The sequence below is a fragment of the Urocitellus parryii genome, unplaced genomic scaffold (assembly GCF_045843805.1).
Source record: "Urocitellus parryii isolate mUroPar1 unplaced genomic scaffold, mUroPar1.hap1 Scaffold_37, whole genome shotgun sequence".
NCBI lineage: Eukaryota > Metazoa > Chordata > Mammalia > Rodentia > Sciuridae > Urocitellus > Urocitellus parryii.
This window is the reverse complement of record NW_027553327.1, coordinates 9842246-9914334: the sequence shown is the minus strand read 5'-3', so window position 1 is coordinate 9914334 and position 72089 is coordinate 9842246. Positions and strand designations below refer to the sequence as shown.

General features: G+C 36.4%; 1 pseudogene; it reads right to left on the bottom strand.

The window, feature by feature from the left end:
- Window positions 1-38346: 38346 nt before the first annotated feature.
- Window positions 38347-57348, bottom strand: LOC144252068 (fibroblast growth factor 5-like; annotated as a pseudogene).
- Between the last annotated feature and the right edge of the window lie 14741 nt (window positions 57349-72089).

The following is a 72089-nucleotide window of genomic DNA, read 5'->3' as shown; positions in this document are numbered from 1 at the left end:
AGATGGAGGGCAGAGGGAGGGAGGAAAAGGAAAAAAGGGAGGGAGGGAAGGAAAAAGAAAAGAAGTTCCTTATTTAACACAGTAGAGGACACAGCCTTTGGAGGCATGTCTGAAGTTAGTGTCAGACATACTTCCCAGTCTGTGTGTGAAGCTTCATTGCTGAAAGAGTGTGCCATTCACATGAAGATAGTCAACAACTGGATTCTGTGCAACCAGAAAGTATCCAACATGTCCACCCTGATTTAGGCCTACTAGCACTGCCCCCACGACCTCTATCAAAGCCTGTCAGGAGCTGAAACCTTAAGGACTGAAGAAAAGAACCTAGGGGGTTCTTATCCTAGGGGGACAGGCAATAAAACAGAAATTATACCCAAAACAAAGACCAAGCGTGAGTATTTCTTGTTATCACTATGTTTCAACAGTAAGTACTTTGACTAAAATTTATTTTAATGGACATGACACATTATTTTAAATAAATTTGTACCTATGTGACAATGTTAAATAATGCCCAATTGTTTCCTTTACTGTCACTATTTCATTAACACTTTTGTTTTTACATTTTTTTTACATTTTCCCCCAAATGGGCCCTTTTCCACATCCATTAAAACATCTACTGTCATGTGAATATTCCAGTATATAATTGCTAACCCACATCCTTTTCTTCTTCTTCTTCTTTTTTAATTGTAACTACTCCCAGATTTTCTCATTTGTTCAAAACTGGCTTTCTCCCAAGGCATATCAGTGTTAGTGTTCCTGAATTTCCATGATTGAACACTGAGACAGAATGAGATGATAGCAGCCACACAACTGAATTAGCTATTAGTGAATCTGAAAAAAAAAATTAAAACTGAAGTTTTAAAATGTGATTCTGAATGCAAGTTTATCAATAACTAAATGCATTAGTAATGATGAATTAGGCCTCTGTTTATGATACCATGTATAATGTATCATGCTTCTTAATTTTTTCCCCTTTCCTTTTACTATTTGGTTTTATGAGCTAATTATTGAACTTTGAGGGTTTTTGTAAAAGGCCGATAATAAAAATTGATTGCAGAGTGCTTTGAGAGCCTTTCATGAGAACCATTCTGGAAAGCAAAACAGTTATTTACCTCATGTCCTTTCACAATGTTTACCTGTAGATTATATATTCCAGAAAGAGTATAAAGCCAGTTTGGGGATTTTTTTTAAATGTAGTTTAAAAATATCACCCTTTACTTCAGTTAAAAATTTGGTACTCACCTTGAAGCATTGTTGCAATAGAAGCTATCAAGAACAACTGACTAGTGATAATCATTCCAATCAACCTAAATCACTTAAAGGTTTCAAACAATTACTGATACACAGGGAAAAATTTACTTGTTAATTTAAAACAAACTTAAAATATAATTTAAAAATAAACTTAAACTACTGATTTCTAGAAATTTGAGCTATATAATTATTCAAGAATGAAGAATGATTTTTTAAAAATATTTGCACACTTTCCATTATAGGCCTATATAATTTATTGACCATTATATTATATGTGATTACATAACTAATTTGTTCCTCCACGTGTTAATGTTAATTAATTGCTTTTCTAAGCTAATGTGATTTTTATGTAGGTCTCTGGATACTAACAGAAATAAAAGTAATTAAATCTTTTGTTTAGGTCAAGAAAAAAATATTCAAGACATTTTTTTCAAGAAGCAAACATTTAATAGATAAATAGTGTGCATTTAGATTTTAGAAAATCAAGGGCTAATTTTAGTTCTTACATTTATTTAGTTGGGAACCAGGGACAATTCTATAACCCCTTTGTATCTTTATTGAGAAACTGTGATAATGAATTATAGCTTCCTTCAAGTTATAGTTAAACAGTGAAGTTAACTGGAAGAAATTAGCTACACAAAACAGAGACCATGTTATCTGCTTTTTCTTTGAAGTCATGTGGTTCTTGGTTCAGTAGGTCTGCACCCAAAATATTCCAAAGCAGCCACCTTTCAGTCACGCTGTTCAGGATCCTGGTCCAGAACCAACTGGCCTGATCTATACAATGTGGCCCAGCCAGTTTTCAACCTTTCTATTCCTGATAAATTCGGTAATTCTTACATTTATGGTCTGAAATTGGTGTTTTGCACCATATTGTACTCTCCCTTCCCAGCTATGACCTTGACTGTTACTTCGGGCCTAGGGATGTATTTTTTCTTCTGTACTGTATATTGCTTAACTTTTTCTGAGTAATGCATTTAGCCCAACTTCCTGTGGGTGGCGCTCCTGCCTGAGTCTCCCCTGCCCAAAAGCAAGATCCAGTTGCTGCTTTTCTGTCCAGGATGCCCTGCAGGATTAGCTTTTCCCACAGGTGAAAGAGCCATAATGTGATACGGTTTGAAGGGCATCAGGCCTGCCAGCCAAAAACTCCCCCGCCAGCTTACCTGAAATTCCAGCCAAGGATCATTAGTGTTGCTTCTTAAAATAACTTTGTTGTTTTGAATCTGAACCCTTCTGGCCCCCACTCCCACCTTCTCCCACTGAAATAATTGTTTTCTTACAGGATTACTGAAAATTCAAGGTATCTTAAGATTTCAACAATTGGATGACAGCAAAACAGACAGTACTTGGTAAGCAAAGATTTTGTGTTTCTTGTAACCTGTTTACCTCCCATGTATTCTACTTTAGTGTTTAGATGGGGAAAAGCATTTTAAAATTTTGACTTCTTTGCTAAGAGGAAAGGATCATATACTCTCAGGGGTGATGGTACCAGAAGCAATGACAACTGTAATTGAAATGAGAAAAACCCAAGCAGACACAAAGGGACAGTATCAAGCAGATCTTACCAGATAATTCTTCTCCCTAAAAGCTAGGATATTCTGAGTTTCTTCTTTACTGTAGAGGCTATTCTCCTGCTAAATGACTTATTAGCAACTTGGATTTAAACAAGATTAAGCCTTTAATTGCCTACAAGAAAGAACAAATGAATTAGTAAATAGATCATCAAAGCTTCATTTAGTTAATTGATCAAACCACTTGTAACAGTATAGTATTTCCTGGAACAAATGGAATCCAGGGTGATTCGGAGTAAGAAGAAAAGAATCCAACTACAGGGCACAGTCCAGGTGAGAAAACCTGTTGTAGTCAGGGACTAAGAGCAATCAAGGGCAAACATGAGAGTATGGTATGATTGTTTAGGGTATTAAGAAGAAAATTCCAACAAGAGTGAAGAATGTATAAAGGTAGGCACAAAAGACCAAAGTGTGATCTTAAACACTTTTACCATTTTTTACTTAAACCATTTTGCCTTGGGTTTACAGTTAAATTGCTCTGAAATAAGTATCTATGCTCCTTGCAGAACAGAGGGGGCAATCATGGAAACATACATGATAGGAGGATGTTCCCATGACAGAGTTAATATCTACTTCCTGATGGTCCTCAATATTTGCCTGGCTTAGAGCTCACTCTTCCTTTTCCAACCTTGTCCTGAGCACCCCTCAGGCAGAGTTCATACACGTGCAGCCTCATAGAGGCACTGTTGACAGAGAATTTTGGAACCTTGTGTTCTCAAAAGCTAGTAGAGAAAGATCTGGACCGAGGAGGACAGGTCCTTTGGTCATGTGAACTCCTCTCATTGGGAAGGACATGACAGGGGAAGGAGGGGCCAGAGTTACTCCTCATCTCTATCTCCCACACAGTGAAGAAACACATTGACAAGGTCACAGTACCCACAACCTATGTTGAAGAGCACTTTATAAAATTGTTCATATCACCATGATTTGTCTGTATCTACAACAAGAACATTCCTACATTTCAATCACATCACAACATGTGGTTGTAGCCATTGATTACTGGGCTACCAACACACTGTTCCTCATCTGCATGTGTTTTTTTTTGTTTGTTTGTTTTTGTTTTATCTTCAAAAGGGGGAGAAATGTAGTAGAGTAGGGGGGATCAAATATAACCATCTTTCAAAACTACCAAAATAACTCATCTACCTTTTATTAAATGAGAATGAATTTCCCAGCCATTTTAGAATCATGACACCATATGATAAATTGCCCAATGTCAGAACTCAGTTGGTGACCTTGTATAGTGCTATACTCACCCACACAATTTTCATGCTTAAAATTATTTCAGATTTAGTTTAAGATATTATGAGACTCTATTAACACCACACTGCTTACAAAAATGGGATATCTCATTAAGAAAGGATTGTACTGAAAGATGCAAATATGGATGAAAATTTTGATTTCTTTGGAGAAAGGTCAGTCGAATGTGTTAACCTCTGTTCTGTGGATCATAGCCAAACAGTCATGTTTAGAGCCTCATTCATGTTTCACTTTACAGATGAGGAAACTCTGATAAAATGAGTTTAGATCTCTGGACAATAGCTTGCATTTGGTATGTGCTTAAAAATATTTATTGAATGAAGGAACTAGTATTCAAGGTCAGAGCTAGTGGTAGAGACAGAGGCAGAAGCCAGAAGGATTCTTGACCAGTTGCTTTTCCATTACTTATTGTACATTTTCCCTAAGCATGTTCAGTAATATATGGAGACATAATTCATGTAGGTCATGTGGGTCCACAATTCAATCTGTGAAAGGAGGGGGAAAAGAAAAATAAAAGCCCAAAGAATGAACTGCCAATCACAGGAATGTGTCTCTGTGCATTTCTAGTTAAGATAACTACAATGCTAGTTTTTTTAATGGGCATACAGAATGTCCTTGCTTAATATTGCTTGGGCACAAAACCCTGGCAAACAGGAAGTCATTCTTACCTTTTGCTTAAACAGGGTCAGAGGAAGTATTTCAGCCACTTTAGCCCAGATGCACCCCTGTAACAAATAAAAAGGTACTAAAGTATATGTAAGTGCACCTAAAATCTTTCTCCTCTAAAAAATAACTAAATAATCTGGAATATTAAAACTATCTAGACACCTTAGCAAATGGTCTATGCTGATTTTATTTTATACTATCAAATATTTTATCTAAATACAGTAGTTAATTGAAATCAGGAACTGGATTCAATGAATCTTTTATTAAAAGCTCATTTTTTCCCTAAATAATACAACTGCAGAGCTGCTGAAAGCATAGAATCATTCCCTACCAAACCAGTGCTCCAAATGTAATTCCATCTGCCTGGTACTTTGACATTTTAGATCTGGAAAATCACAGGGTGAAAGATGGCAAAGAGCAGGAAAATTTTAGTTCAGAAGTGCAACAGCTTTAGGAAAACAGAATCCAAACCACTGTGACTAATACATTTTTCAGATTTAAGTAGAAAGGCTCAGAGGCAAAAGAGAAACAAGAAGCAAGCAGCATTGGCTCTCACGCCAGCTCTTCAGGATTCTGGTATGATGCCCTACAATTATTTTCATAGGTAGATAAGAAGAATAGGTTGTAAATGTATAATTCACTGGCAAGAAAACACTTTGTGAAAATAGCATTTTCTATTGAGATATCAACAACCAAAAACAGATCTAAGGGTTATACCAACTGTTTCTCGGGCAAGAGTGTACCTGTTTTAAAAAGAAAAAAAAGTCTAGAGAATTTATTCTATTTCACATCTCTCGACCTTTTCAACCATTCATTTCACAATACTTATAAGTGGCAAATCAAGTTTACACGAATCTGGATTTTGGAAATTTACTGGATATTTATTCACCCAGCCAAATACAGTTCAGTTCTCTTCAAAATATAGTCTACAATTCACCCAACTTTGCTCAGGTGTAACTGGAAACCACATGATGAAAGGGTTGGATAATTGAAATTAAAAGTGTGCAACATAAAAAATAAATTTATTTTTTTTAAAAAGTGTGCAACCTTTGCACAGAAAAAAAATACTTTTACTGGCAATAGCTTTATTAAAATATAATGCACATTTATGCAATTCACAAATTTTGAATGTATAATTCCAATTTTATATAATTTCAATGTATAATGCTTTTAGTGCATTCACAGACTTATGCAATCAATTAATATAATCAATTTTGTACAACCCCTCAAAAAAGGTAAAAAATATTAGATTTGTTTTGTATGTCTGTTAGTATGTCTTTTTTTTGAGAAATATGTCTTAATAGCCTTTGCCCATTTTTAACTGGGTTATTTTATTATTGAATTGTAGAAGTTTTTCTATATTCTAGAAATACTCTCCTTATTGGATATATGGTTTTCTAATAATTTTTTTCATTCTGAGTGTCATCTTTTGATTTCTTTGACAGTACCATCTGAAGCACAAAATTTTAAATTTTGATCAAATCCATTTAACCTATATTTTTTTTTCTGATGTTAATACTTTTGGTAATGTATCTAGGAAACCATTGCCAAATCTGAGGTCATGAAGACTTACCTTTGTGTTTTCTTCTAAGAGTTGTATAGTTTTATCTTTTATACTTAATTCCTTGATAAATTCTGAGTTAATTTTCATGTGGGGTACAAAGCTGCATTCTTTTTCCTGTGGCTTTCCAGTTATCCTAGAACTATTTATTAAAAAGATTTCTCTCGTCTTTCAATGGTTTTGATATTCTTATTGGAAATCAGCTGGTCACATCATATGGGTTTGTTCTAGACTCTGAAGGTTATTCTGTATATCTATGCCAGTACCACATTGTCGTGATTATTATTGTTTTGTATTAAGTTTGGAAATTGGGGAGCACTAGTCCTCCTACTTTGTTCTACTTTGAAATTGCTATGACTGGTCCATATGTCTCCATCTCTATGCATTTTACCATTCGTACCTATAAAGAAGCCAGCTGGGCTGCTGGTAGGAATGGTGTTGAATCTCTACATCAATTTTAAAAATACAAACAATACTTGTCATTTTAAAAAGATTAAGTCTTCCTATCCATAAGCACAGGATATATTTTTTATATATACAAATATTTACTTTCTTTCAACAATGTGTAGTTTTCCAAGTATTAATTTTGTGCTTCCTTTAACAAAGAAAGCGTTTATTCACTGTGATGTTATTCTGAATGAGACTTTCTCAATGTTTTTTGGACTATTTGTTGCAAGTGTGTAGAAATAGGATTGATTTATAGTTTGATTTTGCATGCCACAATCTGCTGTAGTTGTTGTTCTAATAGTTTTTCCATGGGTTCCTTAGGATTTTCCAGCTGTACAACCAAATCATCTCAAATAGAGAGAACTTTACTTCTTAGTAATGCTTTAAAAAAAACAATAATTTATAAGACTCTAGCTTTAAATGAAACAGTTAAGTGTATGATATTCAGATGTGAGAAGTTAAAACACTTATCCGGATTTTTTTCATCTTTATGAAAATCTAATTTTTATTATTATCTGATTACCTATGACAAAACATGCCTTTTCTCCCTTCTTTTTGTTTTCTGTTCTTTAATATAAATTGTTTTCACAATTATTTCTACTTTACTTTCCCACAGTGAAAATGCTACTTTTCTGCTTACGATGTTTAAAAGTATATTATCTAACAAATCATAGAGTCAGTAGTCTTTGATTCGATAAAATAAGACAAATTTCTTTATAAGATCATTTTACATGGCAAAGTACAGAAAAGCATTGTGACATCCCCATGGCAGAAAGTTTGTAGTTATGTAAATAATACCATAGAACATCTGTCTTCAAAGACCAATCAAATCCTTAATGTATATGTGCCCACAGCATAGAATGTAAATACTTGCCATGTATGGCTACTTTTCTCCTCTACATAGAAAACTGCTCTCAAAATCACTTTGTAACACATTAAATTTAAAACAAAATTTAAAAAACATTACCAGCATCTGGTGTAAGTCTGATAGCAAAGTAATAAAAAATTAGTCAAGAATTATATAATGATTCTGGGAGCACCATGAAGATTTCAACATATCTTTCTGTTTCTATCCAACATCCATCTATCAACCACATATAGTTGACTGCATTGGAGTTGTGTTTCTGAGGCATTCATTAAGCAGCTCAACTGATGGGCTAGTGTTTTACCACAGAGGGGACTGAGTGCAGGGGCAACCTCTTGACCTCAGACCATAGCCTCCAGAACCCAGGGCATGCTACATGGAGTATAGCCATTAAGTTTCTCTGTCAAAATATTGTCTCTTTTACTGGGTTTTATCACTGACGAAGAAAGGAAGACAAAAAGAGACCAAAAGAGGTGCTACTCTTAGGAAAATGTTGAGCCTTTCACCAAAATAAATGGATTAGTCAGTGATACAGCTTTAGCTCTCTTTCTAGACAGTTGGCAGTATGTGCTACTATAAAGGAAATGTGTGGAATCATGGGAAAAATGAAGCCATTAGTCTTCTAGCCTGGCATTTCATATTTTTAACAGTTACCCACTCATGCATATTTTTAAGACTAACTTTTTAACTGTTATAAAAACAGTTATTGAATGTATATTAAAATTTGGCATAGTTGATAGCCTAAGTTATCATTAATTCATAATAAGGCAAACCACAAGAATTTTTTTTGCAAGTGACTTATCCTAACATGCCCAGTTAAATGATACTTAAATACTTCTGATTTTAATCTCAATGATTTTAATCTCAATGAAGCACTGCAACATTCATATTAGTACAGTTAGAAAAATCAATGACTTCCAAACCTATTAACTGGGATGATCTGGATTTAAATGTTAGATCTACAATACTATGGCTATGTCATACTGGGCAAAGCACAAAATTTCCCGAGTCTGTTATCTTATTTGTAAACTGGGAAAATAAAAGTACCTAACTTAGAATATGTTTTAGAGGTTAAATGAGAAATTGAACATACAAAATTGAGCATAGTGCTTGGTACATAATAAGTTCTCAAGTAAATTCTGAATTCTACTTACCTGAAAATATTAACTGATAATTTATATATATATATATATATATATATATATATATATATATATTGTTCTCATTAATTTTAATTATAATTTAAATCTAATAGGATTATACTATAATTGCCTCATTTTCCATTGACAATACCTACTAGTGATATCAATGAAACACTTTAATTATTATATAAATATATCTGCACACACATATGTATGTGTGTATATATGTGTGTCTCTATACATATATATGATCTTCAATCTTTTCTAACATAGCATTTGGTTTATTTCCCCCTTTACTTCCAGGAAGATGGTACTCTCTGGATGGAGGACAAGAAGATAATAAACAGCCTACATTGAACCATATGCCCACATTAATTTAACAGCTGCTATTATGTCTAGGCTGTGTCTTTTTCAGAGGCACTTGGCACACACAAAATGACATATGACAATCCTACTTAATTTATCATCTAGCATAGTAACTAGGACACAGTAAGAATTCAAAAAGTGGTCAGTGATCAAGACTTACATTTCCTGATAAAAGAAGAGTAGGTAGATTACAAAGCTGACTATCACAAGGGAAATATGCCCTTAGACATGCTATAAGGCAATATGAAATGTTGTACATTGTTCTAATATATTTTTCTGATAATTACATATTGCTATGGTGGTATTTACATATAATTTATAAATAAATATATAAAGTTGGGATGTGGACCCAAATAACTTTGTATTAATAGGATTAACTTTAAAAGGTATGAAGACTCACTCAGGGAGTGGGGAGAAATGTGCTAAAATATTTCCCATCCCTCTGCCCACTGATCTATTGATCAATTCATCTTTTCTTTTTTTTCAGCTTGAAAGTTCTGTTAACTAGATATGATGGAAGAAAGGCACACAGGAGAATTAGTGATGATCAGTGGACATAAAATAGATTGTGAGAGTCTCTTAGGTATCCAATTTCCCAAGTTCCATAAATACCACACAAATTATTTCATCAAAGTAACTGTTTGTTAAATTCTATTTTATTTGAAGTCCTTCAAAACTCATAGTTGGGAACTTGATATGCAGTTTACATCTCTCTTTTTTTTATAAAAGCAATCATATCTTCATTAAATTCTCAATAAAATTTGTAGAGGTGTTTATTACTTTTAGATTTGGTTAGTTGTTTTTTAAGGAAAGGAATACAGCTGCCTTTTCACATGGATTGTCCCAATATTGTAACTCATCCACTTAGGATCTTCTTTTGTTACTAAACTCTGTCTTAGGTCATCACCAGGAAAGGTGGTCTTCCTTTACAAACATGAAATGCGAATGTATAAGCCATATATGTATCATATATTTCATGTAATGTGTTGTAAATATACATGAAATGGAAATTGAAAAAGATAAGACAAATGTTTTAAAAAATTGTTGCTAGTTATTGAGTTGAGATAATTTTGTTCTAATTATATTAATATTTTATGGAGAGAAATATGACTTTTTACTCTTGATTTAACCCTAAGTAGTATAACAAGTTAAAGCTATATTTGTAAATTTAGATGTTTCAGTATTTATTTTGAGGTACTGAGGTTACAACCAGAGGCATTTTACCCCTGAGCTATATCCCCAGAGCTTTTCTCTTTTTTAAAAAAGCTTTTACAGAGTTGCCCAGACTAGCCTCAAACTTAAGATCCTGTTGCCTCAACCTCCCAAAATGCTGGGATTACAAGTGTGCATCACCACACTCAGGCTCAATATGTTGTTTTAAATAACTGTTATAACAGAAAAAAATATTATTTACAAGCTGCAAAGGTCTAAATGAGATCAGTGTAATGTAGGTTCTGCTTACTAAATTGCAATACCATTTTTCATCTCATCTGCCAACTATGTAATTTTTTTGATATCCAGAAAATAAATTTCTGACTTCCCTGAAAATAGTTATTATCTCATGCTTAATAGAAGGTTGTGTGCATCTTTATGTAATTCTGTCTTTCTTTCCTCTGGTGCAGTACTTTTCAGTTCCCCCTCTAGTAGTGGGTCATGTGATTACCTCGATGGCCATCTTTTAGTTAAAGAGTAGAAAATGGTTTACTAAGGAGGCTGCAAATACGTACATGGTACATCCACATATGTATATAAATATATATATATATATATATATATATATATATATATATATAAAAGTTCATCCAAACCACGTGAATGAAAATGGGCATTTGTTGATTGATCTGTGCTTCAACAAAAATAAGAGTTTACAAGAAACTCCAAAATGAGTTTTAGTTTAATAGTTGGAAATATATTAAAGAAGGAAGGGGAAGAGAAAGATGGAAAAAGAAAAAGATCTTTTATGCTGCGGCAGAAGGAATATTTACAACATGAAACACAAGAGAGATAGAGGGATAATAAAGATAGAGGCTATATCTGTCTCCTTCCTAAGTACTCCATTTAGAATCTGATCCTTCCAAACCCAGCAGTTGAAACGAACCATGATGAATGGAGTGTAATAATTGTGTGATACACTTCATATGGTACCTTTCAGAATCACATACTATCTGGAGCATCATTTATGAGAGGAAAGGAATGTGCTGCTGTCAAGCTCCTCCCAGTCTCTGCTTCTAAGTTTGCTTCACAATAAAAAAGAGTCATGAAATAAAATGCAAGCACTCTAACAGTAGTCTCAAAATGCAACTTGAACAGAGTCTTGCTTTCTGTGGGCAATACCACTGCTTTCACAAAAACTTGATTTTAGAGGTAACTTAATAGGTTTCTCCTCTTTTATGATTTTTACAATTGGAAGACATAAAGTGGATCCTCTCGGTTCACATGTGGACATAATTCTGGCAATGTCTGCATTTCCCTTAGAACATCAGTCTTAATTTATTGAAAAGTGGTAGGTTAACTATAATAAATGAAAAGGCTAAAGGAATGAGGCTCAAGGATCAAGATTTGTCATGCAGGGCCGAGCACGGGATCTCAGAAGGGGAAGGAAGCGGTACAGTCCCATCCCCCACAGCGGACACTCCACCGAGGCAGTCAGCGGCCACCATCCGGGAAAGCTGAAGGATACACCGCCACTCTCCTTCAGAGTGCAACATCAAAACAGGTCGGTGTCATTCAGCTCACCCCCCAGACAGCGGGAATTCGCATAAAATCTCTCCTAGGCTTGCTGGGAGAGGGAGTATCAAGCTGAGCCTCCATAAAGACTAGGGGGAAACCAGAGACACCTGACCTCCAACCCCTCCTCCCAGTAGCAGCCAAAACGAAACCTGGCTAGCCAGCGCTGGGGGAGGGGCAAGCAGAAAAAATCAAAGTGATAGAGTGCCAGGGATCCCAGCAGCCTGCAGCAGGGCCCCGGAGATCCAGGCCAACCGATTCGCGTGGCCTGCCCTGTGGCTACAGAAGGCGTGGCACCTCAGTGAAGCCATTAATTAGCAAGCAGGGAGGTTAGGGAAGGCCATTAGGTGGAATCCCACCAGCCAAGCCCACACGGACCCTTGGGCCGAGCACGGGATCTCAGAAGGGGAAGGAAGCGGTACAGTCCCATCCCCCACAGCGGACACTCCACCGAGGCAGTCAGCGGCCACCATCCGAGAAAGCTGAAGGATACACCGCCACTCTCCTTCAGAGTGCAACATCAAAACAGCGGACACTCCATCCAGGCAGTCAGTGGCCACCATCCGGGAAAGCTGAAGAATACACCACCACTCTCCAACAGCTTGCAACATCAAAACAGCCAGCAGCAGGACCCCGGAGAGCCAGGCCAACTGATTCGCGCGGCCTGCCCCGCAGCTACAGAAGGCGTGGCGCCTCAGAGAATCCATTAATTAGCAAGCAGGGAGGTTAGGGACTGCCATTAGGTGGAATCCCGCCAGCCAAGCCCACCGCCCACGCCCAGAGCAGGCCCAGCGACCTGCCAGCATTGTAGTCACGACACCCCAATTGGAATAGGGACAGAGCAGAGCCGCCTTCCACTCCCGGAACAGGCCCAGAGAGCTGCCAGCGTGGTAGACACGTCACCCCAATTGGAGTAGGGGCACAGCCGCCGCCCGCACCTGCAAGGGAGACTTTTCAAGTATACAAGAGCAACATAAATAAATAGGGGGTAAATTTCAAAACACAACAGTTGCACCAAGCAGAAAGAAACGCGAGCAGTATGAAAAGACAAGGAAAGAAAGGACCACAAGCAATGCAGGTCAACTCAACTTTAGAAGAGGTAATAGCTGCAACAGATGGAATATCAGATAAAGAGTTAAGGATATATATGCTTCAGATGATCTGGAGTCTCAAGGAAGACATGAGACAGCAAAATCAGACAATGAAAGATCACATTGACAAACAAATCCAGGAAGTAAAAGATCAATTTCACAGGGAGATAGAGGTAATAAAAAACAAACAAATTGAAATTCTAGAAATGCAGGAAACAATAAACCAACTTAAAAACTCAATTGAGACTACTACCAGCAGAGTAGATCACTTAGAAGAGAGAACATCAGACAATGAAGACAAAGTATTTCAACTGGAAAAGAACATAGACAGCTCAGCAAGTCTGCTAAGAAACCATGAGCAGAACATCCAAGAATTATGGGACAATATCAAAAGACCAAATTTAAGAGTCATTGGGATACAGGAAGGCACAGAGCTCCATTCCAAAGGAATAAACAGTCTATTCAGTGAAATAATACGAGAAAACTTCCCAGAATTGAAGATTGAGACAGAATCCCAAATCCTAGAAGCCTACAGGACGCCGAATGTGCAAAATCATAAGAGATCCACACCTAGACACATTATAATGAAGATGTCCAACATACAGAATAAGGAGAGAATTTTAAAAGCTGCAAGAGAAAGAAAGCAGATTACATTTAGGGGTAAACCAATCAGGATAACAGCTGATCTCTCAACACAGACTCTGAAAGCTAGAAGATCCTGGAATAACATATTTCAAACACTGAAAGACAATGGGCTCCAACCAAGAATCGTGTATCCGGCGAAATTAAGCTTCAGGTTAGAAGATAAAATTAAAACCTTCCACGATAAACAAAAGTTAAAAGAATTCGCAGCTAGAAAACCATCTCTTCAAAAAATCCTTGGCAAAACATTACAGGAAGAGGAAATGGAAAATAACATTGAAAACCAACAATGGGAGGTAGGACAGTAAAGGGGGGAAAGTAGTCAAAGAGGATAACAAATCAGGTTTAGTAACATCAATAAACAAATATGGATAGAAGAACAAACCATATCTCAATAATAACCCTAAATGTTAATGGCTTAAACTCACCAATTAAGAGACACAGGCTAGTAGAATGGATCAAAAAACAAGACCCAACAATATGCTGTCCACAGGAGACGCATTTGATAGGAAAAGATATACATAGACTGAAGGTGAAAGGTTGGGAAAAATCATATCACTCATATGGACCACGGAAACAAGCAGGAGTGTCCATACTCATATCTAATAAAATAGATTTCAAGCCAAAGCTAATCAAAAGGGATATAGAAGGACACTTCATACTGCTCAAGGGAACCATACACCAACAAGACATAACAATCATAAATATATATGCCCCAAATAATGGTGCAGCTGTGTTCATCAAGCAAACTCTTCTTAAGTTCAAGAGTCTAATAGACCAACATACAATAATCATGGGAGACTTCAACACACCTCTCTCACCACTGGACAGATCTTCCAAACAAAAGTTAAATAAGGAAACTATAGAACTCAATAACACAATTAACAACCTAGACTTAATTGACATATATAGACTATACCACCCAACATCAAGTAGCTACACTTTTTTCTCAGCAGCACATGGAACCTTCTCAAAAATAGACCATATACTATGTCACAGGGCAACTCTTAGACAATACAAAGGGGTAGAGATAATACCATGCATCTTATCTGATCATAATGGAATGAAACTGAAAATCAATGATAAAAGAAGAAAGGAAAAATCAAGCATCACCTGGAGAATGAACAATAGGTTGCTGAGTGATCAATGGGTTTTAGAAGACATCAAGGAGGAAATTAAAAAATTCCTAGAGTTAAATGAAAACACAGACACAACATATCGGAATCTATGGGACACATTGAAAGCAGTTCTAAGAGGAAAATTCATTGCTTGGAGTTCATTTCTCAAAAAAAGAAAAAACCAACAAATAAATGATCTCATACTTCATCTCAAAATCCTAGAAAAAGAAGAGCAAAACAACAGCAAAAGAAGTAGAAGGCAAGAAATAATTAAAATCAGAGATGAAATTGAAACAAAAGAAACAATTGAAAAAATTGACAAAACTAAAAGCTGGTTCTTTGAAAAAATAAATAAAATTGACAGACCCTTAGCCATGCTAACAAAGAGAAGAAGAGGGAGAACCCAAATTACTAGCATACGGGATGAAAAAGGCAATATCACAACAGACACTTCAGAAATACAGAAGATAATCAGAAATTACTTTGAATCCTTATACTCCAATAAAATAGAAGATAGTGAAGGCATAGATAAATTCCTTGAGTCCTATGATCTGCCCAGATTGAGCCAGGAGGATATAGACAACCTAAACAGACCAATAACAATAGAGGAAATAGAAGAAACCATCAAAAGACTACCAACTAAGAAAAGCCCAGGACCGGATGGGTATACAGCAGAGTTTTACAAAACCTTTAAAGAGGAACTAACACCAATACTTTTCAAGGTATTTCAGGAAATAGAAAAAGGGAGAACTTCCAAATTCATTCTACGAGGCCAACATCACCCTGATTCCGAAACCAGACAAAGACACATCAAAGAAGGAAAACTACAGACCAATATCTCTAATGAACCTAGATGCAAAAATCCTCAATAAAATTCTGGCGAATCGGATTCAAATACATATCAAAAAAATTATACATCATGATCAAGTAGGATTCATCCCTGGGATGCAAGGCTGGTTTAATATACGGAAATCAATAAATGTTATTCACCACATCAATAGACTTAAAAATAAGAACCATATGATCATCTCAATAGATGCAGAAAAAGCATTGGACAAAGTACAGCATCCCTTTATGTTCAAAACGCTAGAAAAATTAGGGATAACAGGATCATACCTCAACATTGTAAAAGCAATCTATGATAAGCCACAGGCCAGCATCATTCTGAATGGAGAAAAATTGAAGGCATTCCCTCTAAGATCTGGTACAAGACAGGGATGCCCTCTCTCACCACTTCTGTTCAACATAGTCCTCGAAACACTGGCCAGAGCAATTAGACAGACGAAAGAAATTAAAGGCATAAAAATAGGAAAAGAAGAACTTAAATTATCACTATTTGCAGATGATATGATTCTATACCTAGCAGACCCAAAAGGGTCTACAAAGAAGCTATTAGAGCTAATAAATGAATTCAGCAAAGTGGCAGGATATAAGATCAACACGCATAAATCAAAGGCATTCCTGTATATCAGCAACAAATCCTCTGAAACGAAAATGAGGACAACTACTCCATTCACAATATCCCCCCAAAAAATAAAATACTTGGGAATCAACCTAACAAAAGAGGTGAAAGATTTATACAATGAAAATTACAGAACCCTAAAGAAAGACATAGAAGAAGACCTTAGAAGATGGAAAAACATACCCTGCTCATGGATAGGCAGAACTAACATCATCAAAATGGCGATATTACCAAAAGTTCTCTATAAGTTCAATGCAATGCCAATCAAAATCCCAACAGCATATCTTGTAGAAATAGATAAAAGAATCATGAAATTCATATGGAATAATAAAAGACCCAGAATAGCAAAAACAATACTAAGCAGGAAGTGTGAATCAGGCAGTATAGCGATACCAGACTTCAAACTATACTACAGAGCAATAGTAACTAAAACAGCATGGTACTGGTACCAAAACAGGCGGGTGGACCAATGGTACAGAATAGAGGACACAGTAACCAATCCACAAAACTACAACTATCTTATATTTGATAAAGGGGCTAAAAGCATGCAATGGAGGAAGGATAGCATCTTCAACAAATGGTGCTGGGAAAACTGGAAATCCATTTGCACCAAAATGAATCTGAATCCCTATCTCTCGCCGTGCACAAAAGTTAACTCAAAATGGATCAAGGAGCTTGATATTAAATCAGAGACACGGCACCTGATAGAAGAAAAAGTTGGTTATGATCTACACGCTGTGGGATCGGGCTCCAAATTCCTCAATAGGACACCCATAGCGCTAGAGTTAACAAATAGAATCAACAAATGGGACTTACTCAAACTAAAAAGTTTTTTCTCAGCAAAAGAAACAATAAGAGAGATAAACAGGGAGCCTACATCCTGGGAACAAATCTTTACTCCACACACTTCAGATAGAGCCCTAATAACCAGAATATACAAAGAACTCAAAAAATTAGACAATAAGATAACAAATAACCCAATCAATAAATGGGCCAAGGACCTGAACAGACACTTCTCAGAGGAGGACATACAATCAATCAACAAGTACATGAAAAAATGCTCACCATCGCTAGCAGTCAGAGAAATGCAAATCAAAACTACCCTAAGATACCATCTCACTCCAGTAAGACTGGCAGCCATTAGGAAGTCAGACAACAATAAGTGCTGGCGAGGATGTGGGGAAAAGGGCACTCTTGTTCATTGCTGGTGGGACTGCAAATTGGTGCAGCCAATTTGGAAAGCAGTATGGAGATTTCTCGGAAAGCTGGGAATGGAACCACCATTTGACCCAGCTATTCCCCTTCTCGGTCTATTCCCTAAAGCCCTAACAAGAGCATGCTACAGGGACACTGCTACATCGATGTTCATAGCAGCTCAATTCACGATAGCAAGACTGTGGAACCAGCCTAGATGCCCTTCAATAGATGAATGGATAAAAAAATGTGGCATTTATACACTATGGAGTATTACTCTGCATTAAAAAATGACAAAATCATAGAATTTGGAGGGAAATGGATGGCATTAGAGCAGATTATGCTAAGTGAAGCTAGTCAATCTTTAAAAAACAAATACCAAATGACTCCTTTGATATAAGGGGTGTAAACAAGGACAGGGTAGGGACGAAGAGCTTGAGAAGAATATTTACAGTAAACAGGGATGAGAGGTGGGAGGGAAAGGGAGTGAGAAGGGAAATTGCATGGAAATGGAAGGCGATCCTCAGGGTTATACAAAATGTCATATAAGAGGAAAGGAGGGGTAAGACAAGAGAATACAAATGGAAGAAATGATTTACAGTAGAAGGGGTAGAGAGAGAAAAGGGGAGGGGAGGGGAGGGGAGGGGGGATAGTAGACAATAGGACAGACAGCAGAATACATCAGACACTAGAAAGGCAATATGTCAATCAATGGAAGGGTAACTGATGTGATACAGCAATTTGTATACGGGGTAAAAGCGGGAGTTCATAATCCACTTGAATCAAACCGTGTAATATGATGTATTAAGAACTATGTAATGTTATGAACGACCAATAAAAAAAAAAAAAAAAAAAGATTTGTCATGCAATCGACTACGTGATCTCATAATAAATATATATAAAAATGGTCACTTTGCATGAAACAAAAAAAAATCTAGACGTGCAGCTTTTACTTCAAAGCTAAAGGAAGTTTACTGGGCAGTATAGATGAGGAAACAGGTGCAGAAGCATTTAAATTTAAAGACCCCATTTCGGGGCTTGTTAATGGCAAGGAAAGTACTCCAAAGTCAATTTCCTCACTGAAACCAAAAGCTCTTCCCATGCACTTTACTGGTTTCCCTTCACACAGAGAAGAGTAGCAAATGGGGATACTGGGCTTGGTTGTAGGATGGCCATCTCTACTTATGTGTGGGCCCAAAAAAGCCCTATAAAGTCTACATACTAGGTTCTACTAGAAACAATATCAGTGGCCTTGTAGTCTGAAGGGTCTCCTCATTGTGACAAGAGCTCTGATTACCCCCGCTGAATAGAAGCTGTTGTCATCTAGTACTTAATTAAATTGTGCTTTAAGAAAACATCACTTTTTTTTTCATGGTAGTTTAAATTTTATGGTATTCCAAGCCTTAAGTCCCTATAACAGTGATTCTCAGCCCAGGTCACATTAAAGTCAGTTGAGGAACTCCTACATACATGGAAACCTGTGGGAAATTCTACTTCATTTACAATTCCATCTCAGGGCAGTAAAAGAATTGCTAGGAGGTGGCCTGGAATGGTACAGTGATGTGTCACATGATTAACATTCTGGTCAGCAACAGACCAAGTATACAATGGTGGTACTCTAAGGTCATGATGAAGCTAAAATGCTCCTGTCACCTGGTGACATCACAGTAAAGTCAAAGCACAACACATAACTCATGTTTATGAGTGCTGGGGTAAACAAACATATGGCACTTCCACTTGTATAAAGGTAGAGTATATACCATTGTGTACAGTGCATGGCACTGGAGAATGGTACTAAACAACTGTTCCTGTTTTATGTGTTTACTAGAATCTTATTCTCATTTTAGAATATACTCTTACTTATAAGTTCTCCATAAAGCAGCCTGCCATGTGATGCTAACTGCAGCCTCACACATATTCTATTTATTTCATCTCTTGGCGGAGTCATTTTCTTTCTCTTTAGCTTGATTTAATCTCATGCTGACTTGCGCATCATGGCCCTAAAAGCAACAAGTGTCTCTCTTTCAAACACACGTACACGCACACACACGTGCACACACACATACCATATAGTCTGGGTGTGTAGTGGGCTATCCAGTCTAGGTTTTTGTGAGTATACTCTATGATGTTCACATATTGACAAAATTGTCGAATGACACATTTTTCAGAACCAACAGTATCCCTGTTGTTAAGTGTTGCATACCTATATTTACTATTGTAGTTAAAAAGAAAAGAAAAAGAAACTCACCAGAATGGTGTTTTTAAAATCATCTCCATGTGATTCTACTGTGCAGCTAAGGTCAAGTGTTACCACTTTCCAGAAGAAAGTTGTTTGGAGTTTTCTTTTTGCCCTTCTGCTTGTTTAAATGTTCTTATAAAAGACTTTACTGGGGGTGGTAGAGTTACAGCTAAAGTCTTAAGTCAATGCCCTTTCTAACCTTTTTGATACTTTCTGTAAAAGTTACTCTGAGCTCAGATTCTCCAACTTTTCTGTTCATCAGAATTCACTGGTGGACTTGCTAAAACAGATTTCTGGGCCTGCTGCCCAAACTTTCTGATTCAGTAAACCTGGGATGAGACCAGAGAATTTGCATTTCTGACAAGATCCCAGGTGCTGCAGCTGCTGATTCAGGTATGGCAATTTGAGAACTCTGAACATTTGATAAAAGCTCACCAGGTTCCTTCTTCCATAATGATTTTTTTCCAATGGAAGGCAAGACTCTGATAACTAACACTCCCAAACCCTGTATACTTCCCTCCTCATTGGTGCCCAAACTCCAGCAAATGGACCCACCTATCAAAATATCAATAAGCTGTCAGACCATACTGATTAGACTCTGCCATTTGCTCTTAGTTGCTTGAGAATAAACGTCTTTTCCTCAAAACATCTCAAATGCATTTGAAATGAATGTTTTTCTAAAGGCATACTATTTTCTACATATGTAACACCACTATTTTTACACTACAGTGTCTTTTCGCTGTGCTGTATGCACATGGGTGGGCACAAGCATGTTATATTTTGCTTCTTCACACGGAATAAATAAATCGGTAAAAACAACCCCTGACTTTCTTCTTTCTGAATTCCTTAATTCAAGGGAACTGCTAGCAGCTGGAAAATGGAAACTGAAGCCCAAAGTTTGGGAAACACCAGGATAAGCTACAATCAGGAAAGTACTTGGAACATTCAAGATTTACAGTAAAAAGGGAACTAACATTTACTGAATTCCTACCGTGAGTCAAAGAATTACACTGTGAATTTTTAATTCACAAGACAGTGATCTGTGTTCTCTCAAGCCCTCCTGATGATTCTTAGCAGACCAGAGTTTGAGAATCACTGTTCTAAGAAAGGACGTATTCAAATGTTGATGTTTCCGAAGGAAAAAATAAACAGACACTGGATTTTTAACTGAGCTGGTGAAATCTTTCCTGAATGAGAAGTACACAGTAATGGAAGAAAGCTGACTGGGAACTTGGGGGGAGAGAATAACCCTAGGGGATAGGAACAATGCCCAAGAAGACATGGAACTGGCCCCTGTATCAGGCACGCTGCACATGTACAAATACCCTACCATGGGCTTGTCCAGGCAGAATAAGCCAGGAGATTCCTTCAGGGAGGTGGAGGTGGGGTTTTCAGACACAGCCTGACTGTGACTTTAGGATCTCTTTGACCACAGGAGTTCCACTATTCTAAATGTTTCTGGTATTACCTCAAAATGTAAGTGAATTGGTAGATAAAGTTAAGGAAGAACTCATTTCTATAGGGGGAAGGAATACAGCAGGAGAAGCCTGAGTCAGACAGATTCAGACTTAATCCTGATAGTCACTTCCTAGCTGGTGATCTCAGGCAAATTACTTAATCTAACTCAGGTTTTGTCCTTATCTATAAAAGGGGATAATCATACCTACCTCAGAGAATTGTTGTGAGGATTAAAAAAGATAATGACATGCTTGGCACCCAGTAGGAAGGCAATTGTCCAAAAGCAGCTGGCAGCCCCAGCTCTCCCTCCGGCATAATGGAAGCCATCCTACCTTTTTTCCTTAAGTAGAAGCTTTTTCTGCTGAGTTTTTGCTTTTCATTATCTGCTCTGTGTGAATAGAACTGACCAGAGAGAAGAGTTGTTGCCCTCCCAGTGTTGGTGACTGTCAGCCTAGTACCTTCATCCTACTCCCCACCTTTCAGGTTTTTCCCTCCAGCTCTGTGGGGGTGGCTGAAGATAGGGGTGCCACCCCAGGCATGTTAAGTACCCCTCCAACATTCAGTCAGCTTTGCTTGGAGAATCAGCCTTAATTAGTCATTTACCTAGCATAACTCAGCAATTCTGTGTTTGAAGTAGAAGTATCCTATGTAGATTTTAATTTCCTTATTTTCTATATCACCTAAAAAAGGAAAGTTCTAGTCAAGTCAGAAGAGGCTTTCGGTCTCTTTTTTTTTCCCTATCTGCCTGTTTGGAATTTGTGGATTTTAAGAGTAAATACCTCTTAGACATGGATGAAGTCTGCATGCCAGCTACCTGTCAAGTGCAGCAAGTACTCAGCCAGCTACTGTATTAGATTTTGGTTTAAAGCCACACTAAATGATTTATTGTTTTTAAATTATTTACATGACATTATTCCTTTCTTGTAAAATGCTGAAGTGCTGTCAGGAACAGCACGACAGCAAGGTTATGAATGGTACTACAAGTAAATCAAGGTAATTAGGCTTCAAGTTGCAAATACTGACAAGTTCTCCACCAGCCACCACTTCACTGATGATAATAAAATTTGCATGATTTCCTGACATTATATTCACCACATATTTTCACTGCACACTCACTGTAATTATTTAGCGAATGATCTCACGCTCAGAGCAAGCAGAACTCTCACTGAACCTAGCCGTGACTATTACAGATGCTTAGAAATGAAGCTGATGGAATTAAGGGGAGAGTTCCCTACATAGCTTTAGGGATCTGTGATGTATCAACTGAATCTTGACAGCTAAGAAAAAGGGAAATATTCTCAACTACTCCTAAATAAGATCAGGTCAAATTATAATGAGGCCAAGGTATCTCAAAGATAGTATTTGGGTCTTGGGTTTTGTGGTGATTGACTCCTGTAATTTATTTTCTGGATTTTTGATGTCAAAAGGAAAAAAAAAAAGGTAATTTTATTCTGTGATATGAAAACACATCTAGGCATAGCTCTAGGTGTAACTTTGGAAAGAAAATTCTGTTATTTTTCAAATTCAGAATGAATTAAAATGAATCAATGTACCAAAACATCATTAGGCACCTTTGGAAGTACAGGGGAACTAAAGCAGATCGACTTTAATGTCTATAACCTATTTCCAGCCTCTCATTTAATCATTATTCCTCCGTGCTGGGTGCATGTCTCATATATGCTAGTGCGCAAACCATTCATTTTCCATGTCTAGGCTCAGCAAACCAAATTTACACCTGACCATTTAGTTTTCTTTTCTAAACCCTAAAGCACCCCCATAGCTATCTCAAAAAAAGAGGGAAAAATTATGTTTTGAACTATGTAATATAGTTTCAAGTATTAACACAATGTAGAAATTAAAACTTAGTCTGGCTAAGTTTTTAAGCTGAATTTTACTCTCAGCTCTGCCTTGCAATCCTGTGAGGTTTATGCAATGCCTCAGTTTCCTCATCCTAAAAAAAGGGGAAATTACTATATACGTGCAGTAGTTGTGAAGATTGACGAGATGAGGTCAAAGTGAGTGGAGGCACAGTATCTGGCCCACAAAAAATACTGGTTGACAGGAATAAAATGGATTCAATTCAATAAATTCAATTCCAGGCATGTATGATTATGTCAAAATGAACCAAACTATTATGTACAACTATAATGCACTAAAAAGAAAAAAGTATGAAGATTGATCCATATCATTGTTGGATTTCAAAAACTATCAAACATAAAGAATAGCATATATTTTAGCTATAAAATAAGGAATGAAACAAAAAATAAAGAAAAGAAATTTTGGTTGAACATGAATGAAAAGATTACAAATTTTGCAAAAATGTTCTACCCTGTCCCATGTGTCTTTTAGTAAGTCCTCATAGAATTAAAGGTTTTCCCATGGAAAATAGTGTTTGAGCTAGGAGCACGTTAGGAGACAGCGAAAAAAGGAGCCTTATTTTCTAGAATTTAATAGCAATGTCAGACCTAAAGAGAAGGAGAATTTTAGGAATGAATCATCTCTCTCTCCACCAAGGAAAGCAGCTGGTAGCGTAGCAATAAAAACAACTGAGTTGCAGCAATCAGATCTCAAGCATCGGATTGCTCCAGATCATAGTAAGGCCACACCCAGAGGTATATACTGGTGAATCCTTAAAATAAAGAACTTCATATAGGATTCCCACATCTTGGGCTGGCTCTGATCACAGTTAACATAGTTATTCCTCCAGATCTGTTACAATGCAGCTATCTTCTGTCTTTGTCCAAATATGTTGGGGAGCAGATATTTTTTGTAATGGCAATGTCTATGAACTTGTAGTAAGGTATGTGCAACCTTTAGAAATGTGGAATAAGTCTGTTGTAAATAGCTTGTGTTAATTAGCTTAAAGATTACATCAAGCACTGCGGTAGGTTTACTCATGGTTAATTATATCCATTTTTAGACCAGTAGTAACTTATGAGATTTCTGGAATGTGTTTAATAATCCACTGAGGAGACTGACTCAGAGTCAAAGAAGAAAGATATCCAGTGTGTCCAATTGCCATGACTGTTGACTTGTATCATTTGTTCCCCAGGCTTCAACATGAATAGGGAATGCATCAAATGTACATAGTTCAATTAGCACAATAGGGAGTATGAGCCTATTATGTAGAAGTGACACATTTTACACTGAATCATATGAGTGGTCATAACTTCTGCTAAAAATACACGTCATTTTTCCAGTGCCCTTTCTTTTGCCATTGATGGTATTTTGAAGACAAAACAAATCATCTTTTGTAGAACTCAGAAATCTGCTTGTTTGGTTGTTATTGATGATGGTGTTCTCATTTCTCCTACTCAGGATATGTGGGAAATAAGTCTTATCAAACCCCTGAGAGACAAGATCATAAACTTTCTGAATAAATGAGTACCTTATTATTGAATGTGTGGCATATCACCAAAATATTGAAGCACATTGTTAAGGTTCTAAGTGCTATTACTATGGTATTCCACTTTAATATGTTCTTGATCAAATGACTTATAATTAAGGTAGCAGCTGGTCAATCAACATGTTTATGACCTAGGGAGTACATTTTATGTGTTCTTTTAAAAGCTAAGATTGGGATAGTGCCTTAGCAGCAATTTAGTTCAACTTCCATCTTCATTGTGTGCATCTTTATGTCTTTGCCTTGGTTTTTGTCATATTTATAACTATTATATTTTCCCCCTCTCCCTTTCTTTTCATTTGGAAAGAATTCTCTCTGAGAAAGAAAGAGTTTTAGAAGAGAACTTAGCTTCTGTATCAGAAATTAATGGGAGCCACACTAGGAAGAACAATCTATCTTAGGAGAGTCAAGTTGAGCCAAATGTTAAATTTAGTATGAACAATGAAAGGCTTTGGTTACCTCTAAGAGGGAATCATTGGTTGTCCCCACCTGGACTTCATTTGGAATGATGTTAAAACACCTTTGAGAATTAATGTACACTAGCAGAAGAGATGAAGTGTTTGTTGATCTTCTCAACCATTCATTTAACTACATTGATCACAGTAGCCATGTTTTATTGGCATCCGACCCTTCCCCTCAGTAGTAGTAATCTGTAATTGTTAAATAGACCTTTTCTGACTGCAGAACATTCAGTGTCTGGGTATTATAAGAGAAGGCTTTCCCTTATTCATGTCTATCCATAGGGTCTTTCTGAAGGGAGCCTGCAGCCACAGCAGAGTTATGGTGGGGGAGCATAGAGTTCATCCACACCTTGGAGAACTCTTTGTATCCCTACATGCATACAATTTGGAAACTGGCTGAAGGGGAAACCGCAGACCCAGATCACATTGCTGGGGAATTTTACAAGTTATGAGGCTAAATCCCAATAAGATTTCTAAGGCCTTCCAGCTAATTCATAGCCAGGCTAAGTCCAGATACAGACTTCTATTTGCCAGTTAGCTTTCGCCAATATAGAGAGGGCATTGAAATGGCTCCCCTTTATAGAACTTATATGACCAACGAGGTGACACAAATACACATGAAGAATAAGTCATCATTTTTACATATCTGTATATAGTAAATTTGATAAATAGTATCTGATAAAAATGTATGGCTTCTTAAAGTTATATTTAAAATGGATATTTATATATTAATGGACTTTATTTTAGAATGCTGCTGACCTATGTGACTTGCAACTGATATTATTTAATAATTAATGTATATATGACCTGAAAATAAAATGAGGCATGCAACAAGCAATTGTCAACTTATTGAGCCCAGTAACAATGATATATCATTTAAAAATTCAATCTAGAATGTATTGTTAATCATAGACTTTAGACCTAAGTGATATAAGACTTATCTTCATTTCCTTTTGCCAAGGTAAATATAACACAAAGAGAAATTTACTTTGAGTATGATCAGATTAAAACTGGTAGCATTTAAAAATAAGAATTAACATCAGAAGATGCACCACAGAAGTATATTTGGCGCAGTAAGGAACACATGGTGGCTTATACCTAATACTTCAATCTTCTGCTTCATCTATAAAATAAGAATAAATCTAGCTCACTGAATTTTTGTAAGAATAAAAGAATATAGCAGTCATTTCTGCTATAGTCCAACACACTCATTTCTAAATGTCAATACTGTATGTAAAATTGCTTAATAAAAGCTATGGGACCCATGGGGAAATTAGGTTAAATGAATAACATTCAGATAAAAAGGATTGGAACCCAACAAAAATACCAGCACAGTTTCGCATATGTTAAATGGTTAAGAAATATATGAATAGTATGGTAAGTATGAGGTCTTGCCTTTAAAAAGGGCTGAAGTTTGCTTGCATTTAAGCTTTAGTGTATTCTGGGTAAAAGATGAAGAGAAGAAAACATAGAAGGGAGATTAAAACTTTTATTATAGGGGAAAAGAGAGTGAGGGAGCAGAGAATAGAAATATTCAAAAAGATTGAAAGAGGGGAAAATTAAAAGGTGGGAAGGTGTTGGGCCACAAGTCCAAGGTGGCACTGGAAACAGGGCTGTTGCCTGTGAGATGTTCTCAATTGTTTTTCATTCATCCGTTTGAGCTGCCATAACAAAATTCCACCATCTGGGTGGGTTAAGCATCTAGTTTCTTCTCTCACAGTTCTGGTGACTGGAAGTCCCAGATCAACTTGCCAGCAGAGGTGGTTTCTGATAAGGTTCTCTTCTTGGTCTGCAAACTGGCTTTGTCTTTCCTTTGCCTTTCTTCTGCACATGGGCAGAAAAAGAGCTCTGGTGTCTCTTCCTCCAATTTTAGGGACTGTTGGACAGTCTTATGACATCATTTAACCTTAATTACATCTGTAAAGCCCATATCTCCAAATACAGATACATTGGGGGTTAGGGCTTCGACATATGAATTTTAGGGGGAGACAAAATTCACCCAATAACATGGCTAAAGGAGTGTTACCTGAAAGCAGGTGGGAAGTTATAACACCAGGTGCAGTCAGCTGTGGCTCACTGATCCTGGGAGGTGTGTGTTTGTATTCTGTGAATTCATAGACAGCTCAGTCCAGCAGAAATAGTGTTTCTCACAAATGAAATTGCATATAAGCCAGCACAAAATTCACATAACACTCAAACTGCTCCCTAGTTTATCAAATGTGTTGGAAGAAATTAGTGTTGTCAAAAAAGTGTTGTAACCAAACTGAGTGGTCTCATTCTTTCAATCAATAACTTTGGGGTGTCTTCTTTGTGGCATGCACCAGAGATACTGTAGTTAATCAGGCAAACAAAGTTTGTCTATTTTATTGGGGAGAAACAGACCATTTATATGCCCTGCCCTGGGGGAACCAGTGAACACAGAAGTATGTAAGATTGATTAGGAAGCACAAAAAAGGCTCTGATGAAAATATGGAAAAGACACTTCAGACCCTTACTAGAGAAGGCTTCTCTGAGCAGTTGGTGAAGAAACAGGAAAGGTAGGACAGAGTTCCTGAGGCTGCAGAGAGTAGGAGATGTTAACAGAAGAATGAGGAAAGAATCAGATCCTTTCCAGTGGGCAAGCCATTTAAGGGTTCTAAGCAGGAAAATGATGAGATTTGTCTTTTTAGAATTTCATTCTGAATTCTCTGTAAAATTCACCACAATGAGAATAAGGGAAGCTATTTAAATAGACCAAGCTAAAGATGAGGGTGATTTGGACTAAGGTTACAGTACTGAGAGAGAGAAGTGATAAGACTCAGAATTTATTTTGGGAGTTGTGGTAGATTGGATGAGAGTTATGAGAAAAAGAGAAGACGCAAGGATGATTCCTAGATGTTTGGCTCAAGTGGCTGAATAAATCATTATGCTGTTTATTCAACTGCTGAAGGCTGGAAGCTTAACAGGTTTGGGAACAAGAGTTGAGATAGAGACCTGCTAGGTTTGAGATTCCCATTAGACATCTAAGCAGCAGTTCAGAGCAGGCAGTTGATGATGTGGACCTGGAGCACAGGGAGAGGCTGAAGCTAGAGATTTGAACTTGGGAGTCATCAGCCCACACGTGGTATTTAAAGTGAAGATGAGATCACAGGGAAGTGAGTCTAGGGAGTGAATAGAAAAGCAGCAAAAACTGAACCCTGGGGTCCCAGGGTTAGAGGTCAGGTAGAAGAGGCATTAGCCAAACAGATAAGGAAGGAGCCGGTAGCTGAAAGGCATGGGCCTTTTTTTGGAAAACAAGTAAAAGTTGTGTTTCATAAAGAATGGAGTAAGTCACGTTTTCAGAGATTTTCAGAAACATTGGCAATAAGTCACAGATTGGTGACATGCCTTGTATATTTGAGGAAAATAAACTCCATGTGTGCCAATATGAACACATACTCCCACCTATTGTTTGGGGAGATGGGACAAGGAGTTAATGCTTCAAAATCTTGCTTTGGATAGATAGCATTGTATTTTACAGTTTGTTGTAGCCACTGAATTTTTTAAATTTGATGTTGCGTAAAAATTCACTATGCTCACAAGAATGTTGAACCATGTCCCCCCGCCAAATATAAATATAGGGTCCTTTTCTTACTCTGCATGAAGTTGTCAGTCCAGGGTAGTCCCTTGTTTTCACTGACCATATGATGCCTATATGAACAGATTCCCTAGAAACATGAGGCTGAAAGTATCCCAGTGAGGTTTTCTGGGGAGTACTCTGAAGAGTGATACTTATAACAAGGGTTGTCAGACTCAGCAAATAAAAATAGAGGCTGCTTATGCAATATTTAGAATATGCTTAGGCTGTAAAATTATTAATCATTTATCTGGTGTTCAAATTTAAACGGGAGTATTGGAGTCTACCTGTATCACTACCCAGAAGGAAGGAAAAAGGACAGGGCAGAGGAGGAAGGTGATTTTGCATGGTTGCAACGGAGATCTTGGCTTCTCCTAGTGGAGTTTAAAGCTGGGATAGTCCTTCATATTTATTGAAAAGTGTGATCATAAGGCCAGGCCACTGTATCTCTGAATCAGCCAAAGACCTCATTGCCTGTGGTGTGGGTGTAACTGTACCCACAGCAATTCCCCAAGAAGAAGAAGCACAACCTTCAGTAGCTGTGTTTTCAGCAAGTGGGGATGGAGTGTCACACTTTGAAGAGGGAATTTGGACCAAGTTCCAGAGTATCTCAGGTTTGAGTGCCAACACCTTAAAAACTATCCACTTCCTCTCAGATGACTTACTTCTACATCTAATTAAATAAGAGATGCTATCTATATTCAGAAACCTAAAAGTGCCAAACTTTAAAGGAGAGTCCAAATGTAAAGTAGTCATAATTATAGTAGTCAAGTTACTAATACTAGTTTTACTGTCTATAAGTCCCAACCCCTCCACTATAGAATAGAGCTTACTTGTATCATTGTCCATGTTCCTTAAGCTTCTTGAGGGAAGAAGTCATGTCTCATTTATCTCTGTGTATTCAATATTTAATTCTGTATTTGACATATAATAAGGATTCAACCCATGTCTATGGAAAACAAACAGGGAATAAATAAGGAAGCCATCCAAACTATAATTGACAACAGCTAAATATGCCCTTTTAGAGAATGGTGGGGAGCTGATACTAGGCCCCCAAATCAATATGAGACATGATTTTCATTTTTCCTCTTATTTTCTTAAGTGATACAAAACTGTCTCTATTCTCCTCAGCCTCTGAGTTTCTTTACTAGACAATTAGATTCTTGACCAGTCCCTGAATCATTCAGTTCCTTAGATGCTCATTTAATGCATTATTGTTTTGATGGATGAATCATGACTTGTTTTCAATGACATGTTTTAAAGAGTTAAGAAGAAAGGGGTCACTTGGAGCCCTTTTGAAAGCTTTTGGAAACTTTGAGAATCTCCTTCCTAAAGGGAAGAAGACATTCAGCACTGCCTGGTGAGAAGTACAAGAGGCCTCTATTTTTCTCTCACCCTACAACCTCACCTCTTATGAATGTTTCCTTGCATTAACCCTTGAGTGAGTCATGCTGATGCTTGATGATAATCCTCTGGTGGACATGCTTCTCTACCCAGAATGAGTGTTGACATGAAGTAGGCTCCAGATTCCCTAAAGGCAGACCAGTGATCCCGAATTTTAACCACACTAGATCCTGCCTGCTCATACTGCCTCTGGCTCCACACCCACCTTTACGCCCACAGCCTGAAGCTGTGACCACAGAGGCAGACACTTGCAGGGTGGTCCTCTGAGCACACCCTCAGGGAAAGAGACGTGAAATAATAGTTTATTGACTGTAGGCCAACGTTACAGGAACGCTGGCTGAAAGCACTGCAAGGGTGCCTCTAACACGCAAGGTAGACACAGCAACATTTGCCAGCCCCTCAAACGTCCTGGGGGAGAATTGCTTTGCACTAATCCTACCAGTCCAAAGAGCAGCAGCTGTTCTCAAAGGGAGTCTGATATCTAATCCTTTGTTTAAGACCAACACTGGGAGGTGATGTTTTATTTAAAAAAAATGTGCTAAATTGTTAACAATTTTCTTGCTTTCAGCAATCAGGTAGAAAAAGAGCTGAAAAGTTAAGTCAGACACAGGGCCACATTCATGCCTTGATTTTTTAAATTCACTGTTTCTATGCTATAGGCATCCTTGTTTTAGAAAATAAATTAGAGTCTAGAAAGCACAGGTCAGTTTTTCCAGTTTCTGAGAAATCCTATGGTCATTGATTTACCATTTCTAGCTATCAGGTCAATGTTGTTTATAACAGATGGTTTGAGGTCTCCTTTAAAAACCTACATATGATTTTCCTATACTCTGATGGATCCTTAGTTATATTTAAATGAACACAGGGGAAAAAATCTTGAACAGTTGGCAACACCCTGTATGTCAATAAGCATGGAAAACATACTATAAATTCCCAAAGGGAGCACCAAAGGAACTTGTGAATTAGTACCAATATATGTAAAGTAACCTACAACATAATTTTTTGGGTCTATTATGGTAAACAGTGTCCTAACATAATAAATTTCTTTGACAAGAATAAGTGTCATTTTGACCTACTGAGAACTGGATATAACATCCAATGATATGATTCACTGGCTTGATAATATAAGCAAGATTATAAATTTCCCTCAAAACAGATATGATAGCAAGGTGTAGAAACACATATCTATAATCCCAGTGTCCCAGGAGGCTGAGGCAAGAGGATCTCAAGTTTGAGGACTGTTTGAGCAACTTAGTGAGATGCTAGCTCAAAATAGAATTAAAAAGGCTGGGGATGTAGCTCAGTGGTAAAGCACTTGTAGCATGCATGAAGCCCTGGGTTCAATTCCCAGGACTGAGGGTAGTATGTGTGTGTAGGGGGTGGTATTATATTTAATTCTAATCCCAGAACCCTAGCACAATGCCAGGCATAAGGAGCTAAATGAACTGAATATGTTTATTAGAAATGTATTAGTAGTTTTTTGTCATGTATAACTAGTGACCAAGAAATCATTATTCTTTTAGTTTAAGTTGACTCCTTGGGACCTCAGAGTTTTGCTAGACCCAGTTGATTTCACATCATTAAACATTAGACTCCTTGGACTAATAGATAAATCTTGTTTTCTGTGCACTGCACCAGCAAGGTGGGATGTATGTATTTCTCTCATTTACTCCCTTGTTCTCCAGTCAGGAAAGGCCAAGAATCCTAGACAATGTGATTTCTAAGGTGGAAACAAACGATCTCAGACTGACCCAATTTTTTACACAGCAAAACAACTAATGTCAGAACTTAAATGAGCACGACTTTCCCCCCTAATCATCTTTTGCAGGAAATCCAGGCCTCAGAAGGATTTTATAATAGTCATTGTGATAAATATTGTTCTTTCACTATTTAAACAGAAAACATACTCTCAGCCCTTTTTAATGATCTTTTATGCAAAAAAAAGGAAAAGAATTGACTGAGACCCTGCTACTTTTATGCTTCTTTTCCTTTCCAAAATTTAAACTCATTTTCTCAAATGCTCTTTTAGGATGGGGACTGCTATGGTAGTCATTGTATATTCTCCTTATACATTTAATATGCTAGTCTACAGATACACGTACTCTCAGGGGCATTCTACTGAGGCAAATGTAGGACAACTAGCAAAATTTTAGAAATGTAAATATATAACTTGGGCCAGAGTATGGAAACAGGCTATGGAATGCACACATCCTACAAAGAGGACCCTATCATATAATGAAGTACTGCTGTTGGAAGCACAGCCATAATTGCTCTCTGGAGAGTAAAAGACATTGTCTTGCCTCCTCAGCAGAAATTCACCTCCCCATATGAAAATCTGATAAATTTTCCAGTTTCCCACAGAGGGGACAACAGAGAATTTAATGAGAAACACATTGGAACGGGACCTGTCACAGTGTGATTATGCATTCACTAATCTCTCTGTAGGGTACGGAAAAAGTCCATCTTCCCTGAGAGAGTTTATCTGAGAAAAGGGAAAAAAAACACATCTAGAAATAAATTACCAAAAAGAAATGTCTTCACTCTCCCACTGACACCTACTGACATCCCACTGGACTACTTGTTTGGCCTACAAATAGCAAAACCATAAGTATTTGCATAGTAACCTATTTTTATGACTGCCAATGAAATCTGAGTATTCTAAGATGACTAATTTACTGATACATAAATGCAGCTTGCAAGTGTCTCATATTTTTTGGTTTGAACTCAGAATTTGTGTTTAAGAAATCCAAGTATAATGAGAGGGGCAGTGGATATTCTTATGGTAGAAGCTATCTCATGCCTAACATGAAATTCTCTTCCTGTCATCCGTCATATTCATCAAATAAATCTTATTCAGCAGATATATCCATCCTAAAAGCATTTTTGAGCAACTGAAGTACACCAGGGACATAGAAATATAAGCATACACTAAATTCTATGAACAAGTGGAATAACCAATAGCCTCTAGAAAGTGTTTAAATCATAGGGACACATAATTCAAAAGGGCTATCAATTAAGAGCATGGATAATCCTGATATTAGGTTGGGCAAATGGCAATTTTTAAGTGGATATACTCCCTCCAGAAATTCAAAATATGAGAGTACACTAATGTAAACATTATAAAGAATATATTGAGCAAGTATCAAGCAAATAAAAGATGCCTCACTAGTTGTGTGCCTTGTGCCTGGCAGGGTCTTAAAAAAAAAAAAAAAAAAAAACTTTCGGAGCCAGGTGCAGTGGCACATGCCTGCAATCCTAGTGGCTCGTGGGGCTGAGACAGGAGGATGGCCAGTTCAAATCCAGCCTCAGCAACTGCAAGGTCCTAAGCAACTCAGTGAGACACTGTCTCTAAATAAAATATAAAATAGGGCTGGGGATGTGGCTCACTGGTTGAGTGCTCCTGAGTTCAATTCCTGGTACCTCCCTTCACCCCCCACCCCCAAAAAAAAGATAAAGAAAAAGAAAAAACTTTTCTGAATTATTAGGAATGTAAGAGAAAGGCAATAGAAAGTTGTGTCATGAACTATCCTTATTTGGAGGAGTGGTATCAAAAAGAAATTTATCATAATTCTTCATAAATTTCTGGAAGGCTTCTAGAATTTTAATCACAAAAGAGGTGTTCAAAAATTACATGTTTAATTAAGGTTCTAGATCTATTTGTTACATACAGCGATACTCAGTGGACCATTACTTTCTGGATTAATTCAAATTTTTGATGTCCTTTATAAAATGCTATGCTCAGGATTGATCTCAATTTGATCCAACCTTACACTTACTCAGTTATTTCTTTGCTGGGGATCAAGTACGCACATTGTGCTAAGTAAATGCTCAACCACTGAGCTGTATCCCGGATCTGATCCTGTTGTCATTCTAACTAAGACAAACATCTTTTTAAAATACCTGTATTACTCATTGGAAGTTTATTTCATGTGGTTGTCCGGTTTCATCTGGACATAGAATATTAGTTTCATCTGGGGAAGAACCTTGTCCCTATTTTGGACATTAATAACTGTCAACATATTAAAACTCAATAACTGATGGTAAAACTAGAAATGATGCTAGAGATCAAATGATAGAGTCCAAAATTAGGGCTAGAGAGTGACTTGTGATATCTATGGCAGAGTCAAGACAGAAAATATATATAATTTATTAAATTAAAAATATATGAGCCCTTGATTTCTAACTAAGATACATATGAATTTTTTAAACTTAAAATTGCTTAAATGCTGTTTGATGACTCATAGCTCACTTGACTGATCTCATGCTTTGTGTGATTCTTGGTTGTGAAAGGCTTCTACTGACTTTGATGGCTTCTCTCTCCTGAGACTTTCAAACAGAACAAAGAGTGTGACAAATAAGGTAACTTTTTTCTCTGTGAATGATTCATCACATGAAAACCTTATTTCAGAAACTGGCCAGTACAACTGAAATAAGTGAGCAATATTCATTTATCTAAAAGTTCCTGTGTTTTAAAACTTGTTTTAAAAAATCATTGACTTAAAAAACAATAGCAGAATACAACAGTCACTAATATGCCATTATGTAAAAATGTGAGTGTGTAACCGATGTGATTCTGCAATTTGTATTTGGGGTAAAAATGGGAGTTCATAACCCAATTGAGTCAAATGTATGAAAGATGATATATCATGAGCTTTGTAATGTTTTGAACAACCAATAAAAAAATAAAAAATAAATTTAAAAAAAATTACATGATAAGAATTTAGATGCTGCAAGTAAATCTTAAAGGAGTTCTATAATTCCATTGATAAGTCATTTTTATTTGCTTCCCATTGCAGTTATGTCTACAGCATTCTTTTTATTATTAAAATTAGCCTATAGACAATTTGTTGCAACTATAAAAACCGTGCCAGAATTTGAGTTTTGGGTCAGTGCCATACTTTCATTTTATTATTAAAGTCGTGGCTTTGTCTTTTCCTCCTTTTGAAAGGTAGAAATATTAATGGTGGGCTGGGGATGTGGCTCAAGTGGTAGCATGCTCGCCTGGCATGCACGGGGCGCTGGGTTTGATCCTCAGCAACACATAAAAATAAAATAAAGATGCTGTGTCCACCGAAAACTAAAAAATAAATATTAAAAAATTCTCTCTCTCTCTCTCTCTCTTTAAAAAAAAGAGAAATATTAATGGTAAGAAAATCATTCAGTTTTGTCTTTTAAAATCAATTTTATGGTAGATTTACATATGTAATTTATGGTGTTTTATAAATGTATTTATAATATATATGTATATATACCTTTATATACATATACATTATCTGGCAATAAGTTATGTTTTATAAATATATACATACATATATAAACATATACATACTTATCTTATATGTTTATTTAACATAGTGTATACATTTATATATTTATTAATATATATTTATATACACACATAGCATGTGGAAATAACTTTGGCCTGTATTCCTTATTAGATCAAACTGCTAGATTACTATAACTAAGCTAAAAGAACTCAGATAATTTTATATATACCATACTCACAAATTAGTTTCTTTAGAAGAAAGTAAAATCCACAGTGTTCTTACATTGGAAACCTCTGTGTATCTCTATAGATGTTCCTGATAAAGAACATCTTAAATTAAAAATTATATATAATATAATTAATAAATCTGAAATATCAGTCTGAAAATGTTTGTCATTTGTCTTTGAAACAAATTAGGTTCTTAAATATTAGTGTAAAATTCATTGATATTTTTATATTAACATATTGACTAAAACTTTATTTGAGTTTGGTTAGATCTAGTTACTTAAAAATCATCAAAAACCACATAACCATGAACTTTTAGAAAGTTATGTAAGGCGTTATATTTGTACATGCTACCTGTGCATGAGTTCATTTAATTAATTAATTTAGGTGACTTTATGCTTCACTGAGTATTAATTAAATATAATTGCATATGACCAGTAAACTTAAGTGTAATTTATTTTTTTAAACTTTAGTCTGGCTTTAAAATTTGAAATTAATTAATCCTCACTTGCATAATATATATTTGGTAGCCTATTTTAACCCTCAGATGCTAATGAAATCAAACAAGGAGGACCAGATAAGCTAATATTTTTTTAACTTAATGTAAACTGTGAGTATCATTTAGCCTTATGCATGCATTAGTTTAATTTAGTTTGCTGTTAATCATCATTATAATTATCTTTTCCTTGCTCATTTAAACATGTTTACAAGTCTCCTGTTTTACAATCTAAATTCTCCATGCATCCTAAGTAAGAATTTGATATTCAGTGTACAAAATTTAACCACAGAATAAAGTGAACTAGAATAGTATTTATAGCTTTATACTGCATGCCTAAGATGATATGCCACTTGAAAAGTAGTTGGGCATATCTTTATTTGCAAAACATTATTTAACTTAGGGGTATTCTAAAGTCTAAGCTAATTAAAACTTTTGTAGCATTTCATTTTCTATTTTAAAAAATCACGCATTAAAACAAGGAGCAATAAACAGATTGTTGGCTTTATAATAAGTGATTAAAAGTATATGTAAAAGTACATGCATGATGTTTTAATTCATGGGTAGATTTTCATATGCTACATATAATATACACATAAATAAGGCAATCTGTGTGTATGGTACTAAATTCAATATTGGTAAGTTCACCCTATTTATGCACCATAATAAGTTGAACTTTGTTTTAGGAAAATAAGTTTAACATTATTATGATTATGATGTGCATACTGGGAAACAAACCCAAGGCCTTGTTAGCAGTAGGCAAGCAAGCACTCTATCACTAACTATACCCCCAGTCTTATCAATATTCTGTAAACATACTTCAGTGCACACTACCAACTCTCTATGAACTATTTGGCTCTTATTATGAAAGACATGTTTCTAACCATTAGCTATGCTTTTTTTATTACAACATTTCCAAATGTAAGATGAACATTTGTATTTTATAGAACTCAATAAAAATGATTATCCAAGAAAATAAATTCCATGAGTTATATTTTCTGCAATTTATGTTCAGCATTCAGTATTTGGGTTGAGAATGAAGTGCCATTTCAACTCATCAAATTCCCAGGTCTCCCATATCACAAGATGAGATTAAATATCTATTTATATCAGATATATATATATATATATATATATATATATATATATATATATATAATGTATATGTATCTATATATGTATGTCAGATATATATAGATAGATAGATAGATAGACAGACTATATCTATCTATCTATCTATCTATCTATATGTATCATAAAATTTCCTTGTAAAATGGCAGATCTATTCACTGGAATGGTTACTTTTAGGATACGAAGCTCAAAGCATGTTTGACTGAATAATAAGAACATTTTTTGACAACCAGACTTGACATGGATAACTGTTCAGCGATTCATCTCCTTCAGTTCTCCATCATTTCCCTCTAAGTGGTTACTCCCTGTAGATCTATACAACAAGCATTGCAGAGGGTCACAGAAGTATTTTTAAGCACTCCGATTTCATAGTGTATGCTTGATGGACAGAATAAAATGTATTCCTTCAGCTGTTCCAGAATGAGGGCAGGGGGTAAGATAACAGGAGAAGCAAAGGCAAGACAGAATTAGATCTCAATAAATGCTACAAACTTAGAGTACTTTTACCTCTAATTCTTTTCCTTACCTACAACTGTTAGTTTCATTAAAATACTCTTTTTTTTTCCTCCTTAATTTCTAACCAGCCGTTAAAGGGGTAGGTTTTCACATAATGTCATAAATTTACACACGCATACACACAAATCCAAGCTGAGCCTTTGATGCTGTGGAAGAGAATTTAAACATTTTAAAACGTCAAACTAAATTTACATTAGCTGAGGTATGGCTAAAAAACAAAAATAAAATAAAAATAGTGCAGTGAGTAGAAAATTGCAAAAGAAATCCACGTTACAAATAAGCTCTAAACACATTTATAATTCATAAACAGTATTAAAACGATTGCTTATGCCATATTAGTTAAAATAGCAAAAGTAAGAAAATATGAACAATGCAGAAGTAATTTAAAAAACAAAAATAAAAGTTAATAAAATATTTTATCTGCATCAAAATATTCTTTGGAAACCAAAAACAAAAAATGTATCATGTATATTCTTTCAGGTTGAGCTGTAAAAGTCAGAAAAATACATAGTCCAGGCTATTTGACTTTCTGAAAATGTGGAATTCTAAATATCCCCTAAGTATAAAGCAAAAGGCTTTCTGAACGGAAGTGCTGTGCTCCTCCTGTAAGTACAAAGAATTCCAGTTCCATTCCTATCAAAAAAAACGTTTTTGCTTCAAACTGAAACAAATGACCTGACACAGAGTGAGTCCAGCCGAAGCTGTGACTGAAGATTTTTCTCCAGAGCTCCAAAGACACCTGTAGAATCTCCTGAGGGAAAAGAATGCTTTCTCGCAAGGCCTAGATCAGAGTTATCCAAAGCGAAACTTGAGTCTGTATTTCACTGTATTGGGACTTTTGCGAGGTGTAGAGAGTCGAACCTTTGGCTTGACAGGGGTAGGTGGCTTTTTCTTTTCAGGAACAGTAACAGTGAAAGAAAGTTCCGGCTGCTCAGACTGCTTGAATCTTGGTAGAAAGTGGGTGGAGATGTGTTGGGGTTTGACCCGAGGACTGCAACCCCGTTTAGCTTTCCCTTGTTTATTCAGGGCCACGTACCACTCCCGCCCTGTCCTTTCAGTTCTGTGGGTTGCTGAAGCATAGGTATTATAGCTGTTTTCTTGAAATCGCTCCCTGAACTTGCAGTCATCTGTAAATTTGGCCTAAATGGGGAAAAAAAGAGAAAATTTAACTTGTAATATTTTCAGCATGTAATGAAATATGATGTCTCATACCAAAAAAGAAAAACCAAGAATTCTATTGATCCCTCGCTCTCCTACTTTATTCCCTTTTATAAAAACATATTTGCTTCTTTTTAAGTTGCTTTAAACTTCCTGCTTTTATTTACATATTTATTCTTTATTCATCTTTGTAACTATGATTTCTGTTCACAGTGTACTTGGTGACACAATGTTAATATATGTATTCTAATGATAATTTGAACTCCTCATTTAAACATTAAGAACTCCTAATACATTAAAACATTGTTACTATTTAAATAAAACTTTGACATTTATAGTTGTTTTTTTTAAAATCATATAGATAAAAATCTGTAGATAGGATTTTCCCCCCTCTAGGTCACCAAGAAAATAAATAGAACTATACTACTAAGAAACAATTGCCTAGTAAAACATAAATTTGTGTTTGGAGAAATGGGGTCAAACTGTTCCTTTGAAACAAGCATCCATTTTCAATGTTATCAGTGTAATTCATGCTGCTGAGAGAGAAGTAGCATATGGCCCTATTAATATTGCATGTGTTAAGAGATCTTTCAGAAAAATATAGCTTTAAACGTGTGATACGAGAGAGTGTAGAAAGAAAAACATACTGGAGTCAGTATTAACACCTTAGCCATATCTTACACACACACACACACACACACACACACTGACCTTGAAATGTTCACACAATAGTGGAAAAGCAAACAGACAGACATCATCATGGTGCATCTTAATAAGTGGAATTATGAGTAGAAAGTCTTCAGAGGTTACAATGACAACTTAGAGGAAAGGCATCTAAGAGGGCAGAGGTGAAGCGAAGAGAGCAGAAAGTCTTCCTGAAAAGCTGACATTTGAGCCGATGTCACGGAGGCAGGTGAAATGAGAAAGAATTTCCCAGGAGCAGGAACATATTCAAGGGTCAGCGTCACAGTTTGAATGCCTATTAAGCAGTTTGGTGTGACTTCCGTGTGGGAGGCATGAGGGAAAAAAACAACAGACAAGGCTGACAAAGTAGATCAATACCAGACCAGAAAGGGCCTGGTTTGCTGAACTAGGGTTGGAAGGAGTATGGTAGGGGAAAGAGTGTGAGCGTAGGGCCAGACATGCTACCAAATACCAATTCTGCCACTGGAGCTCTTTGCCTTAGGTCCCTTGTCCACAAGCCTTACCCCACAGGGTTACTGTGAAAATAGAAATATTTTAGTAGGAAAGGGATCTTTACCTTTCATCAAACTCAAGAGTCCATAACCTTCAAGGAATTAAGAGTGTGTCTACCAGTCTAAATTCCTACATTTTATGGTTCATGGAGCTCCATGGCATAGAATACTGAGGTTAGAAATACCAAATATTTTTTCCCCCATACATAAAAACACTAAAAGCCGTGCATTTCTATTTCAGGCAAGATGTTCTATGCTGGAATAAAAGTATCCTTTGCTCTTGCTTTTTCTAGCAATGTCAAACTTTGCAATGTAGATCATAACACCATAACCCAAAAGTCCAGATAATGCAAAGCAATTTACTAGACACACAGTTGAAATACCCATGGACTTTTGGACTTGTACTGACAATTACAGAAGACAACCTGGATCAGAGCATTTACAACAGCACATTTATCATATATTCAATACTTCACCAGAGTTATTTACATTCAAGTGCAATACAGCTCCTTATTTCGGGGCTATGAAGCTATATACCTAGGTCTTCCCCAAGTCTTCTGGTCAATGTCCTGGATTTGATCTCCAGCAGGCTAGGAGCAGGTGTGTTAAAAGAACCACCTCAACGTGTGGCATTTCTCTCTTTCTGCCTTACAACACACTAGCCTATGCCTAGGCCAAGAGTTCAATGATGATGTCACCTTAGAAATCATAGTTATTGTTCTCATTTTTTATTTAAAAGATCTTCTTACAAGTTAAATATATGTATCTGCCTATAGCTGGTGCTTAGCTCTTAAAACGTCTCTTCCATTTAATTAGATAATCTTAAAGTTTTATTTTAAAATAAAAATTGTAGCCATCTGGAATATTTCTGGCTCCATAACAGGACAAGCATTTTAGAAAGGCAAAGAGCATTTCGTTAAAAAGAGAACAAGGGCTGGGCCCATAGCTTAGTGGTTAAAGGGATGGAGGTGGAGAGTTTTTCTTAAAATATAGCTGTATAACTTTTTTGAATATGTATAGATAATGCATTATATTATGTACTATGTATATATACAACATTATAACTTGACCTGACTTTTACCTCTCTTTTATAAAAATAACAGTAATTGCTTTATCCAATCTTTATCCAGATTTTTAAAGGTATTACATTATTTAACCTTGTTTATCCTTATGTTAAAGAACATGTAATTTTTCAGTTAATGTGGCTGATGGTCACACACACACACACACACACACACACACACACACACACCATCACATATTTTCAAAAAATGTCAATTCCATCTTAAAGTGTCTCAGAATAGTGAAAAATTTATCTACCCCACCCATTAAAATTGCTCTACCTAAAAAAAATATTCTCCTTTTTTCCTCAAGATTGTTATTTTTAAGTTCTTTCTTAGAAGGAGCCTTTTTAGGATGTGGCTGGTCAGACTATCAGTTTTTCAAGGGTTATCTAATTGTCCCACAGAGTAGAGATATATTCAGAGTGCTAAGGACCCACACACTCACAGCCCCTCATGCACCCCAAAGCCTACATGAAAACAAGAGTAAAGCAGTCAGACTGTTTTGGCTTTCTTAATTGGCTTCTAATTTAATGTTTTGTCTGAAAAAGTCTTCCAGCTCTGACAGAACAGAACCATTTGAGAAAACTACTTCAGCTATTTTTTTCCACCAGGAGATCTAGTTTCTTCTTGAAGGATTGACTGTTCTTGTCAGCATTTGCAGTCTTGCTCCAATAAGATTGTGACCCTCAGAAGTACATCTTTGCATGTAATGTCATGCCGGGAGCATCTTTATTGCAAAGAGTCACCAAGAAGCATAGGTATTAGGTGTAAGTATTAAAATATATACATTTACCACTAGATAATTTTGCATAATAAAATTTCCAGGCTACTTCTCATATTTAAATTGTCCTTTGACTTTTATAAATTTCTTTAATAAACCATACACTTTCAAATAATAGAGATGCATTATTTCCATAGAAAAATAAGGATGGCATACAGACTTTTTCTGTAGTTAAGATGTAAAGTAGGGAGGTGATCAAATTTCAAATAAGCTACTGAAACCACAACTCCCATCATTTCACTGCCCTACTACCATCGGCCACTACAACAGAAACAATCATTAGAATGTTTGTTAAAAAAAAAACTAGCTTTATTTCAAATATAATTTGAATAAGTTTTAATAATAAATATAATAGATATTTATTGACTATGTAACACCTAAGCACTATGGTGGTTTCTATCTTTATAGAGGTATGGTCCTTCCCAGGTTCTTTGATGATTTAAGTGATCTGTATTTTGTCTTTAATTTTTCCTTCATCTCTCAAATTACCTTCAACAAGCCATGCTTATAAAATTAAAACAAAATGTTGAAATCAATGAATTTTAGGTAGTTTCCTATACTCCAAATTATCAAAACAAATAAAACTTAAACACATTAAACTATGTTTCCTGGAATAACCAAATTACTTCAAGGTAGGGAAGCACACTGCTAAGGGAAACAAGAACTTTTTCATCAGAAGATACTGTCTTTTCCTTCTTTTTTTCTTTTTTCTTTTGGTGCTACTGTGGATTGAACCCCCAGGAGTGCTCTACCTACATCTATAGCCCTTTCTTATTTTTACTTTGACACAGGATCACACTGTTGCTAAAGCTGTCCTCAAACTTGTGATCCTCTGGCTTCCACCTTTGGGATTACAGTCATGTACCAGTGTGTCCAAACTAAGAATCACTTTCTTGATTCTACCTATCTCTTCACAGTGAAGAACATATTTTAAACAATTAATTTTTTTAAAAGTTTAAATTCATTTTAAAGAAAGCAAAATTTAAGATTACCTAGGATATTTCAGAAAAGACTAGTTCTACAAAATTGGAATTAAACAGAGGATCAATTAATCCAAGTAGAAAATCTCTATAAAACAACATTGTTTTAAAAAAACTCCCTAAAGCCTTAACATAGTTTTGTTCCTTAGTAAATACCATGCTCTATGATGATTGAGAATCTTACAATGAATGAATTGAGGCTCTGCAAATGCCAATTCTTATTTATGTGCAACTATAGAAGTAAGCAGGAAGTATATGAATGTGGTATGGAGATAGGAGTGAATTTGCATTAATGCCTGTATAAATCATAGACTGTGAAGTTTTCTATTTCACTATTTTTTTCTTTTGATTTGCCTCTTTCTCTTGAAAGAACATATAAAATGAAGAAATAATCAGCTAAATCTAAATAATTAAAGTGTTATGAACTAACATCATTCACCAATTCAACTGTTATTATAGAGTGCAATAAAAATGATCATTGTTCTCTAAGTAAAGTTTTCTTGCAGCATGCATTACTAGTTCTGGTTTTTATATTTACATTCATTGCTCCTTGATTTCTATCCCTAACCCCACCAATGAGGTTGCCCTGAACAGGAACCCAAAGCCCACTCCATTTTGTATGGTTTTGCTCTGAGGGTTTTGCACCCTCAGGGCTGCTTTTTACTCTTTACCACCTAAGCCACACATGGGTCAGTTGTAGCCCTATCCTACCATGATATCTTCAGAGCATGGCCATAATTCCTGCTTAACATTAGACATCTACCCATTCTATATCTCAGTTCTTCCTATTAGACTGCCAAAGAAATATAGACCTGGTTTTAATCACAACCAACAAAGTAACACAATGAGGAATACCAACCACAGGATCTTTTTTCTGAACTTCATGAATTACTAAAATTATTAAAGAATCCAGTTCAAAATGCAGATCCTATGAGTTATATCCAGAGACTATGTTTTAGTAAGTGTGAGGTGAGAGCCTGGGCTTTTATGGTCAACCAGCATCCCAGCTTTTTGATGCAGGTGAGATAAGGACCACATCAGGAGAAACATGGTAGAAGATGGGACCTTTCTTTCTGATGTCTTTAATAGCTCTATAAAACCTGGGCTATTGAAGGCTACTGTGTGTCTCACAGCTTACCTATATTACTTACCTCTTCTAATAATTCATGACTATTAAAATAGTATTATGTGATTGTCAATCAGAGAAAATAGTTCACTTAAATTCCACATTTATCCAGTGCCAGATTGGGCCTGTGAATTAGGTTTCATCTTTTTATTCCTAGACTAACCCTCTTTCTACAACACTATTCAAACCAAGGTTGTCACCCCAGCTTTTATGGGATCTTATTGGCTCTGAAGTTGTTTCATGTTAAAACAAGGATAAATAACAAGTGCCATTTCCCAAACCATCAGAGAAATGTAACACCATCCCTTGCTTTAGGCAAACTTCCTCAGTAAAGTAGGCTCTCTCGCCAGACTTACACAGGGCAAATTTAAAGGAAGTGAATATATATATTTTTATATATATATATATATATATATATATATATATATATATATATATATTATATATATGCACACACACACACACACATACACACATACACACACATATGTGTATATATGTATATACCCACATTTAGTTGTAGATGGACACAATATCTTTATTTTTTAGTTTATTTATTTTATGTGTTACTGAGGGTTGAACCCAGTGCCTCATGCATGTGAGACAAGTGTTCTATCACTGAGCTACAACCCCAGCCCATAGGCAAAGGTCTTGATAAAGCTCATGGTCTTGACTGGAAGAGAGAAGCTTATTAGGTTATTTTTTTAAGGATGAAGATAAGTATTGCTCAAGCCTCCATTTCCCCTTCTAGTGAATGTGCCCAACTTTAGGGGCTGCTGACCCCTCCTCACTCTGCCCCCAGCACAGGAAGTCCAGCCCAGATTCTCATCCTAGCAAGCCAGCTGGCACCCTCTGGAACCAGGAAAGGAGGATGTTCTAGTCCTTGCTCAGGGCTGATCAAGCATACATTCCATGCCTGTTTCGTAAACTCTGCAATTAGCTTTCTTTCCAAACATGATCCCCTAAAACCCTATGAAACAAAAATAATTCCAACACATGCTTCTCTCTGGATCTTTAAAATAAGCTGACATGTTTCCCCCCAATAGACAGTGAGCTATCACACATAATTTACGAAAATGCTAAAGAATACATAATAACCACCTTTCATGGGATTTCATTTTGGCAGGGGGTGGGGGAGAAAAGATGGACACTAAGAATTACAAGATTATGACCCTAGGAAATCCTCGCCTTTTAAGAGCAGAAACTTGGGAATTTGCTTTCAAATTAGGTTCCTTGGAAGAAGGAAAACTCAGTAGATAGATAAGGATTCACTGTATGCACAAAAAGTCTAGATACAAGGGGGATAACTTCCATGACAAATAGGACTGGGGTCTTCTCTAAATAACTGACCTCAAAATCCAAAAGAAAGAGACTGAAGATCCTCCACCAGCTGCCAGGAAGATCCGTTTAAACTTTTAAGCCCTGAACACTTGTCCAGCACTACTCTCAGCGTTCTATATGTATTATCTCATTTCACTTAATCATCCCATAGATTGCTACTGTAATTTTCCTACCATTATTGGTTGATAAAGCCAACAATAGAAAGAATAAGCACAAGGACACAGTAAGAGTGGAGCAGGGTTCAGCCTTGGTGATCTAACCACATTCTCATAAGAATCTAGAAAGACTCTCTAAGGGGTCTTTCAGTAAATATCCCAAACCTGAGGGAGAGCAGAAACAGAGAATGACACTCAGACTCATAAAGTGCCTCAGCATAGGAAAGTGTTGAGAAAAAGAGCAGAGGCCACAGCGATGGCTCTGACTAACACTCATGGCTCTCTGGGAAGCAATTATCTCTTCCTACTCGCCATGACTCCTGACGCATTTTGACAAGGTGAAGACCATACACCTTCATCCTGTAAAGAATGCTGAAAAAACCTGCATGGTAGGAATTTGACTGTGTTGTATATTTAGAGTAAACCAAAAGTTTTAAGGAAAGTTATATGTGACTGAGAGACTCGAAAGAACAGCGAGCCCAGCGTATTTACAACAACTAAAGTTCAAATGAAATTTATCTTTCAGAATTTAAAAACTCAGCATAAAAATGAAATCTGCATCCACGTTGCCTAAATCTACTCACTCTGGGCCATTTCAATTGGACATCTCTGGGTCCACTGATGATAGATGAAGCACTTACTAAAAGATTTCTGTGGACAAAACTGATCTTTTCTGTTTTGAAAGTTCAAACTGAGAGGGTTCCCCTAAGCCACACATCATCACATTGGATAACCGACATTTTTAAAAGTCTCTGATAGGTTCTGTGGCAGACACATCTCTTCCTCTCTGGAAGAGAGATGTAAAGGGGTCAGGGATGGAGGGGAGTCAGTACAATAAAAGTGTTTGGAATCAGAAAGAGAGAGCGCTAGAAGGAAATGTGCAACTTTACATATCCAAAATTATTCATTTGTTTAGGTATTTTAAAAATACTATAAATATTCCAAGAATATGCCATAGTATTAATTTATTATAAGTTATGTGAAAATTTTATTAAGCCATGCACTTACTAATCCTTGTAAATACATGAAAACAATGCAATTGGTTCCAAAATGCCATGTCTTATTTCAAGCTAACTTTTATATTCCAAGCACTACAGTGTTTTAAAAAGAGACAGAACTTTGTAAGAGGATATAGTCTGGTTCAATAACTTGTTAACTGTGTGACCTTAGGAAAATAATTTAACATCTCAGGTTCTTTCCTCACCTCATTATCTAATGAGATAATGTGAATGAAAGAGCTTTTACAGGACTCTGAAAGTCCATTATGCCTGCCTAGTAACTAATTTTTAATACTCTGATTGTTACTATAAAAACCAAGTTGAAAACCTACAACTATTCATGAATATTTCCCAGTGCAGTGGGGGACTACTTTCCCCAGGATTAAATGAATATTTTACATTTCTACACTTATTTTCTATATTTACTTTGTGGATAGAAATTTAAAGGTAACTCTTAAAATACTTCTGCACAATTATTAGTTTAAAATAACTCACAAATTATACTTCTATTCCTAAAAGTATGAGTTGTTGGCCTTTAGGATGATGGTGTGATTTTATAAAAATCAAAACTCCATCAAATAATCATATTTAAGTTATGAAAACAGTTTTCAAAACATGTTTACCTAGAAGCTGAAAACAGGAAAGCTGGGCATAAAAGTGATAATTACTAGGATTAATGCTATTTCTGAATTCAACTTCTTAAAAAATAAATCACTTTATAATTTAATTAGGTTTCCATATAGAGAGAAAGTGCCAATAAAAGCTCAGATAAGAGAAAGTGGGATTGAACAATTGGTTTTAAAAGAATCCACATAATCACAGGGCTTAATTTTTTTATCTACAATTCAGCTCAAAGTCATCAGAATGACTTTTATATCAAAGAGCTTCAGTGAGTGACAAGAGCAAGACTTGCTTTGTACTGTTTAAAAGTCATTATTCCATGAAATAACTTTAGCCTGCCAAGATGAAAAAGAATAACAGATGCTGTTTTTGCATTATCTGCATTATTTCCACCAGTCATCCTTAGACATTTGGGTCAAATTTCTAGAAATTTGTTACTTGCATTTGACAGAGGAATCATGTATCCTAACCTCTCAGCTTGACCTTTCTAATTGACATCCATTTATAATACTTTGCTTTCTGTGGCAATTATCCTTAAGCTGATCCAAGTTGAATCTATTTTTTGCATGTATAAATGTGCATAAATCAGAATATTTTCAAAGTTAAAATTTTCATGCATAACCAACAAACCAATGAGAGAAAATTCCCTTGTGTACATCATATATTATTCTGATGCTTAGATTTTGAAGGTGTTTCAATCTTTTACAACCTTAAAGTAGTCTGGGGAAAAGTTACTCTGTCCTGAGGCATTTAATCATTATTTTCAAAATCTGTATGTGGATTTTTAAAAATCAAATGTTATTTTTTAATAAAATGAAATGTTTGTCTTTTTCCACAGTAATGCAGAATTTTGTCCCTTAAAATACATAAATAAAAAAAATCAAAGATTTTTAATTGCTCCATCAGAACAATTATTTTATAAATACTATATTATAGCTTGCTAGAGCATAATAATGAGTTCAGAATATAAAATAGGCAAATAATTTTATAACTCTTGCAATTAATTATTTAAAGTTTAAAACAAAGGGGTTTTCTATGTATCTTAATAAACTGAGATTCTAGTAGTTTGTTATATTTATACTACTTTTATTTTATTACATATACTAATAGGTAGTGTTTATTCAACACAATAATACCAATATACAAACACTGTTCTAAGTACTTTATATGTATTATCTCATTTAATCCTGAAGTGACTATAGAAATTGCTCCAACTCTAGAGAATCCTTCAAAATTATTAACAAATCACCTTTATCTAAAGGAAAGAAAAATTATGAAGGTCTTACACATTTAACAAAGTGCAACTCTCAAAAGTCCACATAAAATAAAAATAATAAATAGTAACTTTCAATTAGCTGCATTCAACTAAAAGTTCCCTACACTTTGAAAATAGGAAAGGTAATATTTCAACAATTAATTTATTAAGAATTAAAAAGAATATGAGCTAAAAAACTAATTTCAAAGAATAATTTTTTTAAATTATTTAATGTGAGGAAAGTTAGTATACCACAGAGAAAACATAAATCATTTTTAAGTGCCATGTGTACATAGTAATATAAATAAACAGAATCAGAGTGGGAATGCTAAGTTACATGTATTTTATTACCTTTAAAATGTTTTAATATTTCCCATGTGAAGGGTGTTTTAATAACAAAGCAAAAAATAAATAATTTATTAATTGATGCCAAACCTTGTAAGTGATGTGAAGCAATTTTTAAAGTGCAAAAATAGTCTTTATAGCATTAAGAAGTCATTGTATTTGATGTGACAAAATACAGGGGAAAAACTCCTCAAATTCTTCAAATAAAAAATTTTCATGGAAGTTAAAGGCTTCTTATTACTGGCTTCTTCCCTTCCTACTTGTTAATGTGAAAATATGTTATGCTACTTAGATTCGATTTTTTAACATTGTAAATAGTTTTTAAAATTAAACAAGAAATTCATTTACTGAACATACACCATCTCCACAAACATGAAAATTTTAAATGTTGTGCAGTATTGTAATACTGCTCCACATTTGGGCCCTTCTAAGAAATAAAAGATGGCAACCACTTTGAAAAAGTTATTTCCAAATACATTCACCTTGAAAATTTTTTATAGACTCTAATACCTTTTCAAGTCAAAAAAATAGTAAATGCTTAGAGACCCACATAGAATTCTCTTGGTTTTATGTACGTATAATTTTACCAAAAACAAATTCTCTAAGCAAGGCATTTGTCTTTTCTACCAATTTGGAAGATCAATTGATTCTTTGTTACAAATGTAAAATCTCCATAACAACTTGAACAAGTATAAAGTGGTTCTACTTACACTTGCATGGAGTTTTCCTTTTTTTGACATCGCTAAAAATTTGTTGCTGAAAACTCCTCGTATTCCTACAATCCCCTGAGACACAGCAAATATTTCCCAAATACCTAGGATGACAGAAATCCCAAAATAAAACACAGACTCTTCTATATATCATTGCGAAGAATTAAATTTCTACATAGATTCTAGCCATTCTTTATTACTGTTGTTAAAAAAAAAGAATTTAGTATTTAACATTCTTATTTTTGTGACATTCACTTTGTTGAAAAAACAGCTAGTTTATGATTATCATGCACCAATAAAAATATGGAAAAACAGCTATCATTCAAGTATTCTTTTAAATAATTAATTTCGAGATTCAAAAAATCTGATTTTGCATCATCAGTAATCCTTTTTTTTTTTCAAATGAAAACTGCTTTTAGTAGACTATGTTTGGCAATAGAATCTTTTCAGGTTCTAAAAGAATCAGAAAGGCACGTTTGGTAAATATTTTAAAAAATAATTCCCATCCATTATTTTTCCATCAAAGATAACATGCTATTTTTAACATTAAAGTCATAGAGTGCTCTCAAAATTAATATAAACCATTGGAAAGCCTGGAAAACAATATTTATAAAAAAATAAATCCTTCTTCTCTGATCATCACAATTTGAGTGTAAATAAATATATACAGTATTCAATTATTTAGCAAGTAGCTCATTTAAAGACTACACATTACAAGATACTGAAAACGTTATGAATAACATTGGCTTAACACATGTTTTATGGACTATGTTTTTAAACATCTTGTACTTGAATCATTTCCTTAAAAAAATTAATGAGATATTTTATTACAGTATTATTTATATTTTATATTTCATATCTAGCATTATCAAGTCAATGTCACTCTCTCTGCTACAATACTTTCTAAGTCCACACTCACTGAGTCAAAAGAATTGCTCATCACAGTTCACAGAGTATTTTAAAAAGATGAAACCTATAATCTGCATACAATTGAAAAGGCTACCTGTTTATCATAAACTCTCATATAATGTATTACAGAGATGAGAAAAACATAATGTTTTTATTGGTTACCTACCTCAAATTGCAGAGAAACAAAAAAGACTGAAATGATGTAGTCCACTAGAGCTAGAAAAAGATCTATCCTAGAGAAGAACAAAGGAAAAGAAAAAAAAAAAGAACGAAGCAAGGAAGAAGAGAGGAAACAACACCTCAACACTCCAGTCTGTACTGTTCCAAGCATACATATTTATTTAGGATAACCATAAAACTCTGCTCAGTAGAAAAGTTTACCTGATTTCTTGCAATAGCAGTATTTCTCTGGAGTACTTGAAGTACATGTAAAATTATTGAATTTACAAGAAGGAAAATAAGCACATTCATATGAAAAAAAATTATTGAGCAAATACATTGCACATTGGAAGCTGAGCACCTCTAACTGTAACAAATATTGCTGCTTATTTATTCAATTTGGTTTCTTTAAAATATTTGATTAGAAAGCTCATCAGGAAAAGGGAATACCTGAAAAACTATTTTTGTTATAAACATTTTTAGACCAAAGGAAATAAAACACAGCTCAGAAAAACTGAAGCTGCTGATGTATTAGTGTTTCTTTTAATATATACAAATAGAAAAACACAAAACTGTTTTGAAGGAAGTACTTTTGCTTTTAGAAAGAAACCATTAAAGAAACGTTTTTTCCCATACATTCTTTCCTTCAAAATGTTTTCATCTATTTATAATAGATTTTTCTATAAAAACTATTGGACTGAACTACATACTCAAAGGTTTAGAAACATTGTCAATTTATTGAATAGTAGCAAAGCACAGAAAAATGCTTGATAAAAGTAAATACACTACGTGGATAGCAGTATACATAAATATATACACTGCTTTAGTAAACATGTAGTGCAAAAGTAGTATTTTAACTTTACAGAATTAAATTACAGAGATGCAATATGTTTTAATAACATTATTACTAAAATGTAACTGAAACACATCATATAAAGTTTTATTTCTATCAGAATTACAGAATGATATTAAAAAACATCATAAATGCATTAGTTATTGTTGGGGACCTGCTTGTGAGTACTATGTTCAAATAAAACAAGAAAGGGAAAACATGAGAAATCAAATATGTAGGGTGATAAATACAAAAGAGACAATTTGGAGTTGCTAGAGAAAGACACTTAGTTGTGTTTCTCCCAATTTACTCAAGGTTTTGGAATGTTAGATGTTCTTGATTCCATTCTCTGTGACATTACCTGGTTTGTTAAATGCAAACTGACTGTATATTAATAACAAATGTATGTTAGTATTAAAGATAAAATTTTCAGTACAATATGAGTTTGAAGCCTAACTTTAAAGATGTTGAGATAAAAGAACTTTATAAATATTTACTGAATAAAAATACTACTGCTTTTCCTAAGTAAACTATTGCTTTCTGACAGCTAGTATACTCTATTATTTAAGAAAGACCCATTTTGAATCATTTAACTTGTATCTCAACACAGAATACATTCTGTATGCATGTTATGCACATTTTGCAATGCAATGAATTTTAAATATGGGAAAGATAAAACAATATTTGTGAAATTTATTATTTTATTACATATTGCACAGTTTATTTTCTTACAAAATGAGGTGTTACATAAGAATGGAAAAATTTTATGATTTTAAGAAAATTATATTTAGGGGCTCTGGCTCAATGGTAGAGCGCCTACCTCGTATGTGTGAGGCACTGGGTTCAATCCTCAGCACCACATAAAAATAAATAAATAAAATAAAGATATTGTCTCCATCTACAACTAAAATAATATTTTTAAAAAAGAAAATTATATTTTCACCTTCACATATACTATTCTATTCAATATAATGAAGAAGAAAGGAAAGAGAAAAGATGAAATTAGATGAAAGAATTGTTTTTCAAACAGGCAACTTCGGTTTTGACTTTTTAAATTTCAGTGTAATTAAGGACTAACATTGGGGACATGTTAAGATTATAATTTCCACATTAATGTCAGCAGTGAGTTTACAATGCCTTATTTTCTTGAACACTGGAACAAATTCTACAGGCATCACATACACCTTAAATTCTTGCTCCCCTACCCCAAGAGGTCACAGGCCTATTTTATCTATTTTACTATGCCAAATCTCAGTAACTTACTAAAGAATTCTACATATTTTATAGCCATCTGCATTAAATCACATGTAGGTAAATCCCAGGAAACATTTCTCTAATATTGACCTTTTTTTAAAAAATATTTCAGTGATTTCCAGACCCTTGTCATTGGGAGTTTGTGATCATAAATTTGATGGAAACTTAAAGATGCCAAAACTTTATCCTTACACAAAATTGTGGGAAACAAAGCTTGTGTCACAGATCACAGATAGTCAATGAATGTCTGCTACATTGAACTGTCTTCTTTGACCACTGGCTACCTCTCTTTTTCTTTTGATAAAACTCCTTTTGTGCTCATGGAGGGACACATGTTTTAGTACTCACTCTTCTGTTATTCTAGCCCACTCCTATGGTGTGGGGAGATGCTCAATATAAATTATCTCAATTAAAGTACTAGTAGATGGTGTGTTATTTTATATTTTTATACTATGATGTTCCTATTTAAGAATATTAAAAGAAGAGGGCAATGCTTAAAAGAAGTAGGTAGTCTCTCTTGGTAGAATTTCATGGTTGACATCTAGGTTGAAGGAAGCAAGAATTTCTTGGTATCTCTCAGGTGATGCTCACAGTTTAATCCACTTACGTATAGGGATAGTTATTCCTAAAGAAGTAAGTTTACTTCAATAAGAAAACACCTATATAGGTTTTTAAACTTAGTCTTCTATAGATTTTTTAATATAATAGTGCTCTATTGAGCAGATACAAGTATTAGAGTTGATGAATAAACATGGAAAAACTTAGGTATCTCATCCCATGTATTCAGAAGCTTTCAACAATCCATCAGAAAATTCCCAGGGAAAAATATTTAAAACTGAAGTTTCTCTACTTGTATCCTTACAGCAACAGATATTTCGTGCAAAGTTATCAATGTGAATCTTGAAATATTCAATTTAGTAGTCTTTATTGATTAAATTTGTAACAAAATCTCTACTTGAGTTTTTCTGCACAGATAGTTTCTGGTTTATCTAGGCTTGACTGACCCTCTAGTTTGTATGACTCTACATAACACCAAAATTGATAGTAAATTCAGATTTTTTAAAAAGTCAGTAAAATTGAGGGTTCAACTAGTCAAAATATGTTATTATAATTTTCATATTTTATGTGATTGCTTTGGTTTTGTATGGCTCCAGCCTTAAACTTTTCCTTTCTGTATTGATTTCTTATTCTTCAGTGACCTAAGAGAAGTCAACAGAAGCACTGTATTAAAACTAAATTTGAAAACATATAAATTAAAGCAAACCTTGTGTTTCTGTGTAATGGTTGCATCTTATCATTTGTCTTGTCTTTTTTCATCTTTTCCCATTATTTCCATATAATAATGTTTCTATACAGTAAGTTTGATTCCACTTCCTGCCTTCAAAACTTGGAATTTTCATCTTATAAGAGAAACTAAGACTGTACTAGTTGATACACCTACAGAAATTATGTTTCAAAATCTATGACCACAGAGTGCTTCTGATAGTTAAACTAGGAAATATTTACAATTTGCAAAAGTATTCATTATCAAATGAAAATTGTGAAACATATGTTCCATCTAACAAATCTTATTATATTTAAAAGAATCAGTTAAATGAAGTTTCATGTTAAAACTTTGTCTTTTTTCTGAAGTAATTGGTTTATAGAAAACAGAATATGTTTTTCTGTCACTGCCAACTCATAGACAATAGAATTAGATGATAAATAAAAGTGATGTACCCCATATGCCCTTGACCCAGCTTAGTCTCTCTTATGAGACTTAGACAAATGTTTCTTCCTATGTTCTAAACAATAGTTCAGGACCAACCACCTGAGTTTACATAAATATCAGGAAACCACCAAGTGCCTACCTTCAAAGAGGTAAATGATCAACAGCAGTTAGCAAGATGCTGTTTCTCTTTCACAGCTATGTAAGGGCAGGGACCCACTTTAAATTTCCAAATTACCTGCCATTGTACAAAACATGAGACATCCTATATACATTCTTAGTTGAACAATGGTAGCAAATTTTACAAAGTAGGATTAACATTCCTGCCATGACAAAGCAGCCAATCACTAGGACATGAATGTATAAGTTGTGCTTTTCTCTGTGAGAAGAATCTATGGAAAGCAAAACAAAACAATAAAAACAAAACTGCACATAAGTAACCAAAATATCCTGCTTAGTGAGGTAGGCATACTATATTGGGCGCATAAATGAATGAATAAGTGAATGAAACTAAGTCATATGAAAGATATAGATTAAAACTGTGAAAGACTGTTTAAAACTGGCATAAATTAGGAATTTTTATTTAAAGTTTTATTTAGGCACTGTTTAGTAAACATTCCTGCTCTTTTGTAGGTAACTTTTGACATGGATTTTAAAATGAATTATACCTTGGAAACTACAGGTAGTGGTGATTTCTTAACTTTGTTGATCTGTTCTCATTTCCCTTCCCACAACTTTCCTCTACTAGCAAGGCCTAAACTGCAAAAAAATCTTTGACTCCTGTCTTGTCTCTGAGGAGAATAGGGTGATTATCTAGGGAATGAATATTACTCTCAGAGATCCCTAGCACACCAAAATCCGACCTAGACACATTTTTTTAAGCTCCCTGGCTCCAATTTATTGCTTACTGCCTACTAATTTGGGGGGTGGGGACTTCTTCCCTTGAGCACACAAAGATTATCCTGTTGATGCTGATTTTCTGGATAACCTGAAAGAAGAATGGAATACAGAAAGTTTTCCTGTTTAAAAATAAATAAATAAATAAGAGGAGGGAAGATTGCTGGAAGTGGAGAATAAGCTCTGATGTCTGATGAAACAGTCAAATTGGACCAAATGAGAAGGATAAATAAAAATACTAAAACAGGTATAACTCTGGCTGCCCCTGAAATTTCAGAAAATTTGCTCTTCACCCCAACAGACAGTGCCCTTTATCACCAAAAGTGGAAGTTATTTGATCAGAGTAAAATGATCTCTAAAATATGAACATAGGCTCCTCTAAGAAGTGTGCTGGATTCCCTGGGGTGTGTGGGTAGAGCCCTCTGGACTAGGTGCTCCAGACATCTCACCAGTACGCTGCAGTCAGCTGAAGTCCACCCCAAAAGATTAAAGAGGCTCAGGAGTCAAGCGTGGAACCGCTCCTGTCCTGGAGTAAACCTCCAGGTTTTACACCGGGCCCTCTAAAACCCACCGGAGGAGGCTTTTCAACCAGCCATCCGCTGATGTGTGCTCTTCCAATCCTGCTACACAGGCCCCCGACAGTTTGTCAGCCCTGTAGAGAAGCTTGCGCTCCTCCACAGCCTGAGGAGTATACTGGCCTGTGGGGTCTTAGGTCTGAGGCAGAACAAGTCAGATACACCTGAGAGTAACCGACTGACTCCAGATGACTAGGCAGCGCTATCTCCTGGTCACTTTTCAGCTCTTCCTGCATATCTCAGAGGCCACGGTAATGGATTTATCTGCTGAACAAACCCCTTCTGGAAAAGCGATTGGAACCAACCATGGAAAAGCCTCGCAGAAGATTGCTCTAATCCACCCCCGTACCCCACACAGCCCCAAATCACCTCTTCTCTTAGTTGTCTAGAAGCAGGGAGGGGAATACGTGGAGTGGCTGTGATGGTCTGGAAACTCAGATGAAGTGGATGGGAAGAATAGATAAGAAAGAAGCAAGAAAGAGAATGCTAATGAAAAAAAAACTCATAAAGAAAATTAAGAACTTGATTTAAAAAAAAAATCCTGCACAATTCGTACCCACAACAAATGGAACCTCTCTGTTTCTTTTAAAATACTTTCCCCTAATTGTCCTTCAAGACCAAGGATGTCCGCACTTCTAAAGAGATATTGTCATGGTCCCAAGACACGAAACTGTTAAACATCACTGGAGTTAATACTTGCAATGTCCATCACATCTCCCTCTCCAAACGTGTCCAGTTTTCCAGATAGCTGCCTTCTTCAGGCAAAATCTCTGCCCTCCCCCTGCCTCTTTCCATATATATTTCTATGCACATATACAGGTACCTATGTATATACATATGTGCAATATAAACATATACTATATTAATTCGGGATTTATGGTTATGGTTGGAGGAGGGAAGCATTTGAGATTTGATTCCTGTAAAAAAAAATTAACTTCAGCTATGTACAGGGAAAAGGAATGCACTTTGATGCCTAATGAAAAATACCAACATAGTTCATAAGCAGAAAGTAAAGAGAAATTGAACACGGAAAAGTAAGAAATTTGGGGGGATTTTATGAAGGCATGGCCGGAGGATCATCTTGGGGGCCCAGCATCGTGGAAACAAGGTGCCTGTCTGGGCACCCGTCTCTGGGTAACCTTCACCTCAGGAATAGCCATTCCTCATGCCCAGCCCAGGAGAGGAGTGCGTATGAATGTGCCTTGTAGATGCACGTACACCCAACCCGCCCGGCTGTTCTCAGGACCAGCTGTGTACCAGGAGATGGGGCTCCAGAAGGTGCTCGGTTTGGCCCAAAGAATACTGGCTGTCCCTCTGGAACCTCCCATAGCCTGCCTAGGACATGTGCTGTAGGCGATCAAGCAACTTAACATATTGGCTTCGTGGGAGCCATTGACTTTGCCATCCGGGTAGATCTGCAGATGAAAACCAATGCCCACTCTGCAGTAGAGACTGCCAGTCCGGCGCCCCGAGGGGCTCCACTGGAAACTGCTCTACTCCAAGCCGCTTCCTTGGTTGCCCAGAGAAGCCGCAGGGGAGGAAGAAGAGGCAGGAAAAGACCTGGAAGAGGTCGTGCCACTAGTGCTCTGGCGGCTGCCGGAGTCTCCCGGGTTCCCATCAGTGGCCGCGGGTCCGGATTGCCCTTTGGGGGCAAGATGCTTCTCCCCGTGAACCCAAGAGCTGAGGATCAGGTGGCTGAGGAAGAGGAGGAAGAGGAAGGACAAGCTCATTCTTCCAGTCGCGGGGGTCCTAAGTGCATCTTGTTGGGTTGCTCCTGGGCTCTGTAGCCCCCGCGAGGCTGCGTGCCTCTGGCGCTGCCCCCCTCCCCGCACGGGGTGGACATAGACTCGGGGAAGAGAGAGGGAGTGGGGGAGAGAGAGAGGGATATTTATAACGCCAGTGGAATGGTGGGACAAGAGAACTCTGGGGTCCTGGTTTCCAGAGCTGATTGATCTCTTCTCTTTTCTCCTTTCTCTTAGCTTCTTGAACCTCACCTGCACTGAAACAGCAGTCTTTGTATCAGTCTGTTACCCTGCAAAAGCCATGTTTAGGAGCAAATTCTTGTCTGGGGCTGGAAGTATAGCTTGCCAAGTTCCTAGGTTCCATCCCCAGCACGGAAAACAAAAACAAAGACCTTGTCTCATAACCCAGGAAGGTCAAGACAGCTGCTGAGGTTGTAGTCTACCTCAGTATGGAAGGTGAAAGATATGCTCTCTGGAACCCAGGATGTAAGAAGAGGAGCAGCAGATGGGAAGGGGTAGCTGTTGTGGGCAGGGATTAAATTTGGCAAACCAGATCTAAACACTCAATTCTTCCACATATGCTTAGAAGTGAACCTCATCATGTCCATAAGCAAGTAGAATGAATGCCATTCAACTTTCAAAATTTCTTACTGTGAGTGTAATGCACTGCTCTAATTTATCTGATTCCTCCCAAGAAATAAGTAAGCAAGTTAGTCCGATGGGTTTTGCATATCTTACTCTTGTTATAGCAAGAGGATGAACAGGATGAACATGAATTGGGGTCATATAAAAAGCCCTGCAAAAGCTGAACAGTGGAAATGAGAAGACAACAGCGCGCCTGTTGGTGATCTGAGCTGCCCATCTCCTCCTTCTATAGCTCCGCTGAGACAGGAAGCAGTCGCCCCTGCATTCCCGAGCTTTCACTTCTGGCCTACAACCTGCCTAACTTCGGTAGCTAGTCTCCGCCTAACCTGCATTCACAGCCAGTGTGTAGTGGGATATGTGTGTGGGCGATCTTATTTCACTGTCTCGTCTTTTCCAGGCTTTACTCCCGTAAGTTTCACCCAAAAGAGAGCGCAAAACTGTGCCACATTTTCTTTGGTGACTTTCCGAAAGGGAAATCATTCAAAGCCCCCTACTGGGGACATTCGGGTAGTCCATTTACAAGTCACAGAGCCTGGTCAATGTCCACAAGACTTACAGGATTCACACCCATAGGGCAAGTGCGCAGCGCTGTTTCCTGGTTCCCACTCTGCCAGCCCGGGGAGAAAGGTCATGGAGAAGGTATATGCTTGCTCCTTGCTAGCTGCAGAGGTGAAGCTAAAGATTCTCAAAGACAAGTGTGCACACATCACACCTAACAGGCTATCCCCAAACTAGCAGAGAGAACAATGAGTTTCACCTGTCTTCTAGGTGCCAGCCTCTGTGCTGAAGTCAGTTTGGCCCCTATTTTCTCAGGTTTAACGTCCACAGTTTCATCCCCTAGGGCTCACCTGTGTCAGCTACGTGACACCCTGGCTTCACATTCCCTAGCCCCACCACCTCAGGTTCATCTTTCCTAGACCCCAGCATCTGAGCTTTTTCCTCCCTATAAGGCCTTTCCTAATTCTGTGAGAAAAACATAGCCATGAATTCCCCTTACCTTTTCTGTAGCTACAACTGTGATCTGGTAACTAGCAACAGGAATCAACTCAAAGGAAGACAGAATTACCATATCCTTAGGCTGGAACCTAAAAACCTAAGAAGAGAGAGGTCAGTGTCAGGGAGTCAGTGCCCATGCTTCCCTTCACCTAAAGGACAAGCTCACTCTCTACAACCTTCCTTTGGACTTAAGCTTAAACCAGGGCTCTGAAGGTCAGGCCAGGGCTTCTACATCCTATAGTACATCATGCTGGGGTCAAGAGGAGGCCAACAGGTCCATCCTCGGGTAGGAATAGCAACCCTGTATAGTGAAGCCAATCCTGGGAGACTCTGCAGCCCGTGAAGCAAGCTGCTGCCCTGTCCAGTGGATCTTGCATAGGCTTCTGCTTGAAAGCCTAAATCAGGCCTCTTTGCTCCTGGAGATACAATCACTATGAGATTTGTCTATCTCAAGGTTTGTCATGTTGTACAGTTGTAAGGCAAGACCTGGTTTTCTTCCTTTGATTCAAGTAAACAAAAGCCCAGAGGTTTTCAGAATGTTCTGAACAAGCTGCTTCAAACCTAGGTTTAAAGGACTCTGTGGCCTTCCATTTCCTTCCCTGCCACCTTTCTACCATATGGGAGGCTGTGCCCAGGTCACAATATGTACCACCTTTTGCTAACCATGTACCTGGCAGACCCATAGTGACCTCTAATGTCATACCACTTTTAATGGAGATTATTATGGAATAAATGTTGTGTTTTCCAAAAATCGTGTTGAAACTCCAGTCAACATCTCTACATGTGATGGTATGTAGAGATGCAAGTTTGGGAGGTGATTAGGTCAAAAGTGTGGAGTCCTCATAATGAAATTAATGCCTTATAAAAAGAGATAGGAAAGAGCTGGCTTCGCCCACCCCTCCCCCACTCCATGGGAGGAAATCAGAAAGAAGACTCTCATCAGAGCCTGTCTGTGCTAGTTCCCTGTCTCAGGCTTGCCAGCCTCCAGAACCATGAGGTATCCATCTGTTTTTTTAAGCATCCAATCTATGGTGTTCTTGTTACAGCAACCTGAGCTGCCTAAGACAAAAACCTGTAGCCTTGTGGGAGGAGCAGGAGATGACCTGTGGGATGCACAGTCCCTGCTCATGCCAGGACCCTCTACTTCCTCCAGGCCTGGCATTCCACCAGCCCAGTTGGCAGCAACTACAACAGCAAATAGCCTGTGACTAACGGAGCAGGCTGAGTAGGTTGAGAGGGTGGGAAGGGTTGGAAGGGCCTGCTGTGTGAGAAGAAATCAGACTAAGAGGGGCAGGAGAGGACACATGCAGGTGATTATGGTGTGGTTAAAAGGGCACATCCTGAGCTTAGGACTCTTTCACTTTCTCCAGGTTCTATTACTTTCCCCTGAGGAGGGAGCTATTTGGAAATAACCACCAGTAATTTCTCTCTTCTACATCTGTGGAGTCAAAAAATAAAATAGCCTTTGCTATTTTTTTGCAAAAAGAGATCTTTATGACCTGAATGAATTCAATGAAATCAATTATTTGTCCCCCAAAATCTCAGCTCCTGTGCTTTCCAACTAGCCTACTGACTACACAGCCAACCATAGAAGATAGAGCTCCCTGTGCTTGTTACACAGGGGTGCAAAAGTCATGATCAAGACCATGCCACCAGTCCTCCCCCAGAGCCCACTCTACCTTTTGTAATGGGTTTTGCCACTGGCATAGTCTGTTTCTAATAATATGAATATGAGTATTCTGGATATATGAGAAATGCTGTATGTCAGTCCTAATACCATATAAGCAGAGTGCATTGGGAGGTAACAAGAAGGAGAAGAAAGAAGAGGAGAGGCTCTATTAATCAAATTACTTTAGCATCTGGATGTTTGGTTTGTATCCAGAGAGACAGGCTATAAGCAAGCAAGCAGGCAGTCTTTCAAGAAAAATGTGGGTGGAGGATAAGGAGAAAGGAAACACAGTGTCCTCCTCTAGGCATCAGTTTTATGCCAAATAGGAAAGGCGGGAATAAAACAGAAGTGAGACAAGGCTGGTACCAGCAATAAACAGATAGGAAGCTGCTGAAATAGTAGTACATGTACTCTCTATTCACCAACCCATTCAAAAGCCATTTGTTCAGAAAATAATTTGATCAAAGCTGACTACTCAGACAGTCTGAGAGCCTGTACACACAAACCATGTTTTATTTTTTCCCATAGCAAGGTACTTATTTTTCTTCAGTGTTAAACAGTGTTAAAAGGGAAGAACCAAAACTTGGAGATGCAACTGTTAGGTCAGGGAATGCACAAAACCTGAAAGATGTCTTCAACAACAGCACATTAATATTTGCTTTGGTTTAGCTTCCCAACCCCTGCCTCCCCCAAGGAAAGTATATGTGTCACATTCTAGAGATATATTCCTTGTATACATTTTCTGGGAAGTCAAAAAAGTGATTTTGGCTAAACCAAATGTTCTTTTTTTTTACTGCAAATTCCTTTATTTATTTATTTTTATTAGTCACTCAAGATAATACAATGATCTTGACATATCATACATTTGATTCAAATAGGGTATGAATGTTCTTAAGAAAAGAAATAAAAAAAGAAAGCATGCCTTACTGTGGCCTCTAGGAAGAGAGTAATTTGTGAACAGTCCTTTTTGATCCTTTCAATTTTTCCCCTTTCACAATTAGCTCAAAAATATCTTGGACTGTTTATTCAGTAGTAATACAAAAATGTTTGATAAATGATAGTATGTAGCAACTAGAATTGAACTTTTCCAAAATGCCACCACTCCTACTCCCACACAAATACACACAAAATAAACACAGGGACCTAACACATGTAACTTATTTTGATCTTATATACATAATCTGAAAATAATGTGAATAAAGTTTATGACTTCCTATATTTGTTTTTAACTCCAGTATTGACTCAGATCAGAGCAACATGAATAACTTCACTTAGCTCTTGATTTAAACATGGGTGGGGATAGAACACATTTCCAGATTTTTTTAAAGGAAGAATTACCTAATGCAAATCATCTTGCTACCTGCCCTACTCTTGAAGCTCCTATGCAATCCTTAAGGGAAGGATTGAGAAACATGCAACATATAATTAAGACTTTTTTGGTTGTAAATGAAGTGATTTCCTGCAGACAGCCACAGGGGCATGCCATGAGACACAGTCATAGGGTCATCAACGAATGTAGTATTGTGATATGATTATTGCTTAGTTGCTAAATTGTTTCTCATGGGTGTATATGGTCTCAAATAAACCATACAATCCTCAAAGGCAATCTTTTTCAGCATGTGCTGCATTATAATTTCCTAATGCACAATTATGCAAATCCTTGATGAAGATCTTTATTAGGAATGGCTTCAAAAGATGCTTAATAGTTATTTAAATATCTCCCCAAAAGAAGTGAGAAGTTTAACCTTGAAAAGTATGTTGCAGTGCTAGCTGATTTGTTGTCTGTCATTTTCTCAATCAAGGAGCCAGAGGATTCCAGAATATGTGCTTGTGTGTTTGTATTTTCAATGTTTGCATTTCCATAGCTCTTAATTACAGTAATCACTTTTGTAAACGGGCTTTGTTTTCTACTCCAGATCCCTGGTTTTTGGCAGGCTGTGCTGGGAAAACACCTGTTGTCTGGTTATACAGAGAAACACCTGTCAATGGAGCCACTAAGTTCTGACATAGGGGCTGTCATCCGGGTCTTGGGAATCTTTGCGATTGTCAGAAGAAATGAAGAGCACCTGCCTAGGGCCCAGGAGGGACAAATGACAGCTTACTGACTTCTGACAGAAGATGTCGATGAATCCGTTCTCCTTCCTCTGCCTACTCCAGAGAAATGCAGCCTGGGGCTGCAACATCTGTTAATGAGTGAATAAATATGGTCAGATTCCAGGAAAATTGATTTTTAAAAGAGACAGTAGTTTAACAGATATGAGCACTTTTATGTGTGAATATCCAGCTGATAAGAGTGGAGGAGAGGGCACAAGAAAAAGGAGGGGAAGCAAAGAAATGCTGACATAAAAAATGAGATAAAGAAGTATATTTCCATATGATAATTTCAGAAAATAACCATTTGAGTGCATTGGTGGTAATGGCATTGCATAGAGACAGGTAGATTCAGTTTAGTAGACCTCACTGGAAAAGTCAGAATCAATTCCTGAAGTAATTAGTTTTTCTTTGACAGCTTAGATATTTGGATATGGCTTATACCCACATATGGAGAAGGAAGAGAACAAAATGGAAAAATAGTCTTGGGAAGGATAAAGAGCAAAAATAAGAAGCTCATATTTTTTTCAAAGATAGATTTTAGCACCACCAATTATTTTTAGTTACCCTAACCTGTTATTCCCCAGGCTCACGATATATAGAAATTCATACACACTCAGGGAAACTTCTGGAACCTGCCTTATCTTGTGAAAGATTACCCACTTAGCTGGGTACCATAAGGATCCATCTGTATCTCTTTCCAGTTGGAACTGCTCTCATGGTACTCTGTGGGAGGACCTGCCAGCCTGCCTTCTTCCTCAGGATGGATGCTGCTGCTCTCTTCTGCACCATTATCTCTCATAGTACCATTCTCCCTTCCTGATATTATGATTTTTCCGGTTTGGGGATACTCTTAGCATTGGAGGCAGATGGGAAATGGGGATGGATGAGGAAAATAAATATTAGCAGGAAGAAGAACAGAGAGGAGAAATCATTAAGGGAACTTTTAATCTTGGACTCATCCTCGATTTTCTTTTTTCTGTACTCCTATATGCAATTCATGAGGAACTCCTTTCGGCTTTATCTTCCAAATATATCCAGGATACAGACCCTTTTTTACCATCTCCACTGCAATCAATCGGGTTTAAGACACCCTCACCTCTCATGTGGGTAACTGCAATTACATATCTTTTGGCCTTGGCCTCTTACAATTTATTCTCAACACAGCAGTCAGAATCATCTTTTTTAAAAGATAAAAGTCAGTTTATACCACTCCTTAAAATCATCCATCACTTCTCATTTCACTAAAAATAAAAGCGAGAATTTTCCCAGTGACCTTCAAGCCCCTACCTGGTCTCAGACTCACTCCCTCCAAGCCATGCTGGCTTCCCTGCCATTCTTCCAGCTCAGCAGTCACACTCACCTCCAGTGTTCACAGAGGCCACTTCCTCTGCTCTTCCTCAATATATTTGACTGACTTCTTCACCTCCTTTAAGTCTCCATTCAAACGTGTTCTTCTCAAATGTCACCCGAGCATGCTATATAGAACTACACCTTCAATACAATCCTTACAAATCCTTATATCCATGCTACATTTTAAAAAAAAAATTCTTTTTCTGCAATGATTATTTTTTAATCAATAGTTACAGAGCCCCTATTGCAAACCAGGAATTCAGGCCAGGTATGAGTTTATTTAATGCTTTTTAACAGATATGAACACTTTTATGGGTGAATATCCAGCCAATAAGAAATACCAAATGCCAAATATTTTCTCTGATATAAGGAGGCTGATTCATAGTGGGGTAGGGAGAGGGAGCATGGGAGGAAAAGATGAACTCTAGATAGAGCAGAGGGGTGGGAGGGGAAGAGAAGGGGCATGGGGTTAGAAATGAGGGTGGAATGTGATGGACATCATTATCCAAAGTACATGTATGAAGATGTGAATTGGAGTGAATATACTTTGTATACAACCAGAGACATGAAAAATTGTGCTCTATGTGTGTAATATGAATTGTAATGCATCCTGCTGTCACATATAAATAAAAAATCAATTTAAAAATATAAATAAATAAATATACAATTCCCTTTTAAAAAAAGAAAGAAAGAGGAAATAGGCACTATTGTTGCTTTCAGATCATTTGAAAATGAGGCACAGAGAGGTAGAGTAACTTATTAAAGTCACAGAAATAGGAAGTGGTGGAGCTGAGGTTCAGACTCAGCTTGAGGAGCAACACTCTTGCAACTTCAGTGCACTTTATTAACTCCTAACCTACTATAGGATACAGTTCTTTATTGTGAGCACTGTTGTCTGTTTTACTCTACCAGCATTTAAACTCAATGGGAGTAAGAATCTTTCCTCTGTTCACAGTATTTACCAAACTCCTGCAGTGATGCTCCATACATTGCTGATTCCCAATGGTTTGTTGAGTGAATAAATGAACTTGATAATGAAGAATCTCTTCCCCAGCTTGAGATATATCATTTCAGGCTCATGGCCCAAACATCCACTTCCCAGGTACCTCAGTATTTACTCTATGAAACTTCAAGCAAATTAAAATAGGGAGAAATGGCATTTTGATGAAATGATAAATCTAAATATTATTGCACACTATAATTTTTGAATGTGTGAAACTGCCCCAGAGATGCTGATTTGATTCCTCTCTGTTTTTGTTAAGTTCCTTTATAACTGTCTCACTCTTTCTACCCTGTAAATGGAGAAGGCAAATTTTAGAGGAACCCAGGAAGGAAAGGGCAGGTGGGACGGGAGGTGTTCGCTCTTGTTCTTGGGCATTCATACCAAACACCACTTAGCCCATGAAACCCTACTTCCTGTGTAAATTTCATAGTAATGACATGCACAGAGAGGAATTTGGAGCCAGAAGATAGGGACTATGTGATAGGATTGTAGCTGACTCTTTCAAAAGAAAACAATATTCGTGATCTCTTTAAAATCAGCAGAGTAGAAGCCCACACTGCTTCATTCAAAATTTAGTTTTTAAACACAGCAGAGGGTAACAGTGGAAAAGATATCCTAATAAAAACCCCTGAGCATGAATTAGAATTCCACAGACCACTTCCTCGTATAAATATGCAAACATGTTTATGCACGTGCACCTCTGTCAAACCTCAAAGCCCTATCCTCACATCTATAAAAATGAGGGTAATAGTTTCTCTTCTGATGTCCTTTGCTTTTAGAAGAAAGCTAGCACAGGTGTTACTGTGAATGTAAAATAATTACACAAATGTAATTTTACTATTAAGTATGTAAAAATCATGTATTTTCCCATTATATAAAAAGTCTAACTAGTGTACAAGCATAAAAGTATTTTATTTATTTATTTTTATTTGTTTTACTTAGTTACACATGACAGTACAATGATCTTGACATATCATACATTTGAATCAGATGGGATATAATTTCTCATTTTTCTGAGTATACAGGTTGCAGAATCACATTGGTCATTCGGTCACATATATACACACAGTAATAATAATGTCTGTTTCTTTCTACTATCCTTCCTATCTCCCCACCTCCTTCCGTCCCCTCCCATCACTTCTCTCTATCTAATCTAGGGTAATGCTGTTCTTTTTTTTTTCCTCACATCTTCATACATGTATTTTGTATAAAAGTATTTTAATCAGTTAATTTTGCCTTAAAGAAATGCAGACAGTAAAACAAATAAAATTAATGATCTTTTATGCCATAATTTGTGTCAGGAAGAGTTTAGTCCAGTAGCTTTTTACAATGTTGGATTATGCATCTCCAGGTATTGAAGCAGCTGAAAGACAATTGTAGTGAAAATTGATGGTTTACAGAATGCTAGAGACATATCTGCCTTATTCTGAAGGACAGCACTAAAGGAAAGGAAGGTCACTGAAGTATAGAAACCCATCTGTATTTTGAACCATCTTCAGATAGTGATCATGTTTGTACTATATAAAGGCAGCAAGAATCACTGGTGTATCATCTTTTCTCACTCTCAGGCCTTCAGCAGGTGCAGCAATTTGCAGGGCCTGTGGATCTAGGGAGATAACTTGTCCACTCTTTAAAAGAAAATGACTTTGCTTCAGGTTTCCATGTCATAATATCTTTGTAGTAACCATGCTTGTGTCATGATAGTTAAAGCTATGTGTCTTAAAATAAAACAGACAACCTCTGTTGTCTGTCTACATCAACAGAGGGTGTGTTGCTAGAAAAGAGCGAACTGTAACTCATTTTCACCTGTCTTGTTCTTAGAAGAACCAAGAAACTAACTTAAAACTTTAAAAGTTGCCCTCACATATGATTAATTAATAAATTTTTTAAAAAGTCTTTTAGGGCCTCTCATTGGATTGTTTGGTCTATAATGTGGTTTGCATTGTGTTTGATTTGTTTGGAGAAAGATGCACAACAGGACCAGGTCACATTAGTGAAAGTTTTAATCACATTAAAGATAACAGTTTAGGGGCTGGGGATGTGGCTCAAGTGGTAGCGCGCTCGCCTGGCATGCGTGCAGCCCGGGTTCGATCCTCAGCACCACATACCAACAAAGATGTTGTGTCCGCCAATAACTAAAAAATAAATATTAAAATTCTCTCTCTCTCTCCCTCTCTCACTCTCTCTTTTTTTTTAAAAAAAGGTGTGCCAGGCCTTAAAAAAAAGATAACAGTTTAAAAGGTCAATGTGTTTAAAGACAAAAAATAATCATAAAGTAATTGTTCATTTCAAGGTTAAACTTTGTCATTGTCTTGTTACTAACATTTGAAATTATTATTAAGAATATTTATTGCCCTTTTATTTATTAATAAGGAGGGGAAAACTTTTGCACTGTCCCTTTGCAATTGTTTTGTAGATAATATATTACCACTGAAAGCAAGATACTTAACAAACTCAGGGGACTCTTTGGTTATAGCTTCTTAAAAGGGATCACAGGAAGCTGCTGTCTATGTAAATGCTGGGAACCAGAAATTCTGAGATCTTAATATGAACTGACACATCTAACAGGAAGAAATCAGCATTATAACTAAGCATCAGCATTAGAAGCTGCTTGGGTGAGCTACCCAGTCTGGTCCCTCTCCACCAGCACACCTGACATGAGAACATACAGCATACAACCCTCTAAGAGCCAACGTTGTCTCTAAATTCTAGGCTCTGCAATCTGGGCCACATTTATTATTAACCTCTCTGAGCCATGATTGCCTCATTTGTAAAATGGAGACAGCAATAACTTCTGCCTCATTATGCTGTTTCATTATTAAGAAGTTAATGCACATAAATGAATCAGTATTGTCCATTCCTGGCACAATGTAAGTCTTAATATCATTGCCCACCAAAATTCAGTTCCTTTAACCAACTAATAGATTTTGCAAGAAATCATTTTAGAGGAGAGGAAGTTTCATATGCAAGATAACAAATACATCAAAATTGACTTATCTAAATCAGATTTCTTCTTTAAAAAGTAAAGAAAATGTATTTAACCTAAGTAGTGAATATAACAAGTGATTTCTTTTGTCATAAATACCAGAGAGAATGCCATCAGATGACATTCAGAGAAATGACAGTCCTCCAATTTAACAACAATAGTACATGAGTTTTTACAGGTTATGAAATAATGATCTCTCATGTCTTCTTGTTGCTGGAGCGATGACATCCAGACACCTATATCATGTGTTCTTCCAGTGAGTGCAGTCATATCTCTGCTAGATAACAAAGACACCTGTCATGAAGTGACACCCCATTTGTCAAATCAGTATATCACAAAACACATTTTTCTTCTGGGCATTTCCCTAGCCAGTCTATATATTAAAGCCATATTCTTGAGTTAGAAACATAAAACAATCAGACAAACAAAAACAGGAACAAACAGTCCATTCACCAGGGAAAGATTCGAGTTTCCCGGAAGCACACATAATCCCGTGGCACTTACACATTACTTGTTACTTTTCAACTCGAAGTTGAAAGAGCAACTGGACAACAGTAGTCAATGATATACTTAATTTGTATTTTTTTTAAATTTACATGCAGTAAAATTCATTCTTTTTGATGTATTTATTTGAATTTTGACAAATGCATTGTCATGTAACTTATTAAAAAAATTAATTTGGTTTTAGTTGGCCCTGGGAAAGATGTAATGCAACTTTTAAATGAATAAGTGAATAAAATTTCATCCTTTAAGTGGAGAACATAAAGCACTAGGGAAAATATTAGAGGAATGATCCCTGCATTTCTGTCTTCTAAAATGAATCTTCCACTCCCCACAAATTCTCTTTTACTTATTTATTTTTCTAATATCTCAGCTTAAAATCTGCTTTCTCAAAAGAACTTTCCCCAACTTATCTCCCACCCTAAATCATGATTGGTTTTCAAAGTATTTCACTCTTTTTAATGTGTCTCTACTTACCACAATGGTATCTATATAGTATTTTTTCTACATAACTTTTTATTGGCTAATTTGTCTCCACACTGCCTATGCTAAAAAAAAGTGGAGTGTGTAATTGGTCTGTGTGTCTTTCCCAAAACCCACACTTGTTTCAACATTTTTTTTCCTCAGACACTAGATTAAAATAAGCCCAATTTTTAAATTAAATTCTTAGCCATAACATACCAACATATCTCTAATGATTAGACAAAAGCTATGTGAAGTAAGAGTCAGTGTGTCCAAACAAAAATTGGCAGTCTGATTTATGCAGCATATAAGGAAGTTAAATGTGGAAGCTTTTTTTTTTTTTTGAGCTTATTTCCCAAACAACAAATGACACAAGACCTGATGCCAGTCTCACTCTGCCCAGGGCGAGACTCCATTATGAGCTACAATTCATAGTAATTTCTATTGGACAATAAGCTCTAAACGAGGCTGGTCCACAAAGTGGATCTGAGTTTGAAAACTTGCATGAACCCAAGCCTGGCACTCACAAAGTTTGTCTTCACTTTACTACAGAACCAGCAAGCAAAGAGAGCAAAGGGCATGTACCACAAGAGGTGGCCAGGGAGTACAGGTGCTTCCTAATTCCTCAGACTTGTGCATGCAACGTATGCAGGCTTACTCCAATTTTCAAAGAACCCACCAGGTAAGAGGTCCCAAAAGAGTAGGCTAACTTCTTTTATACTTTTAGGCTAGTGGGGAGGACCACATTACTGCTCAAGATTTTACATACTAGGAATTCTTGCTTTTCCCAAGTTCCCTTTCTTATGTCATCACAGTATATACAGTAGCCCAGCCATGGCCTAGGAAGAACTTCATGGGAATGGAGAACTCTGCCTACTTTTGGTCCCTAGTGAATCAAATTCCCCACACTCAGCATGTTTCTTGCAGTAGAAAATGCACAGAGAAAGCATCTACTGCATGGGTGAGTAAATGAATGAATGGTTCTGGCTCTGTCAGTTATTAATCATTTAATCAGGTAAGTTACTTGTCTTTTTCATGTAAAGTGTAAAGTCCATAGGGATGATTACATTAGATGATCACTAATGTACATAGAAAAAACTGAACAGATATCATAAATGTCGGATCAACAAGAAAAAGTAATTTAAGAGTACTCAATCTCGGGCTTTATTGCAATATTTTAACCTGCTTCAATCAAACTACATTAAATGATAGAGTATGTTTTAGTACTCCAGCATCAACATGCAATTATTCTAGATTTTTTACATGTTTTCTTTAAAGTTGTGTTTTTTAATCAAAATCCATAAATTGATGTGTTTTCAATTATCAAGTTTCCAATAATACTCTTTAAATTTAAGTCAAATTAACAAGTCTTTGAAGTGGATAAACAGGTTAAAATCCATAGGGAAAAGTTATTTCTGAAAAAAGACAATGGAGAGTAAGTATACAACTGGAAGAAACAAAGTATAGGAGAAAATAATATCCAGGAGATGGGGTCCTGGTGCTTGTGTAAACATTCATATAAGGAAGCATGATCACAGCATTCTTTGTCATACATAGAGGAAGAGTACCCTAACTTACAAGAATAGATCAATTCTCATGTCATCTTTCAAACTTGTCATTTTTTTTTCTCTTTAAGAAAGGAATTTTGATTCAAGCTGAACACTTTTACTTCTTTCAAGACACAAATAGCTTTCTATTCTGGAGGATTTCTTTTAGCCTTTGGAAATTTTTTTTTCAGATTTCAATCACATTTCTGACACTGTGCAACAAACAGGATATGTCACCTGGACAGGATGGGTTCCTAGAGGTATTTTAAAAATTAAAAAGAAAGCAAGAAAAACCCACCTATTTGTTACAAGAGCAAACCTCTCTTAGACTGGCAAGACTGGGCCGAGTCAAAATACTTTTTATTATGTTCTTTCACATTCTATTTAAAGAATACTATTTTGTAGTTGATGAAATAAAGGTGGAGAAGATTCAATTATTCAAAGCAACTAGATTGAGAAACTCAAAAGGGACAGAAGACTCTGAAAAAGAAACTAGAGCTGTTTACAGTCACAAAGAATCTGTTTGAGAAAGAAAATATTAAATTTCTGTCTATTAAAATTTCTTAAGGTCTCAGAATTAAACAGTAAAATAGTACAAAGGGCCCAGTGATAATGACAATCAAAAATGAGTGACAGAGAGCTGGGAATATAGCTCAGTTTGTAGAGTGCTTGTCCCATACACCTAAGGCCATGGGTTCAATCCCCAGCACCCCAAGGGGTAAAAAACAAACAAACAAACAAAAAACACAAGTGAAAGAAAGAACAGTCTTTTGCCACAGTGTTATCAGGGTGTTATGATTTAGATATGAGATGTCCTAGCTGGGGGATGTGACTCAGTTGCTTGCCTAGTTTGGGTTCAATCTCTGGCACTGGAAAGAAAAAAAAAAGTGTACCATTGTGAGAGAGAAGTCCCACAAAAACTCATGTATGAGGCACTTCACAAATGTTCAGAAGTGGAATGATTCCATTATGAGAGGTGTGATCTAAGCAGTGGATTAATCCACTGGTATAAACCACTTGGGTGATAATTGTAGGCAGTAGGGTATGATTGGAGCAATAAGGCCACTGGTAGTGAGCCTTTGGGGCTTATGTTTTGTCCCAGGTGGGCAGAGTTCTCTCTCTTTCCTGGTTCTCATGTCCTGAGCTGCTTTCCTCCACCACGGCCTTCTGCCCTGATGTTCTACCTCACCTCGGGCCCAAAGCTATGGAGTTGGCCATCTACAGACTGAGACTTCTGAATCTGGGAGCCAACTTTCCCTCCTCTAAGTTGCTCTTGTCAGGTCTTCTGGCCACATCGACAAAAAGCAGAGATATCAAATTACAGATCTGATTGTGTCATTTCTCTACTTAAAATCTTTCAGTGATTTCCCAGGGTCTTCAGGATAGAGTCCAGCACTTCTTCCAGTTAAAATGAAGAGCCATTCACAAGCTGGCCCTTGCTTATCTGTGCAGTCTCATTGTTTCTTTCATAATGAG